Here is a 72,089-nt window from a genome sequence, read left to right as displayed (position 1 = left end):
ACTCGGAATCCCGGTTACAAGACATCTCGACAATGCTAAAACTAAACCAGCAAAGCCACCTGAATGTGCCGACAAATCCCGATAGGAGCTGCACATATCTCGTTCTCAGGGCACACCAGATTGTCCAAGGTTCCGGTAGGCCAGCCCAGAGTTGCCCCTGGTGGCCACCGGCAGCTGACAGGTTGGACCAACACTCAGAGGAGCACTGGCCCAGGGGTTTAAAATAAAGATGACCCTTGAGTCCGCGGAACCCAAGGGGAAAAGGCTAGGTGGCAAATGGTAAAATCAAAGTTGGGCCTTGCTGGAGGAGTTTTATTCAAGGCGAACTATCAAGGGGTTCCCATTATAACCCAACCGCGTAAGGAACGCAAAATCAAGGAACATAACACCGGTATGACAGAAACTAGGGCGGCAAGAGTGGAACAAAACACCAGGCATAAGGCCGAGCCTTCCACCCTTTACCAAGTATATAGCTGCATTAAAGTAGACAAGATATAATAATGATATCCCAACAATAAACATGTTCCAACAAGGAACAAACTCCAATCTTCACCTGCAACTAGCAACGCTATAAGAGGGGCTGAGCAAAGCGGTAACATAGCCAAACAACGGTTTGCTAGGACAAGGTGGGTTAGAGGTTTGACATGGCAATATGGGAGGCATGATAAGCAAGTGGTAGGTATCGTAGCATAGGCATAGCAATAGAGCAAGCAACTAGCAAGCAAAGATAGAAGTGATTTCGAGGGTATGGTCATCTTGCCTGCAAAGTTCTCCGAGTTGACGTAAGCTTGATCCTCGTAAACGTTCTCAACGGGTTCCTCGATCACGTACTCGTCTCCTGGCTCTACCCAAAGCAAGAACACAAGCAAAGGGAGACACAATCAACCACGGTGCAATGTGCAAGCAACATGATGCAAAACATGGCATGATACGCGGGATGTGATATGCAGTGCATATGCGTGCTTCAGAAAGGAAAGATTGAACCAGGCCTCAACTTGGCAAACCAAGAGTGCCGCTAGAAAGAGGACTTGATTTCGGTCAAAATCGATATAAAGATCACCGGAATCGGATGCACGGCAAATGGCAAGCAAAACAATAATGTCACAAAGCTGCGATCAACAGCACGAGGCCATCTAAATGCATCAAGAAAAATAAGCTACTGCACTCTAACATAGCAACAAAGCACATGGCAGTGATCCACTTAAGATGCTTGACAAACATGAACACTGAGCTACGTCTAATTCACACAATAGCAGGTTCAAACAAGCATGGCAAAAGTGCAAAAGATATCAGGTTCACAGACTTAGTGAAAACAACATGTCAGGATTTAACATCAGGAAGCAATGTTTAGAGCAAGATAACAACATGCTACAGGAACATATCATGGCAAAGCAAGGCATGGCATGAAACTAAACAAAGCATATAACAAAAGTCCCTTACTGACCATAAGCCAAAAGGAATCAGAAGATACAATGGCAACCATGTAAACATAGCAAGTTTCATTAACAGATTCAGACTTAGCAGAAAACTGGAACATGGCAAAACAGAATTACGTAGGCATGCTTGCGAGCTCGATGCACTCACCACAAGGCATTGCATGACAAGATAATCATACACCCAGCAAGTAGACATGTTAAATAAGCTAACCATGGCAAGAACACTCTCATAGCATGCATGGATCAACTACAACAACCTCGGCAAAATTGCTTAACACATAAACAATCTGCCAGGAACATTTTATAGCAAAAGTAGAGCAAGATTGAGTCATTCTAGGGTGCTCCATAATTGCAAACAAAGACATGGATGAATAGAGCATAACAATATCTCAAAAACATCCTTACTAAACATGCTCAAAAGAGGCATGGATCACTCTGTAGCAACATGAATACATGGCATAAAAATATCATCCGGGAAGTGACTTAGAAGAAATCTAAGTCCCTGAAATCAGCAACATCACGAGAGCTACTTTGCATGCTTGTGCTAGTCACCACAATGATCACAAAATTACATGGCATACACCCCTGTAAAGATGGCATGGCATATAACAAAACACATGTAGGGCTCAAGTCCATAGGAGGCACACATTAAACATGGCAAAAATGACAAATGTACATATTCTGATAAGAGACAGACACTAACATTACATAGCACTCTTGCAACAGCATTTAGGGCATCAAGATGATCTCAAATGAACATTGTGCAATGGAATGAAATGAAGTGCACATCCAAACGAACAATTTGATAGGCTACACGCCCAAAACGGAGCCACGAATGTAAGGTTATGACAAGATGAAGTTGCCTAAAAATAATGCAAACTAGGGACTTAGTGAGGGAAAAAAGGTCAACCTCTATGGATCTAGGGTTTCCAGCACGGGTCTCGAGGTGGCGGCGGATCTCGCCGGAGAGCTCGCCGTAGAACGCCGCAGTGCTCGGAGTTCGTCGGGGACGGCGGAGACGAGGCCGGAGAGGAGGGACAGCGAGGTGGAGGCCGGATCCGTCGGGGACGGCGAGGTACGCGGCGGGCGAGGCGACCGGAGAGGCGGCCGGTGACGGTGGCGCGGTGGCGCGTCGGTGAGGCAACGGCGGAGGCGCGCCGGCGGCGGAGAAGCGGCGAGGGCTTGCGAGGCGGCGGCGCTCGGGCGCGGGGGAGGCGCGGCAGCGGTGATGGGCCGGGCGGGCCCGATCCGGGCTCGCCAGGCCAGCGGCGGAGAGGATGGCGGCGGGACACGTGGCGGGCGGAGATTGGCTGGGCGACGGCGGGCGGACGTGTCCGGCCGCTGCGGACGCGTCCGATGGCGGCGGGGGACGGAAATTAGGGTTTCACCCGCAAATGAAGGAGGGGGAGGCCTATTTATACATAGAAGGAGCTAGGAGGCTCCAAATTGAGCACGGTTTTCGGCCACGCGATCGTGATCGAACGGCATAGATGATGGAGGAGGTTTAGGTGGGTTTGGGGCCACTTTGGAGAGGTGTTGGGCTGCAACACACACGAGGCATTTACGGTTCCTCGGTTAACAGTTGGAGTATCAAACGAAGTCGAAATGGCACGAAACTTGACAGGCGGTCTACCGGTAGTAAACCAAGGCTGCTTGGCAAGTCTCGGTCCAATCCGAGAACGTTTAACACCCACACACGAAAAGAGGCAAAAGGGGACACCGGAGGACATAGGAGCGCCGGAATGCAAAACGGACAACGGGGAAAATGCTCGGATGCATGAGACGAACATGTATGCAAATGCGATGCACGTGATGACATGATATGAGATGCATGACAAGACAAAATGCAAAATGAAGACGAAACCCAACAATGAGGAAACATCATAACTTAGTGTCGGAAATGGCAAGAGTTGGGATACAAATATGGCAAATTACATGCGGGGCGTTACATAAATTGTTGTATGAGATGATCATGTTTTTTTAAAGTTATCGGCAACTGGCAGAAGCCTTATGGTTGTCTCTTTATTGCATAAGATGCAAGCGCCATATTATTGCTTTACTTTATCGCTATGCGATAGCAATAGTTGCAAAAGCAATAGTTGGCGAGACGACCATGTGACGACACGTTGATAAAGATCAAGATGATGGAGATCATGGTGTCATGCCGGTGACGATGGAGATCATGGCGGTAGTTTGGAGATGGAGATCAAAGGCACAAGATGATGATGGCCATATCATGTCACATATTTTGATTGCATGTGATGTTTATCTTTTATGCATCTTATTTTTCTTAGTATGACGGTAGCATTATGAGATGATCCCTTAATAAAATTTCAAGGTATAAGTGTTCTCCCTGAGTATGCACCGTTGCGACAGTTCTTCATGCTGAGACACCACGTGATGATCGGGTGTGATAAGCTCTACGTTCACATACAACGGGTGCAAGCCAGTTTTGCACATGCAGAATACTCGGGTTAAACTTGACGAGCCTCGCATATGCAGATATGGCCTCGAAACACTGAGACCGAAAGGTCGAACGTGAATCATATAGTAGATATGATCAACATGGTGATGTTCACCATTGAAAGCTACTCCATCTCACGTGATGATCGGACGTGGTTTAGTTGATATCGATCACGTGATCATTTATATGACTAGAGGGATGTCTATCTAAGTGGGAGTTCTTAAGTAATATGATTAATTAGACTTAAATTTATCATGAACTTAGTCCTGACAGTATTTGCATATCTATGTTGTATATCAATTGCTCGTGTATAGCTTCCCCATTTTATTTATGATATGTTCCTAGAGAAAACTAAGTTGAAAGTTAATAGTAGCAATTATGCGGACTAGGTCTGTGATCTGAGATTATCCTCATTGTTGCACAGAAGAATTATGTCCTTGATGCACCGCTAGGTGACAAAACTATTGCAGGAGCAAATGCAGATGTTATGAACGTTTGACAAGCTCGGTATGATGACTACTTGATAGTTTAGTGCACCATGCTTTACGGCTTAGAACCAGGACTTCAAAAATGTTTGGAAACGCCATGGAGCATATGAGATGTTCCAAGAGTGAAATTGGTATTTCAGACTCATGCCCGAGTCGAGAGGTATGAGACCTATGACAAGTACTTTTGCCTACAAGATGGAGGAGAATAGCTCAACCAGTGAGCATGTGCTCCGAATGTCTGAGTACTACAATTGCTTGAATCAAGTGGGATTTAATCTTCTAGATAAGATAGTGATTGACAAAGTTCTCTAGTCACTATCACCAAGTTACTGGAACTTTGTGATGAACTACAAATATGCAAGGGATGACGAAAATGATTCCTCAAGCTCTTCGCGATGCTGAAATCGGTGAAGGTAGAAATCAAGAAAAGCATCAAGTGTTGATGGTTGACAAGACCACTAGTTTCAAGTAAAAGGGCAAGGGAAAGAAAGGGAACTTCAATAAGAATGACAAGCAAGTTGCCACTCCCATGAAGAAGCCCAAAGCTAGACCCAAGTCTGAAACCGAGTGCTTCTACTGCAAAGGAAATGGTCACTGGAAGCGGAACTGCCCCAAATACTTGGCGGATAAGAAGGATGGCAAAGTGAACAAAAGTATATATGATATACATGTTATTGATGTGTACTTTACTAGTATTCATAGTAGCCCCTAGGTATTTGATACTGGTTCAGTTGCTATGATTAGTAACTTGAAACAGGAGTTATAAAATGAACAGAGACTAGTTGAGGGCAAGGTGACGATGTGTGTTGGAAGTGATTCCAAGGTTGATAAGATCACCACCGCACACTCCCTTTACCTTCGGGATTAGTGTTGAACCTAAAATAAATTTTATTTGGTGTTTACATTGAGCATAATATGATTGGATCATGTTTATTGCAATACAGTTATTCATTTAAGTCAAAGAATAATTGTTATTCTGTTTACATGAATAAAACCTTCTATGGTCATACACCCAAGGTGAATGGTTTATTGAATCTCAATTGTGGTGATACACATATTCATAGTATTGAAGCCAAAATATATAAGTTTAATAATGATAGTGCAACTTATTTGTGGAACCGCCGTTTAGGTCATACTGGTGTAAAGCGCATGAAGAAACTCCATGCTGATGGGCTTTTGGAATCACTTGATTATGAATCACTTGATGCTTGTGAACCATGCCTCATGGGCAAGATGACTAAGACTCTGTTCTCCGGAACAATGGAGCGAGCAATAGACTTATTGGAAATAATACATACTGATGTATGCGGTCCGATGAGTGTTGATGCTGACGACGGGTATCATTATTTTCTAACCTTCATAGATGATTTGAGCAGATATGGGTATATCTACTTGATGAAACATAAGTCTGAAACATTTGAAAAGTTCAAAAAAATCAGAGTGAAGTGGAAAATCATCGTAACAAGAAAATTAAGTTTCTACGAACTGATCGTGGAGGTGAATATTTGAGTTATGAGTTTGGTCTTCATTTGAAACAATGCGGAATAGTTTCGCAACTCACGCCACCTGGAACACCACAGCGTAATGGTGTGTCCGAACATCGTAACCACACTTTATTAGATATGGTGCGATCTATGATGTCTCTTACTAATTTACCGCTATCGTTTTGGGGGTTATGCATTAGAGACAGTTGCATTCACGTTAAATAGGGCACCATCTAAATCTGTTGAGATGACACCGTATGAACTATGGTTTGGCAAGAAACCAAAGCTGTCGTTTCTTAAAGTTTGGGGTTGCGATAATTATGTGAAAAAGTTTCAAACTAATAAGCTCGAACCCAAATCGGAGAAGTACGTCTTCATAGGATACCCAAAAGAAACTGTTGGGTACACCTTCTACCATAGATCCGAAGGCAAGATATTCGTTGCTAAGAATGGATCCTCTCTAGAGAAGGAGTTTCTCTCGAAATAAGTGAGTGGGAGGAAACTAGAACTGGATGAGGTAATTGTACCTTCTCCCTAATTGGAAAGTAGTTCATCACAGAAATCGGTTCCAGTGATTCCTACACCAATTAGTGAGGAAGCTAATGATGATGGTCATGAAACTTCAGATCAAGTTACTACCGAACCTCGTAGGTCAACAAGAGTACGATCCGCACCAGAGTGGTACGGTAATCCTGTTCTGGAGATCATGTTACTTGACCATGACGAACCTATGAACTATGAGGAAGCGATGATGAGCCCAAATTCCGCGAAATGGCTTGAAGCCATGAAATCTGAGATGGGATCCATGTATGAGAACAAAGTGTGGACTTTGATTGACTTGCCCGATGATCGGTGAGCCATTGAGAATAAATGGATCTTCAAGAGGAAGACGAACGCTGATAGTAGTGTCACTATCTACAAAGCTTGAATTGTCGCAAAAGGTTTTCGACAAGTTCAAGGTGTTGACTACGATGAGATTTTCTCACTCGTATCGACGCTGAAAGTCTGTCCGAATCATGTTAGCAATTGCCGCATTTTATGAAATCTGGCAAATGGATGTCAAAACTGTATTCCTTAATAGATTTATTAAAGAAGAGTTGTATATGATGCAAGCAGAAGGTTTTCTCAATCCTAAAAGTGTTAAAAAAGTGTGCAAGCTCCAGCAATCCATCTATGGACTGGTGCAAGCATCTCGGAGTTGGAATATACGCTTTGATGAGTTGATCAAAGCATATAGTTTTATACAGACTTACGGTGAAGCCTGTATTTACAAGAAAGTGAGTGGGAGCACTACAGCCTTTCTGATAAGTATATGTGAATGGCATATTGTTGATCGGAAATGATGTAGAATTTTTTGGAAAGCATAAAGGAGTGTTTGGAAGGAGTTTTTCAAAGAAAGTCCTCGGTGAAGCTGCTTACATATTGAGCATCAAGATCTATAGAGATAGATCAAGATGCTTGATAAGTTTTTTCAATGAGTACATACCTTCACAAGTTTTTGAAGTAGTTCAAAATGGATCAGTCAAAGAAGGAGTTCTTGCCTATGTTGCAAGGTGTGAAATTGAGTAAAGACTCAAAACCCAACCACGGCAGAAAATAGAAAGAGAATGAAAAGTCATTCCCTATGCCCCAGTCATAGGTTCTATAAAGTATGCTATGTTGTGTACCAGACCTATTGTGTACCCCACCATAAAGTTTGGCAAGAGGGTACAATAGTGATCTAGGAGTGGATCACTGGACAGCGGTCAAAATTATCCTTAGTGGAATAAGGATATGTTTCTCGGTTATGGAGGTGATAAAGATTTCATCATAAAGAGTTACGTCGATGCAAGCTTTTACACCAATCCGGATGACTCTGAGTCTCAATCTGGATACATATTAAAAGTGGGAGCAATTAGCTAGAGTAGCTCCAAGCAGAGCACTGTAGACATAGAAAATTTGCAAAGTACATACGGCTCTGAATGTGTCAGACCCATTGAGTAAACTTCTCTCACAAGCAAAACATGATCACTCTTTGGGTGTTAATCACATAGCGATGTGAATTAGATTATTGACTCTAGTAAACCCTTTGGGTATTAGTCACATGGAGATGTGAACTATTGGCGTTAAATCACATAACGATGTGAACTAGATTATTGACTCTAGTGCAAGTGGGAGACTGAAGGAAATATGCCCTAGAGGCAATAATGAAGTTATTATTTATATTTCCTTATATCATGATAAATGTTACTAGGACTACTCCGTGTGGGAGGTGGAATCCTACTAGGACTAGGGAGTCCTAGTAGGACTCCACACCTTGGCGCGCCCCCTTAGGGCCGGCTGCCTCTCCCTCTCCCTCCTTTATATACGTGACCAGGGGCACCCCATAGACACACAAGTTAATCTTTTGGCCGTGTGTGGTGCCCCCCTCCATAGTTACACACCTCGGTCATATCGTTGTAGTGCTTAGGCGAAGCCCTGCGTCGGTAACTTCATCATCACCATCACCACGCCGTCGTGCTGACGGAACTCTCCCTCGGCCTCAACTGGATCAAGAGTTCTAGGGACGTCATCGAGCTGAACGTGTGCTGATCACAGAGGTGTCGTTCGGTACTTGGATCGGTTGGATCACGAAGACGTTCGACTACATCAACCGCGTTACTAAACGCTTTCGCTTTCGGTCTATGAGGGTACGTAGACACACTCTCCCGCTCTCATTGCTATGCATCTCCTAGATAGATCTTGCGTGATCATAGGTACAATTTTGAAATACTGCGTTCCCCAACAACAAAAACCCTCACCCCGCCCTCCACCCCCTCGGCCCCTCCGGTACGTTCCCTGTTCACACCTGCACAAGCTCCTCCGTGTCTATGCCATGGCACCACCTATCGCGGCGGTAAGCACTTAGCTCGATGCCTGCCGCTGCCGCCAGGCTGCCGGCAAAGCCCACCGCATTTCGCCACTTCCGCTTGCCGCCGCCTATCGCCATCGACTTTCTCGACGCTGCTCGCGGTCGACCCAGCTCCGCTCGATTGGGGAATCTGTCGTACTGAGGGTTCTTTCTCATGGACGATAAGGTAACTAATTTAACGAGATATTATCTCATCTCTTATCCCAGTTCATCTGTCTCCTTTAATCACCCGACAGAAAATCACCGTGAATTCGTTTTTATTCGAGCTGATTTGAGGGTATTCTTTCATTCATATAATGTACAGTGTGCCGACACTTCAGGACTTTGTGACCTCCGCCAGAGATTCCATCTCACCCTACCAGATAACTTGAGGACGCGTGCGGTATGTTCAATCTCACCCTAAATCGGTTGGCATGGCCTACTTTCCTGGACATATTCTAAATATTGCTACATTTGGATAAAAGGTGCCACATGCACCATATACATCAAAGGGGTTTTTTCCCCTCTTCTTTCTATATTAGGCAAATTAATGATGTATTGTTCTTTCGATTACTCTCATATTTCCATGACATCATGTTTACCCTATCTATTTAATTATAGATTTTTGTCCTTCGATTTCAACTGATGTACAATTCTTTCAATTTGGGCCCATATTTGCATGTTACCATATTTTCTTTAACAATCCTACCATTTTCTGCAGAACATCCCTTGCTATGCAACAGATTATGTAGTGCACAATTTTTTCCTTTACATAGATGAAGGCTCCATGGATGTCATACTACACACAAACCATGGATTTACAATCATTGCTACTGTAAGACTTGATGAACGTGGTGGCTCCTATTTTGGCACTAGCTTTTGGAAAGAAATTGCAAAGTTTTATGTACTGTAAGCTGGCAGTAAAATTGCATTGCACATAAAAGGGCCTGGTCATGAGATATATGCTAACTTCCCCGACAAAATCATCCGTCCAGACTTTGTCCGAAGTAAGTTTTCTTTTCAACTATCTGCATGTTGACTTAGCCAGCAATGTCAAATGAATTGTGTAGTATTTAAGCAACCAATTGTTATTCCCTTTTCTTACTATATTCCCACCTAATAACTTCTAGTTACCAATACAGTTTTCTATTGCGTTGTTTTAACTAAATATTCCATGTACTCCCATTTCTATCAGAAAGCGCCACTGACAAGGAGACTCCGGAGGTGGAGAATGGAGCTGCCAACAAGCGGAGGCGGGGCGAGCTAGAACCGCAAGCGACTCCGGCAGGCCTAGACTTCATCGGCAGCCTCCCCGATGATATGTTGAGAGTCATCATCTCCCTCCTCCCAATCAAATATGGGGCGCGGACAACCATCCTTTCCCGGCGATGGCGCCCCCCATGGAACTCCAGCCCTCTCGACCTCATCGACACCCACGAGCTCTGCCATGGCTATCACAAAAGCTTGGATGTGTTCTCCAAGATCCTCGACAGTCACCTTGGCCCAACCAAAGGCCTTAGAATGGGCAAGTTCTATTCCAACGTCAAGGACCAAGCCAAGCTTGACGACTGGTTCCGATCCCCTTCCCTAGATCAGCTCGAGGAGCTCACTTTTGATGATAGGCATATGCGGTTGCTGCCAACGTCTACACTCCGCCTCGCGCCCACGCTGTGCGTCTCCAAGTTCAGGAACTACCATTCCCCCCCCCCTTAATGATGCGCCCTCGCTTATTCTACCACGACTGAAGCACCTCGAGCTCATCGCCGTCTGCCTCTTAAACGGTGACATGGAGCGCCTGCTCCATGGCTGTACTGCACTCGAGTACCTTCGTCTTCAGGCGATCAATGGGTTGAGTACCTTCCACATCACCTCCATGACTCTTCAGACTATTTATGTGTGTTGCTGGTGCGGTGGAAAGACATCACAAGATGTGTACCACGGTATGGTCACTGAGGACACACCTGCACTTGAGAGATTACTTGTAGTTGATCAAGAAGGTCCAACAAGAATCAATGTCATTTATACGCTGAAATTGACAGTGGTGGGCTACTCGTCTCACAAATACTCCGAACTTGTTATTGGATCCATACCTGTTCAGGTACAACAGCCACCTTCTACCTCTCCTTCTACAAATTAACATTATTTCTAATTTTGAAGATGTTTGTTCATCTGTCATTCAGAAAATGATTCTGACAAGCTTGACCCCGAAACTGCGCACAGTGAAGGTCTTGGCACTAGAATCTATCGGCCCCAACCTGGAGCAAGCTGTCAGTTTCCTGAGATGCTTTCTGTGCCTGGAGAAGCTATATATCAAGGTGATGTTCCTTTCCTGTTAAATGTTAACCATAAGGGAGTTCAAGTTTTCCTAGGGAACTTTTCATCCACTCCAACCTCTTGTGAAGAAGGCTACATTTTTCTAGAATGTAATCAAATGCCCATGTTAATCATGTCAGATCGAAGATGGCATGTTAGTGCATTTTACAAATCCTGCAAACCAAATAGGCCTGTAGTAATGTTCAAAACTGCATGTAGGCACTAACATGTTTTCTTCTTTTGCATATAAGATTAGGCCCAGTGGTGGATAATGTGATACAATATAACAATCACGTCGAATGCCTAGATCTGCATCTCTCGGAAATTACTTTGAACTCCTACCGAGGGACCTTACCGGAGATTATATTCACCAGGTTCTTTGTTCTCAGAGAAAGGGTGCTGAAGGAAATTAGATTTGCCCTACATTTATTTTGCAAAAATGAATGGTTTGTTGATCAGCGTCGGTGCCTGCGGCAGAATGGAGTAGGCTCCAAAAATGTTGAATTTCATTTTGGAACTTCAGATGACATAGTAATCGGAAGTCATCGTGTCAACCCCATACATGACTTCTCAGTGGCTGACCCCTTTGCAAAAATTGTGAGGTTTCGAAACCAGACTTAGAAGCGGTGATATTAGTTTGAACCTCTCTGATATCCATGTTCAGCGGATCAGCGCGAGCGTTTGCAGCTGATGAGCTGAATTTCATTCCTAATATCAGTTTGAACCTTGTAATCTTTGAATTTGAGCCATATAACTCTAGAATTTGAACCTTGTAACATTTGGAGCTTTTATGGTACAATCGTTGAAATGGCATCATATGAGACTTGTATATTGCTAACACTATTTTGACCTTAATATGAAATGGTCTTAGATTTTATTAACCATTCTCGAATCAGTTTACCTTGTCGATCTCACAGCACACGATCTGTATAGCTAACTCGACTGCGATCTTCGACATTATTGCACACAATTGGTTTCTTCCACCGTGTGCACTATAGAGCGCAGAATTACTTATCACACTCGAGTGTCCATCATCACCCTTCTGTGTAACTTTGACCTCATCACCCACGGATAAACTTATGATCGAAGGCGTTCCACACACTTCGTTTTTACAAAGCTTTTTGCTAATAAACGCCCACCATTTGTCCCTCTTCTAGCCGGCGCGTGGCCAAACTAGCCGGGTGGGAAGCTTGCGCGATAAACGGTGCAGTAGCGGGGGAACATGCTCACCGACGATACATTTGGTGCCTCTTCGAGCCCACGCGTGCAGTGCGGTGTTGTCAAGCGTGCACTGGAATCCTCCGCTATGAACGCCGTGAGAAGACGTGATGATTACAGGCCGGCCGGCCCCCATTTATTACAGCGGCGATTTAACCCTTGTGTCTCTTCAACCTTTCGATCGTGCCCCACCATTACAGGAAGCACACCCACCATGAGAAATTCTTAGAGGGTATCTTGTGCAGCTCCAATGGGGCTCCGAGCGGCTGCTGACGACGAGCAGCAGTTCACCATGCGTGTCGTGGTGGACACCCACGGAAGGTTCGTGGACCTCTCGGTGGTGTACACCAACGACCCGGTCTGGGTGGAGCACTCCATCCACATCATGGAGTTGTTGCTTGCCGCGGAGAAGTACAAGGTGGTCGGGTTCGACTTCGAGTACACCCGTGCTCCTGCCGGGTCTCGTCCCAAGGACGTCGTCGACAGATGTGTGTGTGCCACCACGTCCCCGTCTACCACTACTGCCTGGCCACAAGGCCTTGCGAGCGTTTCGCCAGGTTTGTCAATAGCCCCCATACATGTTCGCTATGGTGGACATCACAATGATGTAAAGGCGCTCGAGAACTCGGGCATCTCCTGCCAGAATCTTGTCAACATCCAGGGCCAATACAAGGTCTGGGGCAGCAAGGAGCATGAGAAGGACTCACTGGTTCACCTCGTCGAGGCCATCATCGACCCCTACTACAGAGACATGAAGGATTCGTGCAACAAGGACAAGCATGCCTGGCACTCAGCCTGGATGGAGAAACTCGACAAAGCTCATGTCGTGTACGCGGCCAAGGAGGCATACACGAGCTACGACATGTACAGGCGGATCGTTGACATGAGGAAGTGCCTCCTTCCCCAAAACGGCCAGGGATCCAGCCGGAAGTAGAGCAATGGCAAGCGTCATCGCAACAATAAGTAGATGATTAGATCCTCGTTTCTCCTACTTTAGTATGCATGTAATTGCTTGCTTTAGTGTGTGGAAATGTTATGTGTGTAGTCACTTGTGTAATTGTATGCTTAATTTGGTTATGCAATGATGTCTTTTAAGTATATATGTTGATGCTCTGTAGACAGAGCGTAGATGTTGTGCGGACAAAGAAAATCACATCGCACACGGACTAAACAATGTAACCCGTCGGTGATGTTTTCATCAACCACTCACAATTGTATACTAGCAGTCGTTTGCTCACAACACACACGGCTTGTTAGCGGTAATCGTCTATGTTGTTATCGGTCTTCGCACACATTTCCGATTACACACATGTTTGCCTCGTATCACGCACATCTTGTTCATTTGAACCGTTTTTGCTCTCATGTCTCAACGCAAACAGTTCATCTGAGTGAACCGCATGTCGTATATCGCACACACCTTTGATCTGGCTGACCATTTCTTTTGTGTTGCCTAATCACAAATAGTTCATCCGAGTGAACCGTATGCTTTACATCGCACACACCTTTATCTGGCTGCCCATTTCTTTTGTTCCTCCTCATCGCAAATAGTTAATTGAGCTGAAAAGTATGCCCTTCATCGCACATGCAACTAAAATCTGAACCGTGTTTGATGCATCATCCATCGCAAATGTTTTGCACCTTTTTTGATGGGTTTTTTACACCACCGTTTGCGATTATGGCATCGCACACAGTTTCGTCGAAGGATCTCTGATCATAGTGCCGCGTTAGCAGCATCCTGCAGTGGTGATGGGAGGGTAGGACAAAAGATGTCATGCAATTTCTTATTATAACCATGTATGACTATATACGGAATACATGCCTACATTACGTTGATGAATTGGAGCTATTGTATATCTCTCTAGGTTGTGACTGTTATATGATGAATGTCATCCAACACAAATATCCATCACTAATCCAATGCCTACGCTTTTCTCACATTGGTTCTTGCTAAGTTACTTTCGTTGTTGTTGTTACAATCACTACAAACTGCTAATGTTACTATTCCTATTCCTATTGTTATTTTCCTACTAAACACTTTGCTGCAGAAATATAATTTCCCAGGTGTGGTTGAACTGAAAACTCAACTGCTAAGGCTCATAAATATTCCTTGGCTCCCCTTGTGTCGAATCAATAAATTTGGGTGAGATGCTACCCTCGAAGACTGTCTTGATCCCCTATAATTGTGGGTTATCAAAGTATTGCCTGGCAGGTTTGCGAGGGCAATACCAAGGTCACACAAAAGAGGACACCATCATGCTTGAAGCAATGGCACCAAAGAAATTGCGTATTTGACATGCCTGGTTTGCACAATGACATCAATGTGCTCCAGTAATCTTTGTTGTGCAAGAGACTATGTGTTGGGGATACTCCAGCATGCAACTACATTGTCAACATGCATAACTACAAAATGGGATAGTACCTTGCCAATGGTATTTATCCCTAGTGGACGGCTTTTGTGAAGACTATATCGAAGAGCCAAGGTAACAAATAATGTCGTTTTGCACAAATGCAAGAAGGTACTAGGAAAGATGTGGATAGGGCATTCAGATTGCTCCAGCCTCCTCGGGGTTTTGTTCATGGAGGTGCAATGATGTGGGATCCAATGATATTGTGCAGTTGCTTACATGTTGTGTAATCTTGCACAACATGATTGTGGATGATGAGGGCGATCTGCAATCAGCATACATGATTTTCGAAAGGGCGGAGGACATTTCCACCTCCGAAAATAAGATGCAACCTAAAGTGCCAGTATCAAAAATAACCTGGCTGCACCCTAACTCTCCAGCTCGTCTCGCCGCCATAATAGGTGCCAAGGATTCTGCATGAAGAGCATTCGATAAATTCTGCAACTTCCCCGCTCCAGCAGCTTCAGCCAAACCTTCTGAGTTCCTGATTATGTATCCCCAGCCACCTGCATTATTTTCCACATTAAAAGATCCATCACTATTTATCTTCGGATATGGATCAAGTGGGGGTATCCATGTTCCCTGTTCAACCACATTTCCTTTCTGTTTCTTCTTGTTATTGTGCTCCAGACACTCCATCATATGATGCTCAATTGAAGACACTCTCTGTGCAATTTCTTGAACATTCTCCAGCATTTGCTCTGTTTCTCTCATACTATAGTATCCATAGAAGTGTGCATATCTTCAAGGTCTCTTCTTCTTTGAGCTTAAAAATTTCCATAAGAGCATCTTGTGAGTTGATGTACTTTGCAAGCAGTCCTCTCATGTCTTCCAATTGTACAGCCATCCAAACCTGCTTAGCTTGCTTACATCTGAAAAAATAGTGCCCTCCACCTTAGTAACAAATGTTATAGATAGGGCATTTTGGGATAATATCAAACCCTCTTCTAATTAGTTTGTGGCGTAAAGGCAGACTATTATTTGCTAGTTTCCAAATGAAGTGAAGCACTTTGCTCGGGAGGGGCAGTTTCCATAACTTCTTCCAATCAAACATAGATGAACTCAGTGAGCTACCTCCTATTTATTGAATACCTCTATTAGTTTTCTTGGTCTCCCAGTCAACGGCAACTTTGTAAGGAGACTTCACCGAAAAAATCCCCTTTTTATCATAGTGCCATGCTACATGGTCTTCTAAGTCCTCGTTATAGGGATCTAAATTATATTCGTGTCCTCCTGACAAAATGTTTGATTGACCATGCCTTCATCCCACACACCTATAATTGGGTCTATCAGCTCCAAGACTTTCTAAATTATATTTTTCCCTCTTTGAGTAACTGGCCTTCGAGTATAGTTCCTCGGTAACCAGGGGTCTCTCCAAATGTTAACACTTCGTCCATTTCCTATGCACCATATTATGCCTTTATTTAGGAGCTTCACTCCTTTCAAGATACTTCTCCAGGAATATGACATTCCTATAACTGGTTTTGCCTTCAGGATATCACCATCTGCATAGTATTTTGCTGGGAGCACCTGAAAACATAAGGATTGCGGATTTTGCAGGAGCCTCCAAGCTTGTCTCGCAAGCATAGCCATATTGAAAGCGTGGAGATCACGAAAGCCCAACCCACCCTCCCTTTTAGGTTGTGACAATCTTTCCCAACTAATCCAATGGATTTTGTGCTCTTTATCATCTTGACTCCACCAGTATCTACATATCATGGTGCTCATTTGATCACATAGGGTTTTGTAATATCAAAGCATTCCATGGCATATATGGGGATTGCTTGTGATACAACCTTAATTAGGATTTCTTTCCCTGCATTTGAGAGCATCCTTTCCTTCCAACCTTGAATCCTCTTCCATAATTTCTCCTTCAAATATTCAAACATCATGCTTTTAGATTTGCCGATGAACACGGGTGGGCCCCATGTATTTCTCTGACCTTGTTTCATGTCTTAACTGAAGGATGACCATCACTTCTTGTTTATCTTTGTCGGGCGTGTTCTTTCTAAACATGATTGTAGGTTTATCTTTGTTAATCACTTGACCTGAGAAAGTTGCATAGGTCTTTAAAATTCTCTCTATCTCCAGCGCATTGCTTGCTTCAGCCTTCATGAGAAGTAAGAGTCATCTGCAAGCAGAAGATGGTTAATGCATGGTACCCTAGCAGAGACTTTAATCCCCTCTATCTTTTTATGCATGTCCGCTTCTTGCACTAATGCCGAGAACCCCTCTGCACATACTAAGAAAAGATATAGGGACAAAGGATCACCTTGAAGGAGTCCTTTGCTAGGGATAATGGTACATGTTACTTCATGATTTATCTTAATTTGGTATTTGACTATGGTCACGCATTTCATCACCAAGCTGATCCATCTTCTGTCAAAGCCCAACTTCATCAACATGTCATGGAGGAAAGACCATTCCACACGATCATAGGCTTTGCTCATTTCCAGCTTCAGGGCCGCATACCCCTTCTTTCCCCTTCGTTTATTCTGCAAAAAATGTGTTAATTCATAGGCCAACATAATATTATCGGAGATCATTCTCCCAGGAATAAAGGCACTTTGGTTATATGGTATAATCTCTAGAATAATAATTTTTAGCCTTCTAATTAATATTTCGGAGATGATTTTATACACCACATTATATAGGATGATTGGCCTCAAATCTCTTAAATTTTCAGGGTTGTGTACCTTGGGAATGAGGACCAACATTGTGTCATTCCAACCCAAGGGCATGTCACCCCCTTTAAGCACCTTCGGTACCTCGTCTATCACCTTCTCCCCCACAATGTGCTAGAATCTCTTGTAGAACAAGGCTGGCATTCCATCTGGCCCTGGCGCTTTGAGATTTAACTTCTTCTCTTGAATATTCGGCACATAGGATTTGGTTCATCTGTCTATCTACTTTTGGGAGAACATACCGTGCGACATTTGTATTATCTGCCGGACCACTTGAAGTGAATAAATCTGAAAAGTAGTTGTGGATTAAACCTTTCAGATTCGATTGACCCTCCACCCAGCCTCCATCCTCCTTCCTCAATTTTTTGATGGTGTTCTTCCTTTTCCTATCTGAAGCAAAAGCATGGAAGAAACTAGTATTTTTATCTCCTTATTTTAGCCAATTCACATGTGCCCTCTGCTTCCAGTAAATATCTTGTTGCTGCTCCAGCTTGTTTATTTTTTTCTTTTAGTACTGCCTCATGGTTCACATGGTCCTGGGATATGTTCTGTAATCTGTTTTGTTCTATCTCTTTTTTAGCGATTTCAGTCTCTTCAGGTCACCCAGCACCTTTGTATCAATTGTTTTAAATCTCTTGCTACCTTCCTGAGTCCTTGCGATACATTAAATGAGCTTGTGACTTGTGCTTCCTACCAAGCCCTACAAACAATACTTTCACATTCTTCTTCCTTCAACCACTTGGCTTCAAATCTGAAATTTTGTCCCTTGCTTGACAAAGAAAGTTTTGTAGCTCCATCAGTATTGGCTATGATTGGTCTATTGTCTGAATGTCTTGGGTCTTCATTTATGACACTGGTCAGAGGAAACCTTCTTCACTAACCCTCGGATGCTACTGCTCTATCTACTCTCTCCATTACATAATTTGCTGCTATATGGTTGTGGTTCCTCCATGTGTACTTATCCCCTTCATATCCTAAGTCCCTTAATCCACAATATTCCAGGGTCTCTTTGAATCTGTCCAAGTGGATTTGGTTCCTTGGTTGGTCTCCTCTTTTTTCGTGATTGTGAAAGATTTCATTGAAATCTCCCAAACATAACCAAGGCCTCTCCATTTGCGCATTAAGATTCCTCAATAACCTCCATGCATTTTCCTTTTTATTCGGGGTCGGCTCCCCATATATACCTGTGAGTCTCCATCTAAAGCCATCCTTTCAATAATCTCTACATGAATGTGCTATTTTGAGTAATTATGTAGCTCCACATTGATGCCCTCTTTCCAAAAAAGGACTAAGCCCCCACTTTTTCCTTTCTTCACCATACTATCCTTGACTACCATCGTTGACTGCTAGCAACCACCTAACGTGTTTCATCCTTTTCTCTTCCATTTTAGTTTCGGATAGGAAAAGGATGTCTAGGTCCTCCCACTTCTAGAGATCCAGAAGCTCTCTAACTACTAGGCCATTCCCCAATCCCCGACAGTTCCAGGCTATGATCTTCATTTTTGCTCGTCGGGTTGTCCCTGCAGCCCAGCATTTTCACTTTCCGGTTAGTCATTTCCTTTCTCTCAATATTTGCAGCCTCTTCATCAACTTCCATCCTTGCTTTTTTTAGTATTTTGGTTTCCAAGTCTACCTCCATCAGATCAACACTCCTTTTCTTCCCCTCTATTGTAAAGAAGCTGTTCTGATGTTGATTGCTTTTGGTTCTTTTATATATCATTTAAAGGTACCTTGATTCACTTTCTTTTCCTCCTTCAAGTACTCCTTTTCCCAACTACTTTGTGCTCATGTTTCCGCCTGGGTTTTCCTATTGTCTTCTTTAGTTGCTTCTCTATGTTCCATATTTGCTTCACTTTCCCGCACCAGCTCTGGCTTGTTAGCAGTTTCTTCTTTGGGTGCATGATCCATTGTTATTTTCTCCTCTTTTAGATCAGATGTTTTTTATTTGTCCTCCAACAACAACTTTTTCCTTCAGTAGTCCTAGTTTGTTCATTCCGGATAGTCTTCCAAGCGCTTGTAACTCCTTTCTCCTCCCCTTTTCCTTATTCTATATTCCTCCGCTTCTGACTGGGTGTTTTTCCTCCATGATGGACTGTTACTTCCCTGCTTACTATCTCAACTTCCAGTACCGTCTGTATGCCAAAAGTTACCTCTATCACTCGAACTCCTGCTCTTTTCTTCACTAAAATTTCCCTTATAGATGACCGCCCACAACTCTGGCCCAAATTATCTCGCTCCTTCTCTTCTGGTCATGGATGGGCATGCTATCTCTGTGTGCCCAATGATGCCCCAACCATAGCAAAAGTCTGAAAGATGTTCATATTTGAAGTCAATAATCTTCCTCTCTTTCTTCCTTTTATTTTCTTCCTCCGCAACAGCACCCGTCAACTCCTCGTACATGTCCTCTTGTTCTTCCTCATCATTTTCAATTTCTAAAGTAATAAATCTTATTATTGGCACTATGATATCCATTCGTACCTTAATTCTCATAAACTCGCCCATCGCAGTTCCATCATGATCAAGGTCAATGTCAAGTACTTCTCCAATATTCTTCCCAATCAATTCTCCTGTTTCGGAACTCATCATGCCCATGGGAATACCATAAACTCTGACCCAGATAGGAATAAATTTGAATTCATACTCATCAATTGTTTTACTAGGCACAAATTTTTCCATCACTATCAGATCCTTGTTGAAACTCCACGGCCCACTATCCAGAGCTTTCTTCTTGCTACTCTCATCATGGAAAGTGAATAGACAGCGATTTCTGTCTAGTAAAAGGGTGCCATGATTCTTTCCCCCGCAGGCTCTCGCGACCGCGTCGCCCCCGCGGGCGACCGGCCACGCCGTGACCCTCTTCTCCAGGCCCCCTCCCCCCTCCTTCCCTCCCCGCTGCTGTCGTCGGCGCTCACCGCCGGGCCTGGCCCGGGCGACGCTAGCGGCGGTGGCCCCCTCGCAATTCCCCACTCAACTCTCCTCTGGCGCGGGACGGAGCGGGCTGGGGGTGTCCCTAGGCAGCGGTCCGGCGTGGCGGCAGGGTCCTGGCGCTGCGCGGGCAAATGTGTAACACCCATGATGCGGCTGTATCTCACACGTGTCGGAGCACGACTTAGAGGCATAACCGCATAGTAGGCATGTCGCAAGAGGGGTAATCTTTACACATCCCATGTACTGAATAAGAAAGGGGTAAAGAGTTGGCTTACAATCTCCACTTCACACAATACATACATATAGCATTACATCATCTAGAATACAATCAAGGTCCAACTACGGAACCAAATAAAGAAAGACAACCCCTAATGCAAAAGATCCCCAATCGCCCCGACTGGGCTCCACTACTGATCAACTGGAAACGAAACAACACAACGAACACGATCTTCATTGAGCTCCTCCTTGAGCTCTGTTGCGTCACCTGCACTGGTATCATCGGCACCTGCAAACTGGCTTTGGAAGTATCCGTGAGTCACGGCCTCATGGGGACTCGGCAATCTCACACCCTCGCGATCAAGACTATTTAAGCTTATGGGTAGGAAAAAGGTAGTGAGGTGGAGCTTCAGCAAGCACTAGCATATATGGTGGCTAACTTACGCAAATAAGAGCGAGAAGAGAAGCAATGCATGGTCGTGAAAGAAATGATCAAGAAGTGATCCTGAAACTACTTACGTTCAAGCATAACACAAGAACAGTGTTCACTTCCCGGACTCCGCGGAAAGAGACCATCACGGCTACACGCGCGGTTGATGCATTTTAATTAAGTTAAGTGTCAGGTTTTCTACAACCGAATATTAACAAATTCCCATCTGCCCATAACCGCGGGCACGGCTTTTGAAAGTTCAAACCCCTGCTGGGGTGTCCCAACTTAGCCCATCACAAGCTCTCACGGTCAACGAAGGATATTCCTTCTCCCAGGAAGACCCGATCAGGCTCGGAATCCCAGTTACAAAACATTTCTACAATGGTAAAACAAGACCAGCAAAGCCGCCCGAATGTGCCAACAAATCCCGATAGGAGCTGCACATATCTCGTTCTCAGGGCACACCGGATGAGCCAGACGACGGGTTGGCATAGACCCTGGTTGCCCAGGGGGCGCCGGACATCGCTCAGGTTGGACCAACACTTAGAGAAGCACTGGCCCAGGGGGGTTAAAATAAACATGACCCTCGGGCTCAGGAAACCCAAGGGAAAAAGGCTAGGTTGTTAGTGCAAATGTAAAACCAAGGTTGGGCCTTGCTGGAGGAGTTTTATTCAAGGCGAACTGTCAAGGGGTTCCCATTATAACCCAACCGCGTAAGGGACGCAAAATCAAGGAACATAACACCGGTATGACGGAAACTAGGGCGGCAAGAGTGGAACAAAACACCAGGCATAAGGCCGAGCCTTCCACCCTTTACCAAGTATATAGATGCATTAATATAATAAGAGATATTGTGATATCCCAACAATAATCATGTTCCAAACATGGAACAAACTCCATCTTCACCTGCAACTAGCAACGCTATAAGAGGGGCTGAGCAAAGCGGTAACATAGCCAAACAATGTTTTGCGAGGAAAAGGTGGGTTAGAGGCTTGACATGGCAATATGGGAGGCATGATATAGCAAGTGGTAGGTATCGCAGCATAGGCATAGCAATAGAGCGAGCAACTAGCAAGCAAAGATAGAAGTGATTTCGAGGGTATGGTCATCTTGCCTGAAATGAACTCAGAGTTGACGAAAGCTTGATCCTCATAAGCGTACTCAACGGGTTCCTCGGTCACGGTGCAATGCGCAAGCAACATGATGCAAAACATGGCATGATATGGGGGAAGTGCTATGCAATGCATATGCGAGCTCCGGAAGGAAAAGATTGATCAAGGCATCAACTTGGCAATCCAAGGGTGCCGCTGGAAAGATGAGATGATTTCGGTCGAAATTGATATAAAGATCACCGGAATCGGATGCACGGTTTGCAAATGGCAGGCAAAACAATAATGGCACAATCCTGCGATTAATAGTACGATGCCATCTAGAATGCAACAAGAAACTAAGCTACTGCACTCCAACATAACAACAAAGCACATGGCAGTGATCTACTCAAGATGCTTGAAAAAAGATGAACACTGAGCTATGGCTAAATCACACAATATCAGGTTCAAACAAGCATGGTAAAAGTGCAAAAGATATCAGCATCACAGACTTAGTGAAAATAACAACATGCCAGGAATTAACATCAAGAAGCAATGTTTAGAGTAAGATAACAACATGCTAAATGAACAGAACATAGCAAACAAAGGCATGGCATGAATCTACTCAAAGCATATAACAAAAGTCCCTTACTGACCATAAGCCAAAAGGGATCAGAAGATATGATGGCACCCATGTAAACATAGCAAGTTTCGTTAACAGATTCAGAATTATGAAGGCATGTTTGCGAGCTCGATGCACTCAACACAAGGCATTACATGACAAGCTAAGCATACACTCAGCAAGGAGACATGTACAACAAGCTAACCATGGCAAGAACAAACTCATAGCATGCATGGATCAACTACAACAACCTTGGCAAAATTGATTAACACATAAACAATCTGCCAGGAACATTTTATAGCAGAAGTAGAGCAAGATTGAGTCATGCTAGGGCACTTCATAAATGCAACCAAGGGCATGGATGGATAGAGCATAACAATATCTCAAAATCATCCTTAATAAACATACTCAAAAGAGGCATGGATCATTCTGTAGCAACATGAATACATGGCATACAAATAACAGCAGACAAAGACTTAGTGAAATTCTAAGTCCCTGAAAACAGCAATATCACGAGAGCTACTTTGCATGCTTGTGCTAGTCACCACATTGATCACAAAAATACATGGCATACACCCCTGTAAAGATGGCATGGCATAGCCCAAAACACATGTAGAGCTCATGCTCATATGCAGCACACAATAATCATGGCAAAAATGACAAAAGCTCATAAACTGATAAGAATCAGCACCTAACATTCTATAGCATTCTTGCAACAGTCATTAGGGCATCAAGATGGACTCAAACAAGCATGGTGCAATGGAACAAAATGAATGGCACATCATGATGAACATTTTGATATATCATGCATGCAAAACGGAGCAGCGAGCACAAAGTTATGGCATGATGAAGGTAGCCACAAAATATTGGAAACATCGGGGACTTAGAGAAATTTAGACCTCGTGGGAAAAGTCAACGGGATTAAGACGACCAAGGACGAGGAGATCCAGGATGGCGGGGAGGCGTTTGGTACGCGGAACGGGTGGATCTCATCCCACCCGGTCGGATCCGAGGCGGGCGGCGTCCGGCGGCTCGCCGGAGCGAGGCGACACCAGCGAGCGGCGCAGCAGCGAGGAGGCGGCGGGCGGCTCGGTGGCGGGGCACGGCGCGACGTGGCAGGCAACGGCGAGCGGCGGCGTGCTCCGGGCGGTGGACGAGGGCGGCGGCACGAGGCGAGGCGAGATCCCGGCGGCGGGCGGCGGCGGCGCGGAGATCCGGCGCGGCATGGGCGCGCTCGGGCGGAGGCGGCGGGGCGGTTCAGGCCCGGGCGGGCCATGGCGGCGGGACAAGTGGCGGCACCGGATTGGGCAGGGGCGACGACAGACGTGTCCGGCGAGGGGCGGACATGTCCGGCGCAGAGAGAGAGTTGGATCTAGGGTTAGACTGCGCGAATTTTCGGGAAGGCACATATATATAGGTAGAGGGAGCTAGGAGAGTCCAAATGAGGTGCGGTTTTCGGCCACGCGATCGTGATCGAACGACCAAGTGGATGGAGGGGGTTTGGATGGGTTATTGGGCCACTTTGAAAGGGTGTTGGGCTGCAACACACACGAGGCCTTTACGGTTCCTCGGTTAGCTGTTGGAGTATCAAACGGACTCCAAATGGTATGAAACTTGACAGGCGGTCTACCGGTAGTGTACCAAGGCCGCTTGGCAAATCTCGGTTCATTCTGAGAAAGTTTAACATCCGCTCACGAAAAGAGGCAAAAGAGGGCGCTGGAGGACATAGGAGTGCCGGATTGCAAAACGGACAACGGGGAAAATGCTCGGATGCATGAGACGAACACGTATGCAAATGCGATGCACATGATGACATGATATGAAATGCATGACACGCAAACAAATGACAAGGCAACAACAGCGAATAACTGGAAGACACCTGGCGCAACGGTCTCGGGGCGTTACAAGGTGGCTGGGCGGTGGCGTCGTCGTTGGTGGCGGGGTAGCGCGGCGGCGTGGTCTGGCGGCGCCCGCTCGGCCCAGATCTGGGCCCTTCGAGCCCCATCTGGGCCCGGGCGGGCTGGCTGTGGGCTGCGGCTGCGGCGCGCCCTCCAAGAGGCGGGGGAGAGGCGAAGAGCGGCAGGGTGCTGGCGGCGCCATCGTCGGCTTGCTGTAGCATGGCGGCGGGGCTTAGCGGGCCCGTTTCGGGCCTGGCCGGGCCAGGGTTGGCCTAGCATGCCCTGCTGCCGTGTCCGGACGGCTACCGCGATGGTGCCGGAGGTTCTGGCCTCCCGCACGACGGCGGTGGAGGTGGTTCCCTCCCGTTCGGCTTCGGTGTTGCTTCTCCCTCCGCAGGGCGCTTCTCTCCGGTCCTCTTGGCCTCGTGTTGGTGTCGGCAGTGAGGCGGCGTGGGTGGCGGCGCAACCGCGATGACGCATGGTGGTGGGCGGCGATCTGGCTGGTCGGCTCCGGTCCGTTGGACGGTGGGGATGGAGTGCGGGAGAAATCTTTGCCGGTTCTTTGGCTCCGATGCGGTGACACCTGCGGGTGCCACCATTCCTTCCTGGAGGGTGTCGGTGATATCCATCCCCCCCACCTGCCGAGGGAAACTCTAGGACATGTCCGGGCAGCAGCGTCGTTGGCGTCGCATTCCTTCTTGGAGGTGTTGCTCGGTACGCGGCGGTTCGGGGCCTCGGGTTGTGGTGGTTTGTTTCTGGAGGGCGTAGCGGTGGCGGGTCGTCCGCGCTTTGTCGAGCTGCCGTTGTTGGTATTTGTTTCTTCTTCTTTTTTTGGACTTGATGTGCTGTTCGCCCCAGCGATCGTTGTATTGGTGTTGGTTGCTTTGAAATGCAAAGCGGGGGAACTCTTTTTCGATAAAAGGGGGCCATAGATTTTCTAAAGTTCTACCCACATACTCTGCTTTTGCTGGCCTTTGTGACAAAAGCTTACCGACGGCTTTAAGCTTGCCAATCGTCGGGGAGCAGGCCTGCCTTCTACCAATTTTGACACTCCTCTTTTCAGCTTCTGAAAGCTTCAAATCTCTCATCTTGCCCTCCACTCCGTCCAGGGCAGGGGTCCTCCTGTCCTCCATTGTTGGATGTCCTCACTGAATCCCGAAGGGAATACCCAGTAGCCACCTCCAAGCCCACCTCTGCACGCCAGGAATCAGGATTAACTGGTGCTTACGATCGTCCGAGTCTATAGGCGAGAGGCTTTTTTGGGGATTTGATTTTTGGGATGGATTTGCTTATGTTCTTGGTCTGGGAACTGGTTTTGGACAACCAAATCTCGAGCAGCAGTCATGGATTGGGTTGGAAGATGGTGGGGAACTGGTCATCTCTCAATCGCTCGCAGCAAATGAGAAAACCAAGTGTGGATCTAGAAATTCGATGGGACGGACCTCGGCATGCATTTAGGCTGCGTTTGGCAGCAAAGTTTTTTCAATGTTTTCTGAGAATATTGTGGTTTCTGAAAAAGACCAAGATTTTGAATACTTTGCTGCGTTTGGCATCAGAAAAAAACCGAAGTATTGTAAACCACGGTATGCCAGAAACCAACGTATTTTTGTGGTATCTGGAAAAGAGGTCCCGACCTCTTTTTTTCAAACAGAACGGAGAGAAATCATCGGGGAGATCACGGTGACGTTGCCGTCTACGTTGAGATAAGAATACCAGCTGCGATCCCATCCTATTTTCCCTCTTTCTGTTATGGTATAAACTCCTGGTTATAGCCAATCTCATCCTATTTACGAGTAGCAGGTCTCTCAGGTTCTTCTTCTGGCCGGCGTCCCGTGCGAGTCTCGTCTCTTCTCTGCAGCGCCATGAGCGAATCAAGCTCTCCACACCACGGAAAAAAGGTATGAGCTCGTCTATGCCCTACAATTTTCGTCCTTAAATTATCTGTCTAGTCTGACCGTAACACTGCCGCAGGAGCTAGCATATAGGTTAGAGATCATACGGCCAGATGGGATGACGGCAATGATTAGTTTCATGTGATCTTGCACGTTTCTCCTTGATTCATGTTATAGATGCTAGCTAGCTAGCCGATTCAGTATGAATGGCGCACGTACACGCACAAAGAATCTAGAATCGGCTGGAAGTACAGGCACGTATATAGACATATAATGGCAAGACGCTCCTAAGATTACTTCAATCTAGTTGACTTCTCCTAGGATGGTTTTACTTCAATCTAGTTGGCTAATTAACTAAAGTTGTCATACGCTCTTGATCAATAATGTACCTCCTATTTAAATTAATCCAGCCATTGAAAGCCAACTGATCGATTTGTTTCTTGCGCCTGTGTAGTTTGCATAGTAGTACACAAATCTGACCCTACATGCAAAGATGGTCCATTTTACTCAGCATGTAACTAGACTCCTGTTGAGTTGGTACATCATCTTTTGTTTACTAACACATCTTATTGTCTTGTTGTAATTATCGGTAAATCTTTATTTAACTATAATTTTTTTGAAACAAGGCAAAAGATTTGCCATTTCATTGATTAAGGAAGAAGGTTTAGACAATGCCACATAGTGGCAAGAAAATAAAGAACTACTCTCGCGCCATTACAATACTCAAATGCTTGGCGCCCGCCAAAGCCCAAAGAGACAACTCCTCTTTAATCCTGTTAATAAGGACCACCGAAGGAGAGGCCGTGTTGCGGAAGATTCTAGCATTGCGCTCCGACCAAATCTCCCAGGAGATGAGCATCATCAACGAAGCAAGCGCCTTGGGGGATTCGCTACGAATATGAATGTTCCCGGTCCACCATTGCTTCACCGAGCCCCTCGTCATCCAAGCAGCGGTATTGATGTGATGCATGCCAAGCCACTGGAGGATATCATTCCACACGCGAAGGGTAAAACGACATTGGAACAGAAGGTGGGCCGCTGATTCTTGACTTTGCTTGCAAAGTGGGCAAAGACCGCAGTTGGGCCATCCACGACGAAGAAGGCGATCTGAAGTCCAAATCCTATTTTGAAGAGCAAGCCAAGCGAAAAATTTGCACCTCGGAGGAGCCCACACCTTCCACACCGAATGGACCATGTCCGACGTAGTAAGGCCCTCAAATTGCGCCTTATAAGCCGAGGAGGAAGAGTACAGACCGTCCTTGGTGAACTTCCAAATAATGGAATCCTCCATATCCTCAGCACGTGTGACCTGAGCAACCTTTTCCCAAAGGTGGGCGAACTGTTGGACGTGGTCGAGGGTTAGGCCATTGGAAATGTCAATGTGAGAGATCCAAGTGTTGTTAGATAAAGCTTGCTGGACCGAGCAGTTTTTCTTTTTAGACAGAACAAAGATGTCAGGCGCAATGTCACGCGGGCGCAAACCATTCAGCCAAGAGGAGTTCCAGAATCTGGTAGTACGCCCATTGCCAACCGTGACTGTAGTGGCAGCCGCAAACAAATCTCTGTCATCGTCCGTACAAGGCGTACCCATACCAATCCATGGTTTTGTGGGCTCTTTCCATTCAAACCAGAGCCACCGGAGCCTAAGAGCCTTGAAAAATTTGCCCAAATTGAGCACACCCAGGCCACCATGTTTCTTTGGCTTGCAAACAAGGTCCCAATTAACTTTGCATTTCCCACCGGAGACCTTATCAGCTCCCGCCCAAAGATAGGCGCGACGAATATGGTCAATCTTCTTGAGAACCTCCACCGGGATATCAAGAGGCGTAATATGGTAAATGGCGATGGCAGTGAGGACAGCTTTGACAAGAACAGCCCGGCCAGCAGTAGCAACGTGTTTTCCCTGCCAAGGAGGGAGCTTGCCAGCGACCTTATCCTCAAGGTGTTGAAAATGGATCCTCTTGAGACGCTTGATAGAAAGCGGGAGTCCTAGGTATCTCATTGGGAATGAAGAACGGACAGCCGGGAAAGCATGTAGAATATCATCAAGGTCAACGTTTTCGCATCGAATAGGGGCCACGAGGCTTTTGGCGCAGTTGGTGACTAAACCGGTAACCTCTCCAAAGGAGGCGAGAGAGGAAGCAAGGAATTGGACGTCCTCTTTGATGGGCTTGACAAAGATGGCAGCATCATCGGCATAGAGCGAAGCACGGATGGTTGTGGCTCTACCACATAGAGGATGGAGGTGCCCTTGGGCCGTGGCTTTGTTGAGAAGGTGGTGTAGAGGATCAATCGCCAAAACGAACAACAAGGGGGATAGCGGGTCCCCTTGCCTGAGACCACGGCCATGCTTCAACGGATCACCCAACACACCATTGATCAAAACCCTCGACGATGCCGTGGAAAGGAGGGCGGAAACCCAGTCGCGAAATCTGCTTGGAAAGCCCAGATGCCTTAAAAGATCTAAGAGGAAGTCCCATCTCACAGAGTCGAAAGCTTTCTTGATATCGAGCTTGAAGAGCAAAGTTGGGGTCCTATTGCGATGCAACTTTCTCGCCAAACCTCTCACATACATGAAATTATCATGGATGCTCCTCTTCTTGATGAAAGCGCTTTGGGCATTTGAGACAAGACTTTGCATGTGCGGGGCGAGACATGAAGCCATCATCTTAGCTATAATCTTCGCAATGGCATGGATAAGACTAATGGGGCGAAAATCGGAGATGCACTCCGCCCCATCTTTCTTAGGAATGAGGGCAATGTTCGCCGAGTTGAGCCAATGGAGGTTCGAGGTGTGCAAGCTCGAGAAGTGGTTGACCGCATTCATAATGTCTCCTTTGATGATCTCCCAACATTCCTTGAAGAAGGCACCGGTGAAGTCGTCCGGTCCCGGAGCTTTGTCACTTGGTAGATCGAAGATTGCCTTCTTGACCTCCTCCTCCGAGAAGGCAGCCCCAAGGTCTGAGAGATCACAAGCGGGGGGGGGGGGGGGGGGGGGCGGGATATTACCCCAATTGATGTCAATGGTACGGGGCACACCCCTCTTGGTGACCTCCCTGAAGTGGTTTTGAATGATGGACTTCTTGTGCTCATGGTCGGTGACCCAACCGTTATTGTGCTTAAGACGATGGATGAAATTCTTTCGCCTTCTATGATTGACTCGAAGGTGAAAGAAGCGAGTGTTGGCATCTCCATCTTTGAGGTTGGTGATTCTTGAACATTGCCTTTTTCACGCGCGTTCAAGCACGGATAAACTAAGCACCTTGCGTTTGAGTCTCCTACGAATGTCCCGCTCATCAGCACTTAAAAGTCGGGTTTCTTGGGCCACATCCAAGCGAAGGATGATCTCGAGGGCCATGTGAATTTGCACCTTTGAATGCGCAAAAATCGTCTTGCTCCACTTTCTAAGAACATGACTTGTCTTTTTCATCTTCTGGAAGAGGATGTGATAGGGATCAATATGGTTCACCTCCTGGTTCCAAGCACCTTGGACAACCTCCTTGAATCTGGGCATTTTGATCCAAAAGTTTTCAAAGCGGAACGACTTGGTCCTCGGAGGCCCTTTATCATTAGCAAGGAGGAGAGGACAATGATCAGAGAGCGATGAGGAAAGAGCGTGCAGGAGGTGAGTGTTGAACTGAAGGTCCCAGTCTTCATTGCAAAAGAAGGAATCAAGCTTGCTCAAAGTTGGGTCACTTTGCTCGTTACTCCAAGTAAATTTCCGGTTTTGGAGGTGTATCTCTTTTAACTCACACGCATTGAGGGCGTTGCGAAAACGAACGATGCGGCTCCGATCAACATTCGCACGGTTCTTGTCTCTAGCTCGGTATATTTGGTTGAAATCACCATTGACCAACCACTTATCACCATGGGGGGGCTTCTCACTAACTAATTCTTGAAAGAAGCCATCTTTAAGATTGCTTCGTGTCGGGCCATAAACGGTTGTTAGCTTGAAGGATGTGCTCGAAGAGGTGATGGTGACAGTGGCCGAAAGGAAAAAGGCTTTGATGCTAACATCATTGACAGAGACAAAATTCTCATCCCAGAGAAGCAGGATGCCCCCACGGGTGCCCAGGGCTGGGCGTTGAGCAAAGCTCTTCAGTCTATATCCCCCTAGAAATGCAGCAATGAAAGGGTCAACCAGCTCGAGCTTGGTCTCTTGTAAACAGACAAGGTGGCACGGAGTAGCTGCGATGGTCTCGTGAATGGCAGAACGACGATCAGGACAATTCAAGCCTCGGACATTCCAACTCAGAATATTCAGGTTTTGTTCTAACATAAATGGCACCAGAATACTTCAGTAGAGCTACACTTGGCTGGACCAGCACAAGAAGCAGAGTACAACAACACCAGGAGAAGCAACACGTTTAGCAACATCAAACAACAGCCACAACAAACATCGCCATGCGCCTCGCAAGGGCAGAACCAGAACCATCGAGAGGTTGTATCTAACATAAGGAACAGAGTACATCGACTGGAACAAACACAATCCATATCACGCCGCCTCGTCGGCGACCTCCTGACCCGTCGTTTGCAGCTCCGGCCCGGCTTCTCCACCATGCTCCACAAGGGCATCTTCAACTGTCTTCGCCAGGTCACAATCAAGGTTGAACAAGGCTCGAAGGGCAGAAACAGTGATGTCGGGGAGCGTTCCCTGGAACATGGCAACGAACTTTCCAATGGCATCTTCGGTGAGCTGCTGGCCTTCATCAATGATGCCCATGCGCTGACAGGGCAGCCTCTCTGCCATCTTTGCGATCGGCATTGCCCTCTTATTGGCACGTAGCCGTGGGCTGCACCTGGTCAGGTTGAAGCCTGAGACGCCCGCGAGCGTCTTCCTCCTGGTCGCTGGCGGACGAGGTGGAGAGGAGCTTGGATCAACTAGGAGTGGCGGCTGACGGGCGAAGAATAACGGAGAGCGTGGCGGCGACCCTGCTGGACTTCTAGGCGGCGTGGACATAGGGATGTGGATAGGGGTGACCGGAGGGGAAGGAGTCTCTTCTGGAGTGGAAATCGCCATGAGCTCGTCAGCAGAGCCAGTCGAATCGGCATGTTGGTGCAGCAGCGTGACGGAGCCAGGAGCCGACTGGTGGAGCGGCGTGAGGGGGCTTGGAGTCGGGGTGGTTGCACGCCGTAGCAGACGAGGCGCGGGACAGCCCGGTGGCGCGTCCTCCGGCGACACTTGCAAGCCCGGACACGATGCCGCGCGACGCAGCCAAGCAGGAGCAGTCGGTGAAGGACGCTGCTCGATGATGTCTCTGTGAGTGGTGCGGGGGGAAGATGGCGACGATCTTCCGCAGTTCACAGGGGCCTTCGGGGACGGCCGCAGCACAATGATGTCATGTTGTGTAGTGCGAGGCGAAGGAGGCGGGGATCTTCCGCGGTTCTCTTCGTTGCGCGGGATGATAGACCTAGCTCTTGAGCGTGCACGCCTCAGCGTCATGTCAGATGGGCGGTCTCGGGGCCTCCTGCCTGAAGCCGGGATGACGGTGCCATCACGGAGGCGTTGCACACATCCATTGTTGATTCTCCGGGCATCGAGGATTGGGAGCTCCAGACCACAGAGCATGTCATCTTCTTGACGGCCACAGATGTCGCTGTCTTTTCAGATCCACTCATCGCACGAGTCTTGGCCTTGCTTAGCACGTCCAGGGTGAGCTCTTGAGCGTTGGCGGACGCGAAGCAACGAGTGCGAGCGCGGGCGGAGGGGAGTCCTTTCGGCAACATCGTCCGGGGAGGACGGCAACAGAGGCGAGGGATGGCCCTGCGGTGCTGGTGGCAGGAGACGGTCTTGTTGTGGAGGCGGCGTCTTGCTGGTGCACTGACGAGCACGGTGCCCGCTCTGTCGACATATCAGGCATTTGTAGGGATCACGGCAGTCAACTTTGCAGTGTCCCCGCTCCAGGCAGCGATGACAGGTCCTACAATGGAGCTTGACGAATCTTCTGCTGGTTGGAGGGGAATATGAAGGCGAGAATCGTCGGGGTGAACGACGGTGGTCGGGAGACAGAGCTCTCCACCAGTACGGAGCTCGAACAAGCTTCCAACCCTCCTCCGAGCTGGCTTCCCCACTGGACGGCTCGATCGAAGAAGCACGCGGCGATGCAGGTCTGGAAGGAACGGGCGTCCACGCCGCATGCCGGCCGGCACTGAACCGCGCAGATGACGATGCCTTGAGGCATGACCGGGGAGCGCCACGGACGAGCCCAAGAGGAGCTGGATGCAGCAGAACTTCAGCGGCAGCAAAGCAGACCTTCCGGGTTGGATCTGAAGCAACGAGAGCAGCAACTGCAGGTGGATCTTCGGGGATAGAATCCCGGCCAAAAGAAGAGCCTGAAGAGGGAGGGCGCCTTGGCGGCGAGGCTGGATCTGGTGTGGATCCCGCGAGCTGTGGGAACAGAGAGAGCACGAGGCCGTCCCGAGCAAACCTTGGCGTGGGGAACCCGGGAGGAAACCGCGGCGTTGCAGGGGAGAGGTGCGGCTGGTGAAGGGGTGGCGCCGCGGCGGCGGAGACGGTGGCTGCGGGCGCCGGAGCGGCGCGGCGCAGGAGCGTGGGCGGGGGGAGCGACATCCTTTTTCCGCGAAAGATTATATGATAGAGGCAAAATGATTAATTTAACTATAATGAACGCTTGCAGGGCCAAAACAGGACAGAGCTACATGGAATAATGGTCGCACTGGCTTTTTTGTGTCAATGATGAATGTGACGCCCGGATAATCATGCTACAGTAATCCCACGCTAATCATGCCACGTCACCTCGGTTACTGTTCCTAACCTCGCGATGATTCGAAACCGTTTCAATATTTAAATTCAAAGTAGGTCAAACAACAAAAGTTTTCAAAAGTTGAAACAAAAATGTTCGGGCGGTGCTGAATATTACAAGGGTAATTATGGTGTAGTAAACACATTTTTATAAAATGTCTAAATAATTTAACATGATTTAAAAACAGAAAAGTAAATAGATAAAAGAAAAGAAAATACAAAAACCAAAACAAAAAAAGAGAGAACCCCCCCACCCACTGGACCAGGCAGCCCACCTCCCCAGGCCGGCCCACATGGCCCAACCGGCCGCGCCCCCACTCCCTTACCCTCTCCCCCCCATTTCCCCTAACCCTAACCGAACAGCCACTCCCCCCCCACTCGCTTTCCCCTTCCCCCCACGATCCAGACCGGATCGTGGCCCGATCGCGCACGCCGCCCCGCCGCTGGACCTCGACCTCGCCGCCTGGGACGCCGCTCGACGCGGGAGCCCCTTCGCCGCCTCGACCACGCCTCGTCCTCGTCGGCTCCTCTCGGCCTCCTTCCTCTCCGCCCGCGGCGCCATCGTCTGCTACCTCCTCTTCGACCACGAGCACGAGCTCGGGACCCCGTCGTCGCCGGACTAACGCCGCCCGTCGCCGGATCTCCCTCGTCGGACTTCCCCCGACCTCCGTCGAGCCCACTGCCACGGTCCCTACTCCCCACCGTGAGCTCCCTTCCTTCCCTTCTCTGTCGCCGGCGCCGTTTCTCCCCGTCCCGCAGCGCCCGCGTGCCGGAGCTCACGCTCCGGGCCGCCCTCGCCACACCGCACCACGCCCACACGTCCCGGTCCTCCTCCTCCCCGTCCCGCAGCTCCGTCCGGCGCTCGCACCGTTGCCCTGTCTGCCGCGGCCGCCTTTGCTCGCCCGTGCCCTCCCGTGCGGTCGCCCGCTCCTACCGCTGCACCTACCGCTGCAACTGCCGCCACCGCCGCTGCTTAGCGCCGCCCTGCCTCCACTGCTGCCCGTCGCCGCCTCCCTGCCGCTAGCCCCGCACCGCTCGTTGTTCGGGCGAAAACCGCACGCTCGTGACCCAGCGCCCAGCGCCCGTAACCCGCTATGGCCCCTCTGGCCTATGACATGTGGGGCCCTGCCCCCAGAACGTTTATAAAGAAAAGGAATTAAAAATAATATATAAAATAAAAATATAATTAATTGAAGAAATAATTAACTTAATTAATTTTGATTAATTAAACTAATCAAATAATTAAACATTAGTTATCTAATTAACCTGGTTAGTTAATTAGCTAATTAATTAGTATGACAGTGGGGTCCACCCCCTAATTAATACTAATTAGATTAATTAAATTTGGATAATTAACATGTGTCTCTGACCAGTGGGACCCATTCATCAGGTTGACTAGTCAACCCCTCTTGACTGCTGACGTCAGCATGACATCATGCTGATGTCATAAATCCATTTTTGAATTAAATTAAATAATTAATTAAATATCAGAAAATGATTTAAATCTTTAGAAAATCATATCTTTTAATCCGTAACTCGGATGAAAATACTTTCTACATGAAAGTTGCTCAGAACGACGAGACAAACCCGGATACGCAGCCCGTTCGTCCGCCACGCATCCCTAACCTATCGAACTCGCAACTTTCCCCCTCCGGTTCACCGGTTCGAAAACGCGAAACACCGGGGATAATTTCCCGGATGTTTCCCCCCTTCACCGGTATCACCTCATACCGCGTTAGGGCACCTCTAGCACCGATACTTGTCATGTCATGCATCGCTATGCATCTGCTTGCTTAAATAATTATTGTTTCTTCCCCCTCTTCTCTCGCTAGACACCGAGACCGACGTCGCTGCTACCCAGTACGACTACGGAGTTGACGACCCCTCTCTCTTGCCAGAGCAACCAGGCAAGCCCCCCCCCCTTTGATCACCAGATATCGCCTACTCTTCTCTATACTGCTTGCATTAGAGTAGTGTAGCATGTTACTGCTTTCCGTTAATCCTATTCTGATGCATAGCCTGTCCTTGCTACTACTGTTGTTACCCTTACCTGCTATCCTACTGCTTAGTATAGGATGCTGGTGTTCCATCAGTGGCCCTACACTCTTGTCCGTCTGCCATGCTATACTACTGGGCCGTGATCACTTCGGGAGGTGATCACGGGCATGCTATATACATTGCACTGTTACATTACCTGTGATACTGTTCGGAGATGGGGGCTGAAGGGGCAGGTGGCTCCATCCCGGTAGAGGTGGGCCTGGGTTCCCGACGGCCCCCGACTGTTACTTTGTGGCGGAGCGACAGAGCAGGTTGAGACCACCTAGGAGAGAGGTGGGCCTGGCCCTGGTCGGCGTTCGCAGATACTTAACACGCTTAACGAGATCTGGGTATTTGATCTGAGTCTGGCCACTGGCTTATACGCACTAACCATCTACGCGGGGACAGTTATGGGCACTCGACGTCGTGGTATCAGCCGAAGCCTTCGTGACGTCAGCGACTGAGTGGCGTGCGCCGGATTGGACTGGAACGCCTACTAGGCTAGGTCTGCTTCCGGCCGCGTTCGCAGCATGCAGGTGTGCAAAGGGCGATGGGCCCAGACCCCTGCGCCATAGGATTTAGACCGGCGTGCTGACCTCTCTGTTGTGCCTAGGTAGGGCTGCGATGTGTTGATCTTCCGAGGCCGGGCATGACCCAGGAAAGTGTGTCCGGCCAAATGGGATCGAGCGTGTTGGGTTATGTGGTGCACCCCTGCAGGGAAGTTAATCTATTCGAATAGCCGTGATCTTCGGTAACAGGACGACTTGGAGTTGTACCTTGACCTTATGACAACTAGAACCGGATACTTAATAAACACACCCTTCCAAGTGCCAGACACAACCGGTGATCGCTCTCTCACAGGGCGACGAGGGGAGGATCATCGGTTAGGATTATGCTATGCGATGATACTTGGAGGACTTCAGTCTACTCTCTTCTACATGCTGCAAGACGGAGGCTGCCAGAAGCGTAGTCTTCGAAAGGACTAGCTATCCCCCTCTTATTCCGGCTTTCTGCAGTCCAGTCCACATATAATAGCCTTATTCCAGTTGATACCAATGCATACATATGTAGTGTAGCTCCTTGCTTGCGAGTACTTTGGATGAGTACTCACGGTTGCTTTCTCCTTCTTTTCCCTCTATCCCTTCTACCTGGTTGTCGCAACCAGATGTTGGAGCCCAGGAGCCAGACGCCACCGTCGACGACGACCCCTACTACACCGGAGGTGCCTACTACTACGTGCTGCCCGCTGACGACGACCAGGAGTAGTTTAGGAGGATCCCAGGCAGGAGGCCTGCGCCTCTTTCGATCTGTATCCCAGTTTGTGTTAGCCTTCTTAAGGCAAACTTGTTTAACTTATGTCTGTACTCACATATTGTTGCTTCCGCTGACTCGTCTATGATCGAGCACTTATATTCGAGCCCTCGAGGCCCCTGGCTTGTATTATGATGCTTGTATGACTTATTTTATTTGTAGAGTTGTGTTGTGATATCTTCCCGTGAGTCCCTGATCTTGATCGTACACGTTTGCGTGTATGATTAGTGTATAATTAAATCGGGGCGTCACAAGTTGGTATCAGAGCCGAGTGCCTGTAGGAATCCCCTTTTCCAACTCCTTGGCCGAAGTCGAGTCTAGTGATTGCAAAACTTTTACTAACATGGTTGTGTGGCTTATGAGCCCACGTTGCCATTGCGTGGTATTAGGATCTTTTACTCCTCGTCTATACTCTGGGAATCTGATCTCTCTTCTATTCGGGTTAAATGATTTTGCTAAAATCTAACTCTAGGTTCTCGTTACCACTTCCTGCCGGAGAACCCTTTCATTACGGATGATCAACTGCTTCAACAGAAGATTCTCACAATACTCTCCGATATTTTCTCGAGACCTTGTGCCTGTTGCTTTTGCAATCCCCTACCACCGAAAAATCCCTATGGATAAATACTTACACCTGTCGTTCTTGCTTTTATTCCTAGTTGGTCTTGTTATTACAAGATACCCCGAAATACTCGTCGTTGTTTCAACAATCCTTTGAGCTTACTGCCTTGTTGTTCTTTGTCACCTGAATACCCCTATGGATAATTCTCGCACTTATCGAGTATCCGCTCACCCCCAGTTGTTCATGTGTTTCACAATGGTCTTCGAAATACTATTCGATCTTCCGAAAATCCTCAGCAGCTTATTGCTCTTGAAATTCTTTGCTTGCTTGCGTTATGGTTAATCCCATAAGTATAGTAATCTTATTGGCATTCTTTTCCACCGTCTTTTTGATCCTATTGATTCAACATGAGCGCGAATGCACGCAATCATCAGTCGGATCCTAGAATTCATCCTTCCGGCTCAGACGCCAGTTTAAACCTGAGCTGGATCTCGACCAATCAATTGACCATCGATCGTACCCCTAAGTCTATTCAACTTATCCATCCCTGATCAGAGCATTGCTTCTGATCCCCTGTCTTGGAATTGATAATTCCTTTGCATTTGAGCCTTGAATTAGTTAGTTGTTTCTAAAGTCTGATCTCCTTGCATTATTTCTCCCTCTGGTTGAGTACCGATGCTCACACCAGATCCCTTGAGGACCACCAGATCCTTTGTTGGATTTTATCCGACAGTGTCCTTCATATTCAATAACTTTGGGAGTCTTTTCTCGGACACATGATGCCTTTGGTAAATTGTATCCTCTCGTTTTGTCACCCATGCTCTACTATCGAGCTTGTGTTATTTACTAATGAAGCTTGTGGTATAAGTTCCCAAGATGCCCCTAAGGGTTGAACCTATGCCTTTTCTAATCTGTGTGAACCCGGAACTACTACGGGTCATACTCTATTGCTATGTCAGATAAAACTTCAACACTACAACTTCATCGAAGGCGAGAAGTGAATGGAAGGTTATACATTGAAGAAGTGGGAGTCGACCTTGAACTTGTGTTCATGCCCATGGACATGATGTAGATCCTATCATGGAAGCTTCTTGTAATAATAACTATTTCCTTGATATAATATCCTTTGGTATCGGTGAAGTGATCCTTTGCGATCGTGGTTCCGACCCTATGTTCTTCTTTGATCCCATTTCTCGGGCAAGCTTAAGAACTTGTCTTATGTGGACCGATACACTTGTCCAACCTTTACTTTGATCTTTCGTCGAGTATAACACCATGATATCTCGAGATTATCACGGAACTACATAACCTCTTATGAGTTCTCCATCAAGTACTACATTCTCACAGATTCCAATTCTTTTTCACGGGCTCTGAGTCATTAGTCACTCGAGAACACTGATAAGTGAATCGATTCCGCACGCCAATTCAATAACTCTGAGTAATTTTCATTGCCTATGAGTTTAATAATCTTTCAACTCATTCCTAGCCTGATCGGCTACATCATTATTGTGCCTATTTTAACTGTACTACCTGGTCCTTCCCGGAGCACAAATTTTGACGATGAGCTAGACTTACGTCGATCTTCCTTGTCATATCATTTCGCCTTGAACATCAAGCTTGATTTCGAGTTCGTGTCGTACCCTTGGTTCCAGTAACTTTCGCTTCATCAGTCCTTTGACTTGATGTAATCGCTGTTCGATTACATCTTCATGAAACCTCTCGACAAATGTGTCGTGATCATCATCTACATTCTGAGCTCTTACAGGATATCAATCGAATTCGTGATGAGAAATACCATCCTTGCCCCTCGATGATTGTGTTATCATCGACGACATTCTTGCCTTCCCCCAACACAAACTTGTTCATGTTTTGTGTTATACCTTGAGTTCCTTGCTATCCAGCCTTTGTTCTTCTTTACCTTGGAGTATTACCATCTTTTATGTCAGGAATGTCATGAGACTTTCACCACCTCTTTAAGAATTCTTGATACAAGTGATACATCTCGCCATCTACATTCATCTCTTGGTCCCCGTGTTGTTTCTAACCGGAAAACCGACAATTGAACTATGATGTGCGAATTCAAAACTTCTAGCAACCCTATTGCTTTGAAGTTAATGGTCGACATTTCATTCTTAGACCATTGGTTATCAAATCACCATTCTAACATTGATCCTGCTGCCTAAGCCCATATTTCGGGTGCACCTTTCAACCAGTGATTAATTGTGTGTGTTTCCCTTGAGCATACATCATTATATCATTTGATATGATAAATGTTATCTCCTTGTTCACATAATTGTGGAGATCCATCTTTTGGAAATCTCGATGAATTGTCACTGAGCCAGCAGCTACCTCCTCATCCTCTCCTTAATTTAATGAAGAACTCTTGTGTCGGAACTCGCTTCCATAGTTCAATTCCCAAGAATCTTACAATGTCATCTCGACAATTTGTGTTGCACCTTTCTTCTCAGGCATCCTGAGTCCGAGTTATCCCGACCCCAATCAGATCTGAATCTCGGTCAGATATGATGGTTGGAACATATTTCCAAGAGTTATAACATTGGTCGTTATATGACCCGGTAAGGTGAAGTCATGCCTAGCACACCTGGCCGGAGGACCTATTGTTATAGTTTACTTTTAGCAAGGTTATCTAGTCTTCCATGAGGAAATGGTAAGACTTATTCTATAAGTTGTTCCTGATGAATCCTTTATGTATCCATAGTCCGACCTTTGCTTGAAGACCATGTCAATGCTATCTCGAAGCATGTCTGTGGTACTCCAATTTTCAGCAAGAACATTTGAAGCTCAATGCTAAATGTTTATTTCTTAATTATCCTAACACCGTTGTATGGGTAATGTCATGGAATTTCTCTTCCCTTTCCTGAAGGATTTTCTACTTTATATCATGCCAGGAATATCATGCCTTGCTTGTCCTTGGGAAGGGTATACCCCTGGTATATGTGTCAAACACATTTTCCTTCCCATTGTTCTGTTTGATCTGATGATCACATTTTCCTTTTCGTTGAATTGTTTAAACCTTTCTTGTGATCTATATGATCTAAGCAGTAATATTCTCCTGCTTATGTAAACACCTCGTTGTACAATTCTGTCAGCAAGACCCTGTTACTTTTGTTGATGACATTCCGGTAACCACCGATGGACGAGAACTTTGCTTATTGGTCCGCCTCGTTCAACGAGCAGGAAAATGGTTCTCTTCGTCCCTCGCCCTTGGTATCGATGTTGTTGCCGACATAACTGACAGGCTACCCTCTGACATGCCTTGCTATCATGACCATGCAAGATGTCAACGCCCTTCCCTATTTTAACCCACATGGTGGGCCCATAACCCACAGATCCATAGGATCGAAACCTGACTCTCCTGTACACCCTGTTGTCAAAGTTATTCCTCGTGCTTGACTTTCTATGTAATTCACGGGCCACCTGTCTGTTGATCTATTCTGGTATAAGACGCAATACTTATTCCCGATTGCTTTGAACCGCTTTCACGCCCTGTAACAGGCATCGAACGATTGTCTATCCGCTTGAAACTTCTTATTGTACCGTCTTACTTTGCTCTCGATGTGTTTCCTTTGTTCAATTCGAGAGATAGTCATGTGTTCATTCATGGGATAACCCCAGATGATTACCCCTTATAGCATCCTATCGTTATCAACCTGCCCCTTACCTATTCGTAAGTACGATGGAGTTCCCGAAGAAAGGATGCCGACTTCCTCATGATTACCCGCAGCAGAGAAATGAAGCATCAATGTAATGGATCGACCTCTTCGAGAAGAGCAACTATGACCGAGAAGAATCGTTAGAATTTCGTAACTAGATCCCTTCTCCCTTGTAACCGCTCCTAATCTCGGGACGAGATTTCTTGTAGTGGAGGAGATTTGTGACGCCCGGATAATCATGCTACAGTAATCCCACGCTAATCATGCCACGTCACCTCGGTTATTGTTGCTAACCTCGCGATGATTCAAAACCGTTTCAATATTTAAATTCAAAGTAGGTCAAACAACAAAAGTTTTCAAAAGTTGAAACAAAAATGTTCGGGCGGTGCTGAATATTACAAGGGTAATTATGGTGTAGTAAACACATTTTTATAAAATGCCTAAATAATTTAACATGATTTAAAAACAGAAAAGTAAATAGATAAAAGAAAAGAAAATACAAAAACCAAAACAAAAAAAAGAGAGAACCCCCCCACCCACTGGACCAGGCAGCCCACCTCCCCAGGCCGGCCCACCTGGCCCAACCGGCCGCGCCCCCACTCCCTTACCCTCTCCCCCCCACTTCCCCTAACCCTAACCGAACAGCCACTCCCCCCCCACTCGCTTTCCCCTTCCCCCCACGATCCAGATCGGATCGTGGCCCGATCGCGCACGCCGCCCCGCCGCTGGACCTCGACCTCGCCGCCTGGGACGCCGCTCGACGCGGGAGCCCCTTCGCCGCCTCGACCACGCCTCGTCCTCGTCGGCTCCTCTCGGCCTCCTTCCTCTCCGCCCGCGGCGCCATCGTCTGCTACCTCCTCTTCGACCACGAGCACGAGCTCGGGACCCCGTCGTCGCCGGACTAACGCCGCCCGTCGCCGGATCTCCCTCGTCGGACTTCCCCCGACCTCCGCCGAGCCCACTGCCACGGTCCCTACTCCCCACCGTGAGCTCCCTTCCTTCCCTTCTCTGTCGCCGGCGCCGTTTCTCCCCGTCCCGCAGCGCCCGCGTGCCGGAGCTCACGCTCCGGGCCGCCCTCGCCACACCGCACCACGCCCACACGTCCCGGTCCTCCTCCTCCCCGTCCCGCAGCTCCGTCCGGCGCTCGCACCGTTGCCCTGTCTGCCGCGGCCGCCTTTGCTCGCCCGTGCCCTCCCGTGCGGTCGCCCGCTCCTGCCGCTGCACCTGCCGCCACCGCCGCTGCTTAGCGCCGCCCTGCCTCCACTGCTGCCCGTCGCCGCCTCCCTGCCGCTAGCCCCGCACCGCTCGCCGTTCGGGCGAAAACCGCACGCCCGTGACCCAGCGCCCAGCGCCCGTAACCCGCTATGGCCCCTCTGGCCTATGACATGTGGGGCCCTGCCCCCAGAACGTTTATAAAGAAAAGGAATTAAAAATAATATATAAAATAAAAATATAATTAATTGAAGAAATAATTAACTTAATTAATTTTGATTAATTAAACTAATCAAATAATTAAACATTAGTTATCTAATTAACCTGGTTAGTTAATTAGCTAATTAATTAGTATGACAGTGGGGTCCACCCCCTAATTAATACTAATTAGATTAATTAAATTTGGATAATTAACATGTGTCTCTGACCAGTGGGACCCATTCATCAGGTTGACTAGTCAACCCCTCTTGACTGCTGACGTCAGCATGACATCATGCTGATGTCATAAATCCATTTTTGAATTAAATTAAATAATTAATTAAATATCAGAAAATGATTTAAATCTTTAGAAAATCATATCTTTTAATCCGTAACTCGGATGAAAATACTTTCTACATGAAAGTTGCTCAGAACGACGAGACAAACCCGGATACGCAGCCCGTTCGTCCGCCACGCATCCCTAAGCTATCGAACTCGCAACTTTCCCCCTCCGGTTCACCGGTCCGAAAACGCGAAACACCGGGGATAATTTCCCGAATGTTTCCCCCCTTCACCGGTATCACCTCATACCGCGTTAGGGCACCTCTAGCACCGATACTTGTCATGTCATGCATCGCTATGCATCTGCTTGCTTAAATAATTATTGTTTCTTCCCCCTCTTCTCTCGCTAGACACCGAGACCGACGTCGCTGCTACCCAGTACGACTACGGAGTTGACGACCCCTCTCTCTTGCCAGAGCAACCAGGCAAGCCCCCCCCCCTTTGATCACCAGATATCGCCTACTCTTCTCTATACTGCTTGCATTAGAGTAGTGTAGCATGTTACTGCTTTCCGTTAATCCTATTCTGATGCATAGCCTGTCCTTGCTACTACTGTTGTTACCCTTACCTGCTATCCTACTGCTTAGTATAGGATGCTAGTGTTCCATCAGTGGCCCTACACTCTTGTCCGTCTGCCATGCTATACTACTGGGCCGTGATCACTTCGGGAGGTGATCACGGGCATGCTATATACATTGCACTGTTACATTACCTGTGATACTGTTTGGAGATGGGGGCTGAAGGGGCAGGTGGCTCCATCCCGGTAGAGGTGGGCCTGGGTTCCCGACGGCCCCCGACTGTTACTTTGTGGCGGAGCGACAGAGCAGGTTGAGACCACCTAGGAGAGAGGTGGGCCTGGCCCTGGTCGGCGTTCGCAGATACTTAACACGCTTAACGAGATCTGGGTATTTGATCTGAGTCTGGCCACTGGCTTATACGCACTAACCATCTACGCGGGGACAGTTATGGGCACTCGACGTCGTGGTATCAGCCGAAGCCTTCGTGACGTCAGCGACTGAGTGGCGTGCGCCGGATTGGACTGGAACGCCTACTAGGCTAGGTCTGCTTCCGGCCGCGTTCGCAGCATGCAGGTGTGCAAAGGGCGATGGGCCCAGACCCCTGCGCCATAGGATTTAGACCGGCGTGCTGACCTCTCTGTTGTGCCTAGCTAGGGCTGCGACGTGTTGATCTTCCGAGGTCGGGCATGACCCAGGAAAGTGTGTCCGACCAAATGGGATCGAGCGTGTTGGGTTATGTGGTGCACCCCTGCAGGGAAGTTAATCTATTCGAGTAGCCGTGATCTTCGGTAACAGGACGACTTGGAGTTGTACCTTGACCTTATGACAACTAGAACCGGATACTTAATAAAACACACCCTTCCAAGTGCCAGATACAACCGGTGATCGCTCTCTCACAGGGCGACGAGGGGAGGATCATCGGTTAGGATTATGCTATGCGATGATACTTGGAGGACTTCAGTCTACTCTCTTCTACATGCTGCAAGCCAGAGGCTGCCAGAAGCGTAGTCTTCGAAAGGACTAGCTATCCCCCTCTTATTCCGGCTTTCTGCAGTCCAGTCCACATATAATAGCCTTATTCCAGTTGATACCAATGCATACATATGTAGTGTAGCTCCTTGCTTGCGAGTACTTTGGATGAGTACTCACGGTTGCTTTCTCCTTCTTTTCCCTCTATCCCTTCTACCTGGTTGTCGCAACCAGATGTTGGAGCCCAGGAGCCAGACGCCACCGTCGACGACGACTCCTACTACACCGGAGGTGCCTACTACTACGTGCTGCCCGCTGACGATGACCAGGAGTAGTTTAGGAGGATCCCAGGCAGGAGGCCTGCGCCTCTTTCGATCTGTATCCCAGTTTGTGTTAGCCTTCTTAAGGCAAACTTGTTTAACTTATGTCTGTACTCACATATTGTTGCTTCCGCTGACTCGTCTATGATCGAGCACTTGTATTCGAGCCCTCGAGGCCTCTGGCTTGTATTATGATGCTTGTATGACTTATTTTATTTGTAGAGTTGTGTTGTGATATCTTCCCGTGAGTCCCTGATCTTGATCGTATACGTTTGCGTGTATGATTAGTGTACGATTAAATCGGGGGCGTCAAAATGAAAGAGTATGCAAATGTGGGAAGGTATCGTGGCCAAAATGGGTGGACCAAGGAAGGATGGCAAGCTATGAAAAACCGCCTTAATGAGAGGCCTCCTGGAGCTAATTTCACTGTTCAACAGCTGAAAGATAGAGAGCAAAGGCTGAAGAAGAAACTTAATGTTGTCAAGTCTATTATAGAAAAGAGTGGTTTCGGTTGAGATCCTCATAACAAAGTGCCAACGGCTATAGATGAAAATTGAGCAGAGCTATCAAGAGAACAACGCAAGTGGAGATACAAACAATTCCCCTATTATGATGTTTTATGTGAAATTTATGAAGGTATTTTTTCTGACGATGATAAAAAATATAAATTGCTCCTGTCATATTATGTATTACTTACATCATTTCTACACAGGTCAAATGGCAGAAGGAAAGCATTGCAAAAGGACAACCGATGGTAATGAAGAGAGGTACAATAATGTGTCCCATTTTCCTGAACATGGAAGTTATACTGATGATGTTTTGAGGGCTGCCGGTATGAATTCTCCTGAGGCAACACTATCTGCTCCAGGATCATCAATGCCAGAATATGAGTTGGGCAGAGATATATATGGGGATGATGTTGACGGTGGCGTCTAGGGAGTAATCAAATTCATGCTTCAGCAGTAGAAGATTTAACGAGTGTGGATTCACCTCAAAGGAAGAGGCTTCGGAATTCTAAAGGATCTGATGACGGAAGTGAGAAAAGTAAGGGGAAAAAAGAAAAGGACACTATGTTGGCCAACTTGGTTTCCGTGAGGGAGGAAGAAATGCAAACTTATAAAGAAATGAAGACGAAGCAAATTGATAGCTACAAGGAAATCAAGATGGCACAAATGGAAAGGAATGATCCAAAAAATGATCCATATGGCATGCCAAACTGCAAGCCAAGCTTATTATAGATGAGGCCAACCTATGGGTTACTGCAGGGGCTAAACAATTAGGGAAAATTGTATCGCGCGAGTAATTGTCATGCCGTACTTCGGCCTTGTGTAACTCTACAAAACTCTATTCTCCTCTACTTTAATAGATGGGGCAAATCTTTTGCCTCCGTTTCGAAAAAAAAGAATTTGGGACTCGCACCAAATGATCAACACAAGATGATCAACCATCTCAAAGCAGATATGCTAAACCGTCAAACATTCATGGAAGTGGAGGATGATGTTCTATCCGTGATTATCCAAGAAGTCGTTGCCCCGCGGGTCTGAAGGATACCGAAGTAGTATAAATTTTATTTAATCGTTACCATTCCATTTATTCATCATTATGTTCCATGAATTAGAATCATGTATCTTTCTATTCTGAATAACGGAAGCACAATAACTCTGTTGAATTTTATTTATTTATTCCTCCCGCACAATGTTGATATATATTTTAGTCATGACACTTCCAAAGTACCAAAAAAATATAGTAAGAACAAATGAATTTATTTTATTCTTGACACTTTTCAACTAAAAACAAAAAAAATGAAAACAAATGAACTTCAAGCAGTATTTCTTCTTCCGCGTGAGATAGTCTTGGTAGTCGTTCCACATTGCATCGGCTATTTCATCCCTTTTTGTGATACCTAGTGCACGCCGCTCAGTTTTGAGAATGTATATCATTTGTATACTGCTTATCTCCACTTGGAACATCAATTATTTTTATTGGATCAATCTCTGATTCAACTTGGTCCAACCATTGTTCGCCGCCCTCATTATTGGAAATAAAATTGTGAAGAGCACAACATGCTATCGCTATTTCTGCTTCAGAGATAGTCATATTCTACAGATCCTGGTATCTAGCTAGATCGAGTCGAACGTGTGCATGGCTGCATGCAGCCAGCCACCGTTAACAGCCGCTAATTACTCAATCATCCACTCCAAATACTTGGGTCAAAACTTTGATAAGACAACACCAGCCAAACATGTAAAACTGAGGAAAACATTGTTTTAAAAAAACTGTGGTATTCCTTGGCCATCCAGGAGAATACTCTGGTTTTCAATTACCACAGTTTAAAAAATACTTTGCTGCCAAACTAGGCCTTAATGTTTTAAAAGCAAGGAATGCGGTTGCAAGGATGACAAGGGGTGACCAGCTACTGTTCATAGACGCATAGAAAATATCGACAGACAAAACCCAGTCCCGTTGTAGCTGTTCACTACAGCCTCGACCAAGGACCACTCTGCCAGGTACGGTCAACAGGATGTGTGGAGCAGATTATGAATGCACAAGAGATGAGAACAAATAAGTTTCAACATCCATTTTGCTGTCAAAGAATCTGTTCTTCACAAGAGAAACTATACATAAACATAATCTAACAAAACGTCCAGCCAGCAGGCAGTCCAGTTGCAGTGATCTCAAGCGAAACCAACAAAAATAAAAAAGTTAAACCTGAATATCCATGAAGACGAATAGCAAGGGTTGTCTAGTCTTCAGGAAACCAAATATGAGCAGTTCCATATCACGATTACATCTGCCAAGTCTTTACCTAATAACAAGTTACCGAAAGCTAGCCCCATCACAAATTCAGACAACCTATTCAGGTTGTGATAATAGCAACACGTAACAGATAGCACAACATAACAAGGGATCACGAAGATACAACACACAACAACTACCCGTTATTGCATTTCATTCACTCCTTGGAGGTCTTGTTGATGAGTGACTTGTGGATGTGAGGGATGACACCACCACCAGCGATGGTGCCCTTGATGAGGGTGTCCAGCTCCTCATCTCCACGGATCGCAAGCTGCAGGTGGCGAGGGGTGATACGCTTCACCTTGAGATCCTTGCTAGCGTTGCCGGCCAGCTCAAGGACCTCGGCAGTAAGGTACTCAAGGATTGCTGCAGAGTACACAGCAGCAGTGGCACCCACACGGCCATTAGCCGAGACCCTCTGCTTGAGCTGCCTGTGTATACGTCCCACCGGGAACTGCATAGTGCAAACACACAAGCATGTCATGATCGGCGATTGATGAGGTCATAATTTAAACATGCAGAAATATTAACAGTAAAGATATCAATTCTGATAATGGATGTCCCAAGCTGAAACTATGATCAAAAATATAGTATTTGTGCCAGATACAGAGCAAGTGAATGGTCTAAAAACACAGAACAAGAGATTGAGGATGCATGATGCTGAATCCTGCAGCATCAGTACTAAATTGATAACATGGAAGAGTACATCCCTCAAATGATTCAAGTAACCAAGTAGACAGCAATGCTTGCATCACAAAAACACGTGACTATCTCCAACAATGTTATAATTATATAGAAAAAATCGTAAACGGATCCCTCAATAGTACGGTACAAGTGTGGGTAGGATTCAAAAGGTACAGCTACAAGTTAGATCAATAAAATATGGAACTTTTGCCAGTGCATGGTACTGAAGCCTGCAATCAGTATACTGTCATAACATTGCAGGAGTGCAAAACATAGATCTGACATAGTTTACAATAGAACAGCTAAACTACGACTAAGATGGGGGAGACATCCTAAACAAACCAGCTAACCGATAATCATTACTCATACAAATCGATAATCAATACTGACAACAGAACGCAATAAGATTCTACAACAAATCTCGTACAAACAAAAGGTGCAACATGGCACCAGATCCGCGGCAGGAAACACTTAGAGATCTAACAATTCACCCGCGAGAACGGTCCGGAGAATAGAACTATCGATTATCACACACACACACACACACACACACACACACACACACACAGAGGAAAGAGGGGGAATTGGGGAGCGGGCAAACCTGAATCCCGGCGCGGGAGGAGCGGGACACGGGCGCCTTCTTCTTGTCCTTGTCCTTGTCGGCGGCGCCCTTGGCCGCCGTCGTCTTCGCCGCAAGCAGCCCCTTGCCTCCTTTCCCGGCCATCTCCCTTTGCAGCAGAGCCTCCTACCTGCACGACCACCGAAACCATCAGCAAAACCAAGCAAGCAAAAGAGATTTCAAGCTATACCGCCTGGGATCCCCTGCCCCACCTGGCTTCCTCTCGCCTCTCTCTGTGGAGCAGCTACAGGGCTGAGAACTGACTGGGGCTTGGGTGCTTCTCTCCTCTTTGCGCTATTCAGCGGTTTTGCTCCCTGTATTTATTTCGAGTGGTGGGGAGGCGGGGCGGGGGGGCGGGAGGGGGGAGTTGGGAGGGAAACCGTCGAAATTTCTGGCGCGCTGATGTTTTTGGGGGGTTTGAACTACGCGCGCGGTGGGACTGACAAAACAATTGGCGGCAGTGTGAAAAAACTAAAAAAAGGAAGCGGGAAACTGCGGAGCGTTTTGCGCTGGCCCGATGTTACTGGAAGCTGCTGTCTATTTCCGCTCAACACATATGGGCTTCCAAACCACCATGGACCTGACCACGTTTTCTTACGGCAGCTGTTTCTCAAAATTAGGAAGCTCCTATCTATTTCTGGGGCGAATCCTATTTAGCGCAGCAGGCGTCCGTTAACGTGTATTCTGCAAACGGGTGCTTGCAGAGCCCCGAGATGGGCCGGCCCATATAATTTGTTTTCCAAACGCAAAAAATGGGGGCAATCCGGGTTTCGAAACCGCAACCACTTCGCGGTGAGGCTTCGTTCCAATCACCAGGCTAAGCCCCGGTAGTTGACTTATTGTTCTCTTTTCTATCATTCTTTACTTCGGTTCTACTTTTTCCTTCTTTCTTTTTCATTTTGTCTTATCCTTTCTATTTCTTCTTTTGTTTTCTTTAATGCGTTTTAAAATTGGTGAACCTTTTTTCTAAATTGATAAACTGTTTTTAAATTGGATGAACTCTTTTCAACTTCGATGAACTTTATTCAAACTCAATGATTTTTAAAAAATTTGATGAACTTTTTTTCAAATTCGATGAACTTTTTTTAAATCTGTGAACTTTTTTCCAAATTCAATGAACTCTTTTCAAATTCGATGAACTTTTCTAAATTCAATGAACTTTTTCAAAATTTAGTGAACTTTTTTTCAAATTTGATGAACTTTTTTGAATTTGACTACTTTTTTTAATACATGAACTTTTTTCTAATTCGTGATGGTTTTTGAATCTGTGGACATTGAAATTTTGTTCACGTTTATGCTTGAAAAGGAATCAAGTTTTCTAAATAGCACGGCTACTGTTTTGTTATTGAAATGTACGCGCACCAATATTACTACCAAGGTGTTATAGCACAAGTGGTCAGCCGACTGCGCGCAGAACTAAATGGCGCCTGTTTGATTCCCACCGATAGCAGTTTTGGGGTCTTTTATGCATTATTTAATATTTTTTGCACTGCTGTTCATGGGCCGACCCACTGGCGTGCCGCAATGAGCGCCAGTTGGCTCAACTGGCGCCTGAAGCGCTGATTAGGAGGTCCCCATTTCTGGTGGGGAAGCAAGGAAGGAAAACGGAAGCCACATTGGGTTTCCTGGAAATCGATGACATAGCCCATAGGAATGGGGGGTCTCGGTTTCAAAGATTTTGAGTAGTTCAATCTGGCAATGTTGGCCAGGCAGGCCTGGCGGATATTAACCGAGAGACACTAAGCGCCCGCTTGTTAAAGAGCATCTACTACCCGTCGTCTGACTTCCTTGCGGCCGAACTTGGAAATCACTTGAGCCAAGTCTAGAGAGCAATTGTTGAGGGTCGAAACACTCTAAAGCAAGGATTGATAAAACAAAATGGGAATGGGGTGTCCACAAACATCTGGGCACATAACTGGCTACCAAGAGATGAAATGCTCCGACCATATAGGTGTTTAACACCCAACAGGCCTATCCTTGGTCTCGTAACTCATTGATCACACGACACCTTCATGGAACAGGCAACGTGTGCTTCAAACGTTTATGCCAATGGACATTCATGTTATATTGGGAATCCCGTTGTGCACACGGAATCTGCCGGACTTTTGGGCTTGGCACTTTGATAAACATGGTATTTTATCAGTTAAACCTGCTGACAACATGTTGATGGCAACAAGACAGAGGAGGGAGGCTTGGCTTGAGATGCTGCAGGAACATCTAGATCGATGGCAGAGGAGGGAGCGTGGAAATCTCTCTGGAAAACAGAAGTTCCTGGCAAGATCCATATGTTTCTTTGGAGACTATCCAAACAGTCACTGCCGACGAATGATGTTCGAGCACATCGACACATGACAGAATCTGACTAATGTGGTTTGTGTGGAGTCCAAGATTCATGGTGCCATTCGTTGCTGGAATGCTCATCATCACGGAGTGTATGGGCATTGACAGATGAGGACATCACACATAAAATCACAACCGCTACAGAGCCTAATGCCAAGCGTTGGTTATTCACTTTGATGGAATTGCTTCCCAATGACAAATTTGTTATCATGGTTGTTACGTTATGGTCCATTTGGCATGCTGGACGCAAGGTCACCCATGAAGGGATTTTTCAGAGTCCTCAAGCAACACATGTTTTCGTGCAGAGGTTTATTGAGGACCTCGGGATCTGATGTCTACTACACAACCTTCTTCTTGTAGACGTTGTTGGGCCTCCAAGTGTAGAGGTTTGTAGGACAACAGCAAATTTCTCTCAAGTGGATGACCTAAGGTTTATCAATCCGTGTGAGGCGTAGGATGAAGATGGTCTCTCTCAAACAACCCTGCAACCAAATAACAAAGAGTCTATTGTGTCTCCAACACACCCAATACAATGGTAAATTGTATAGGTGCACTAGTTCGGCGAAGAGATGGTGATACAAGTACAATATAGATGGTAGATATAGGTTTTTGTAATCTGGAATTATAAAAACAGCAAGGTAACAAGTAATAAAAGTGAGCGTAAATGCTATTGCAATGGTAGGAAACAAGGCGTAGGGTTCATACTTTCACTAGTGCAAGTTCTCTCAACAATAATAACATAATTGGATCATATAGCTATCCCTCAACATGCAACAAAGAGTCACTCCAAAGTCACTAATAGCGCAGAACAAATGAAGAGATTATTGTAGGGTACGAAACCACCTCAAAGTTATTCTTTCGGATCGATCTATTCAAGAGTTCATACTAGAATAACACCTTAAGACACAAATCAACCAAAACCCTAATGTCACCTAGATACTCCAATGTCACCTCAAGTATCCGTGGGTATGATTATACGATATGCATCACACAATCTCAGATTCATCTATTCAACCAACACAAAGAACTTCAAAGAGTGCCCCAAAGTTTCTACCGGAGAGTCAAGATGAAAACATGTGCCAATCCCTATGCATAAGTTCACGGAACTCGCAAGTTGATCACCAAAACATGCATCAAGTGGATCACGTGATATCCCATTGTCACCACAGATAAGCACATGCAAGACATACATCAAGTGTTCTCAAATCCTTAAAGACTCAATCCGATAATATGACTTCAAAGGGAAAACTCAATTCATCACAAGAGAGTAGAGGGGGAGAAACATCATAAGATCCAAATACAATAGCAAAGCTTGCGATACATCAAGATCGTGTCGACTAAAGAACACGAGAGAGAGAGAGAGATCAAACACATAGCTACCGGTACATACCCTCAGCCCCGAGGGTGAACTACTCCCTCCTTGACATGGAGAGCGCCGGGATGATGAAGATGGCCACCGGAGTGGGATTCCCCCCTCCGGCAGGGTGCCGGAACGGGTCTAGATTGGTTTTTGGTGGCTACGGAGGCTTCTGGCGGCGGAACTCCCGATCTATTCTGTTTCTCGATGTTTTTAGGGTATATGGACATATATAGGAGAAAGAAGTCAGTCAGGGGAGCCACGGGGGCCCACGAGGGTGGGGGCGCGCCCAGGGGGGCAGGCGCACCTCCCTGCCTCATGGCCACCTCGAAGCTTCCCTTACGTCTACTCCAAGTCTCCTGGATTGCTTCCGTTCCAAAAATAACTCTCCCGAAGGTTTCATTCCGTTTGGACTCCGTTTGATATTCCTTTTCTTCGAAACACTGAAATAGGCATGAAAACATCAATTTGGGCTGGGCTTCCGATTAATAGGTCAGTCCCAAAAATAATATAGAAGTGTATAATAAAGCCCATAAACATCCAAAACAGATAATATAATATTCCCTCTGCCCCATAATATAAGAACGTTTTTGGCACTCGTGTAGTGTTAAAAACGTTCTTATATTTTGGGATAGAGGGAGTAGCAAGGAACAATCAAAAATTATAGATACGTTGGAGACATATCAGCATCCCCAAGCTTAATTCCTGCTCCTCCTCGAGTAGGTAAATGATAAAAACAAAATTTTTGATGTGGAATGCTATCTAACATATTTATCCATGTATTTCTCTTTATTGTGGCAAGAATATTCAGATCCGAAAGATTCAAGACAAAAGTTTAATATTGACATAAAAATAATAATACTTCAAGCATACTAACAAAGTAATCATGTCTTCTCAAAATAACATGGCCAAAGAAAGCTATCCCTACAAAATCATATAGTCTGGCTATGCTCCATCTTCATCACACAAAATATTTAAATTATGCACAACCCCGATGAGAAGCCAAGCAATTGTTTCATACTTTTGATGTTCTCAAACTTTTTCAATCTTCACGCAATACATGAGAGTGAGCCATGGACATAGCACTATAGGTGGAATAGAATGGTGGTTGTGGAGAAGACAAAAAGGAGAAGATAGTCTCACATCAACTAGGTGAAGGGGAACGTAGTAATTTCAAAAAAATTCCTACGCACACGCAAGATCATGATGATGCATAGCAACGAGGGGAGAGTGTGATCTACGTACCCTTGTAGATCGACAACAGAAGCGTTTGGTTGATGTAGTCGTACGTCTTCACGGCCCGACCGATCAAGCACCGAAACTACGACACCTCCGAGTTTTAGCACACGTTCAGCTCGATGACGATCCCCGGACTCCGATCCAGCAAAGTGTCGGGGAAGAGTTCCGTCAGCACGATGGTGTGGTGACGATCTTGATGTACTACTGCCGCAGGGCTTCGCCTAAGCACCGCTACAATATTATCGAGGACTATGGTGGCTGGGGGCGCCGCACACGGCTAAGAGTAAGATCACGTGGATCAACTTGTGTGTTTCTGGGGTGCCCCTGCCTCCGTATATAAAGGACTAGAGGGGGGGTGCGGCCGGCCTAGGAGAGGCGCGCCAGGAGAGTCCTACTCCCTCTAGGAGTAGGATTCCCCCCCCCCCCCAATCCTAGTTGGAATAGGATTCGCGGAGGGGGGAAAAGAGAGAGGGTGGCCGGCCCCCTCTCCTTGTCCTATTCGGACCAAGGGAGGGGAGGGGCGCGCGGCCCATCTTGGGCTGCCTCTTCTCTTTTCCACTAAGGCCCACTATGGCCCATATAGCTCCCGGGGGGGTCCGGTAACCTCCCGGTACTCCGGTAAAATCCCGAATTCATCCGGAACACTACCGATATCCAAACATAGGCTTCCAATATATCAATCTTTATGTCTCGACCATTTCGAGACTCCTCGCCATGTCCGTGATCACATCCGGGACTCCGAACAAACTTCAGTACATCAAAATGCATAAACTCATAATATAACTGTCATCGTAACCTTAAGCGTGCAGACCCTACGGGTTCGAGAACAATGTAGACATGACCGAGACATGTCTCCGGTCAATAACCAATAGCGGAACCTGGATGCTCATATTGGCTCCTACATATTCTATGAAGATCTTTATCGGTCAGACCGCATAACAACATACGTTGTTCCCTTTGTCATCGGTATGTTACTTGCCCGAGATTCGATCGTCGGTATTCCAATACCTAGTTCAATCTCATTACCGGCAAGTCTCTTTACTCGTTCTGTAATACATCATCCCGCAACTAACTCATTAGTTGCAATGCTTGCAAGGCTTAAGTGATGTGCATTACCGAGAGGGCCCAGAGATACCTCTCCGACAATCGGAGTGACAAATCCTAATCTCGAAATACGCCAATCCAACATATACCTTTGGAGACACCTGTAGAGCTCCTTTATAATCACCCAGTTACGTTGTGATGTTTGGTAGCACACAAAGTGTTCCTCTGGTAAACGGGAGTTGCATAATCTCATAGTCATAGGAACATGTATAAGTTATGAAGAAAGTAATAGCAACTCACTAAACGATCGGGTGCTAAGCTAATGGAATGGGTCATGTCAATCAGATCATTCACTTAATGATGTGATCCCGTTAATCAAATAACAACTCTTTGTTTATGATTAGGAAACATAACCATCTTTGATTAACGAGCTAGTCAAGTAGAGGCATACTAGTGACACTTTGTTTGTCTATGTATTCACACATGTATTATGTTTCCGGTTAATACAATTCTAGCATGAATAATAAACATTTATCATGATATAAGGAAATAAATAATAACTTTATTATTGCCTCTAGGGCATATTTCCTTCAGTCTCCCACTTGCACTAGAGTCAATAATCTAGATTACACAGTTATGATTCTAACACCCATGGAGCCTTGGTGCTGATCATGTTTTGCTCGTGGAAGAGGCTTAGTCAACGGGTCTGCAACATTCAGATCCGTATGTATCTTGCAAATCTCTATGTCTCCCACCTGGACTAGATCCCGGATGGAATTGAAGCGTCTTTTGATGTGCTTGGTTCTCTTGTGAAATCTGGATTCCTTTGCCAAGGTAATTGCACCAGTATTGTCACAAAAGATTTTCATTGGACCCGATGCACTAGGTATGACACCTAGATCGGATATGAACTCTTTCATCCAGACTCCTTCATTTGCTGCTTCCGAAGCAGCTATGTACTCCGCTTCACATGTAGATCCCGCTACAACGCTTTGTTTGGAACTGCATCAACTGACAGCTCCACCGTTTAATGTAAACATGTATCCGGTTTGCGATTTAGAATCGTCCGAATCAGTGTCAAAGCTTGCATCAATGTAACCTTTTACGATGAGCTCTTTGTCACCTCCATATATGAGAAACATATCCTTAGTCCTTTTCAGGTATTTCAGGATGTTCTTGACCGCTGTCCAGTGATCCACTCCTGGATTACTTTGGTACCTCCCTGCTAGACTTATAGCAAGGCACACATCAGGTCTGGTACACAGCATTGCATACATAATAGAGCCTATGGCTGAAGCATAGGGAACGTCTTTCATTTTCTCTCTATCTTCTGCAGTGGTCGGGCATTGAGTCTTACTCAACTTCACACCTCGTAACACAGGCAAGAACCCTTTCTTTGCTTGATCCATTTTGAACTTCTTCAAAACTTTGTCAAGGTATGTGCTTTGTGAAAGTCCAATTAAGCGTCTTGATCTATCTCTATAGATCTTAATGCCTAATATGTAAGCAGCTTCACCGAGGTCTTTCATTGAAAAACTCTTATTCAAGTATCCCTTTATGCTATCCAGAAATTCTACATCATTTCCAATTAGTAATATGTCATCTACATATAATATCAGAAATGCTACAGAGCTCCCACTCACTTTCTTGTAAATACAGGCTTCTCCAAAAGTCTGTATAAAACCAAATGCTTTGATCACACTATCAAAACGTTTATTCCAACTCTGAGAGGCTTGCACCAGTCCATAAATGGATCGCCGGAGTTTGCACACTTTGTTAGCTCCCTTTGGATCGACAAAACCTTCTGGTTGCATCATATACAACTCTTCTTCCAGAAATCCATTCAGGAATGCAGTTTTGACATCCATCTGCCAAATTTCATAATCATAAAACGCGGCAATTGCTAACATGATTCGGACAGACTTAAGCATCGCTACGGGTGAGAAGGTCTCATCGTAGTCAATCCCTTGAACTTGCCGAAAACCTTTTGCGACAAGTCGAGCTTTGTAGACAGTAATATTACCGTCAGCGTCAGTCTTCTTCTTGAAGATCCATTTATTCTCAATTGCTTGCCGATCATCGGGCAAGTCAACCAAAGTCCATACTTTGTTCTCATACATGGATCCCATCTCAGATTTCATGGCTTCAAGCCACTTTGCGGAATCTGGGCTCACCACCGCTTCTTCATAGTTCGTAGGTTCATCATGATCTAGTAGCATGACTTCCAGAATGGGATTACCGTACCACTCTGGCGCGGATCTTACTCTGGTTGATCTACGAGGTTCAGTAGTATCTTGTTCTGAAGTTTCATGATCATCATCATTAGCTTCCTCACTAACTGGTGTAGGTGTCACAGAAATAGTTTTCTGTGATGTACTACTATCCAATAAGGGAGCAGGTACAGTTACCTCGTCAAGTTCTACTTTCCTCCCACTCACTTCTTTCGAGAGAAACTCCTTCTCCAGAAAGTTTCCGAATTTAGCAACAAAAGTTTTGCCTTCGGATCTGTGATAGAAGGTGTATCCAATAGTCTCCTTTGGATATCCTATGAAGACACATTTCTCCGATTTGGGTTCGAGCTTATCAGGTTGAAGTTTTTTCACATAAGCATTGCAGCCCCAAACTTTCAAAAACGACAACTTTGGTTTCTTGCCAAACCACAGTTCATAAGGCGTCGTCTCAATGGATTTTGATGGTGCCCTATTTAACGTGAATGCGGCCGTCTCTAGAGCGTATCCCCAAAACGATAGCGGTAAATTAGTAAGAGACATCATAGATCGCACCATATCTAGTAAAGTACGATTACGACGTTCGGACACACCATTACGCTGTGGTGTTCCGGGTGGCGTGAGTTGCGAAACTATTCCACAATTTTTCAAATGTACACCAAACTCGTAACTCAAATATTCTCCTCCACGATCAGATCGTAGAAACTTTATTTTCTTGTTACGATGATTTTCAACTTCACTCTGAAATTCTTTGAACTTTTCAAACGTTTCAGACTTATGTTTCATTAAGTAGATATACCCATATCTGCTTAAGTCATCTGTGAAGGTGAGAAAATAACGATATCCGCCACGAGCCTTAATATTCATCGGACCACATACATCTGTATGTATGATTTCCAACAAATCTGTTGCTCTCTCCATAGTATCGGAGAACGGTGTTTTGGTCATCTTGCCCATGAGGCACGGTTCGCAAGTACCAAGTGATTCATAATCAAGTGGTTCCAAAAGTCCATCAGTATGGAGTTTCTTCATGCGCTTTACACCGATATGACCTAAACGGCAGTGCCACAAATATGTTGCACTATCATTATCAACTCTGCATCTTTTGGCTTCAACATTATGAATATGTGTGTTACTACTATCGAGATTCAACAAGAATAGACCACTCTTCAAGGGTGCATGACCATAAAAGATATTACTCATATAAATAGAACAACCATTATTCTCTGATTTAAACGAATAACCGTCTCGCATCAAACAAGATCCAGATATAATGTTCATGCTTAACACTGGCACCAAATAACAATTATTTAGGTCTAATATTAATCCCGAAGGTAGATGTAGAGGTAGCGTGCCGACTGCAATCACATCGACTTTGGAACCGTTTCCCACGCGCATCGTCACCTCGTCCTTAGCCAATCTTCGCTTAATCCGTAGTCCCTGTTTCGAGTTGCAAATATTAGCAACAGAACCAGTATCAAATACCCAGGTGCTACTGCGAGCATTAGTAAGGTACACATCAATAACATGTATATCACATATACCTTTGTTCACCTTGCCATCCTTCTTATCCGCCAAATACTTGGGGCAGTTCTGCTTCCAGTGACCAGTCTGCTTGCAATAGAAGCACTCAGTTTCAGGCTTAGGTCCAGGTTTGGGTTTCTTCTCTTGAGTAGCAACTTGCTTGCTGTTCTTTTTGAAGTTCCCCTTCTTCTTCCCTTTGCCCTTTTTCTTGAAACTAGTGGTCTTGTTGACCATCAACACTTGATGCTCCTTCTTGATTTCTACCTCCGCAGCTTTCAGCATTGCGAAGAGCTCGGGAATAGTCTTATTCATCCCTTGCATATTATAGTTCATCACGAAGCTCTTGTAGCTTGGTGGCAGTGATTGGAGAATTCTGTCAATGACGCAATCATCTGGAAGATTAACTCCCAATTGAATCAAGTGATTATTATACCCAGACATTTTGAGTATATGCTCACTGACAGAACTATTCTCCTCCATCTTGCAGCTATAGAACTTATTGGAGACTTCATATCTCTCAATCCGGGCATTTGCTTGAAATATTAACTTCAACTCCTGGAACATCTCATATGCTCCATGACGTTCAAAACTTCGTTGAAGTCCCGATTCTAAGCCGTAAAGCATGGCACACTGAACTATTGAGTAGTCATCAGCTTTGCTCTGCCAGACGTTCATAACATCCGGCGTCGCTCCTGCAGCAGGCCTGGCACCCAGCGGTGCTTCCAGGATGTAATTCTTCTGTGCAGCAATGAGGATGATCCTCAAGTTACGGACCCAGTCCGTGTAATTGCTACCATCATCTTTCAACTTTGCTTTCTCAAGGAACGCATTAAAATTCAACGGAACAACAACACGAGCCATCTATCTACAATCAAACATAAACAAGCAAGATACTTATCAGGTACTAAGTTTCATGATAAATTTAAGTTCAGTTAATTTGCTTAAAGAACTCCCACTTAGATAGACATCCCTCTAGTCCTCTAAGTGATCACGTGATCCAAATCAACTAAACCATGTCCGATCATCACGTGAGATGGAGTAGTTTCATTGGTGAACATCACTATGTTGATCATATCTACTATATGATTCACGCTCGACCCTTCGGTCTCTGTGTTCCGAGGCCATATCTGTATATGCTTGGCTCGTCAAGTATAACCTGAGTATTCCGCGTGTGCAACTGTTTTGCACCCGTTGTATTTGAACGTAGAGCCTATCACACCCGATCATCACGTGGTGTCTCAGCACGAAGAACTTTCGCAACGGTGCATACTCAGGGAGAACACTACTTGATAATTAGTGAGAGATCATCTTATAATGCTACCGTCAATCAAAGCAAGATAAGATGCATAAAGATAAACATCACATGCAATAAATATAAGTGATATGATATGGCCATCATCATCTTGTGCTTGTGATCTCCATCTTCGAAGCACCGTCGTGATCACCATCGTCACCGGTGCGACACCTTGATCTCCATTGTAGCATCGTTGTCGTCTTGCCAAGCTTGTGCTTCCACGACTATCGCTACCGTTTAGTGATAAAGTAAAGCATTACAACGCGATTGCATTGCATACAATAAAGCGACAACCATATGGCTCCTGCCAGTTGCCGATAACTCGGTTACAAAACATGATCATCTCATACAATAAAATTTAGCATCATGTCTTGACCATATCACATCACAACATGCCCTGCAAAAACAAGTTAGACGTCCTCTACTTTGTTGTTGCAAGTTTTACGTGGCTGCTACGGGCTTAAGCAAGAACCAATCTTACCTACGCATCAAAACCACAACGATAGTTTGTCAAGTTGGTGCTGTTTTAACCTTCGCAAGGACCGGGCGTAGCCACACTCGATTCAACTAAAGTTGGAGAAACTGTCACCCGCAAGCCACCTATGTGCAAAGCACGTCGGGAGAACCGGTCTCGTGTAAGCGTACGCGTAATGTCAGTCCGGGCCGCTTCGTCCAACAATACCGCCGAACCAAAGTATGACATGCTGGTAAGCAGTATGACTTATATCGCCCACAACTCACTTGTGTTCTACTCGTGCATATAACATCAACATATAAAACCTAGGCTCTGATACCACTGAAGGGGAACGTAGTAATTTCAAAAAAAATTCTACGCACACGCAAGATCATGATGATGCATAGCAATGAGGGGAGAGTGTGATCTACGTACCCTTGTAGATCGACAACGGAAGCGTTTGGTTGATGTAGTCGTACGTCTTCACGGCCCGACCGATCAAGCACCGAAACTACGGCACCTCCGAGTTTTAGCACACGTTCAGCTCGATGACGATCCCCGGAATCTGATCCAACAAAGTGTCGGGGAAGAGTTCCGTCAGCACGACGGCGTGGTGACGATCTTGATGTACTACTGCCGCAGGGCTTCGCCTAAGCACCGCTACAATATTATCGAGGACTATGGTGGCTGGGGGCGCCGCACACGGCTAAGAGTAAGATCACATGGATCAACTTGTGTGTTTCTGGGGTGCCCCTGCCTCCGTATATAAAGGACTAGAGGGGGGGGTGCGGCCGGCCTAGGAGAGGCGCGCCAGGAGAGTCCTACTCCCTCTGGGAGTAGGATCCCCCCCCAATCCTAGTTGGAATAGGATTCGCGAAGGGGGGGAAAGAGAGAGGGTGGACGGCCCCCTCTCCTTGTCCTATTCGGACCAAGGGAGGGGAGGGGCGCGCGGCCCATCTTGGGCTGTCTCTTCTCTTTTCCACTAAGGCCCACTATGGCCCATATACCTCCCGGTACTCCGGTAAAATCCCGAATTCATCCGAAACACTTCCGATATCCAAACATAGGCTTCCAATATATCATTCTTTACGTCTCGACCATTTCGAGACTCCTCGTCATGTCCATGATCACATCCGGGACTCCGAACAAACTTCGGTACATCAAAATGCATAAACTCATAATATAACTGTCATCGTAACCTTAAGCGTGCGGACCCTACGGGTTCGAGAACAATGTAGACATGACCGAGACATGTCTCCGGTCAATAACCAATAGCGGAACCTGGATGCTCATATTGGCTCCTACATATTCTACGAAGATCTTTATCGGTCAGACCGCATAATAACATACGTTGTTCCCTTTGTCATCGGTATGTTACTTGCCCGAGATTCGATCATCGGTATTCCAATACCTAGTTCAATCTCGTTACCGGCAAGTCTCTTTACTCGTTCTGTAATACATCATCCCGCAACTAACTCATTAGTTGCATGCTTGCAAGGCTTAAGTGATGTGCATTACCGAGAGGGCCCAGAGATACCTCTCCGACAATCGGAGTGACAAATCCTAATCTCGAAATACGCCAACCCAACATATACCTTTGGAGACACCTGTAGAGCTCCTTTATAATCACCCAGTTACGTTGTGACGTTTGGTAGCACACAAAGTGTTCCTCTGGTAAACGGGAGTTGCATAATCTCATAGTCATAGGAACATGTATAAGTTATGAAGAAAGTAATAGCAACTCACTAAACGATCGGCTGCTAAGCTAATGGAATGGGTCATGTCAATCAGATCATTCACTTAATGATGTGATCCTGTTAATCAAATAACAACTCTTTGTTTATGGTTAGGAAACATAACCTTCTTTGATTAACGAACTAGTCAAGTAGAGGCATACTAGTGACACTTTGTTTGTCTATGTATTCACACATGTATTATGTTTCCGGTTAATACAATTCTAGCATGAATAATAAACATTTATCATGATATAAGGAAATAAATAATAACTTTATTATTGCCTCTAGGGCATATTTCCTTCACTAGGCGTATCAACGGGCTATGGAGATGCCCATTAATAGATATCGATGTGAGCGAGTAGGGATTGCCATGCAACGGATGCACTTAGAGCTAATAGTGTATGAAAGCTCAAAAAGAAACTAAGTGGGTGTGCATCCAACTCGCTTGCTCATGAAGATCTAGGGCATTTTGAGGAAGCCCATCATTGGAATATACAAGCCAAGTTATGTAATGAAAGATTCCCAATAGTATATGAAAGTGACAACATAGGTGACTCTCTATCATGAAGATCATGGTGCTAGTTTGAAGCCCAAGTGTGGTAAAAGGATAGTAGCATTGCCCCTTCTCTCTTTTTCTCTCATTATTTTTTGTTTTTATGTTTTTTTGGCCTTCTCCTCTTTTTATGGCCTCTTTTTTTTTCTTCCGGAGTCTCATCCCGACTTGTGGGGGAATCATAGTCTCCATAATCCTTTCCTCACATGGGACAATGCTCTAATAATGATGACCATCACACTTTTATTTACTTACAACTCAAGAATTACAACTCGATACTTAGAACAACATATGACTCTATATGAATGCCTCCGGCGGTGTACCGGGATGTGCAATGAATCAAGAGTGACATGTATGAAAGAATTATGAAAGGTGGCTTTGTCACAAATACGATGTCAACTACATGATCATGCAAAGCAATACGACAACGTGAAGCGTGTCATAATAAACAGAATGGTGGAAAGTTGCATGGCAATATATCTCGGAATGGCTATGGAAATGCCATAATAGGTAGGTGTGGTGGCTGTTTTGAGGAAGATATATGGTGGGTTTATGGTACCGACGAAAGTTGTGCGGTACTAGAGAGGCTAGCAATGGTGGAAGGGTGAGAGTGCGTATAATCCATGGACTCAACATTAGTCATAAAGAACTCACATACTTATTGCAAAAATCTATTAGTTATCGAAACAAAGTACTTCGTGCATGCTCCTAGGCGGATAGATTGGTAGGAAAAGACCATCGCTCATCCCCGACCGCCACTCATAAGGAAGACAATCAATAAATAAATCATGCTCTGACTTCATCACATAACGGTTCACCATACGTGCATGCTACGGGAATCACAAACTTCAACACAAGTATTTATCAAATTCACAACTACTCAACTAGCATGACTCTAATATCACCATATTTATTTCTCAAAACAATCATCAAGTATCAAACTTCTCATAGTATTCAATGCACTATATATGAAAGTATTTATTATATCCCTCTTGGATGCCTATCATATTAGGACTAGTTTCATAACCAAAGCAAATTACCATGCTGTTTAGGACTCTCAAAATAATATAAGTGAAGCATGAGAGTTCATCTATTTCTTCAAAATAAAACCACCGCCGTGCTCTAAAAAGATATAAGTGAAGCACTAGAGCAAATGACAAACTACTCCGAAAGATATAAGTGAAGATCAATGAGTAGTCGAATAATTATGCAACTATGTGAAGACTCTCTAACATTTAAGAATTTCAGATCTTGATACTTTATTCAAAAAGCAAGCAAAACAAAAAAATGACATATAAGAATAGCAAACATCATGTGAAGAAGCAAAAACTTAGGATCAACCGATACTAACCGATAGTTGTTGAAGAAGAAAGGTGGGATGCCAACCGGGGCATCCCCAAGCTTAGACGCTTGAGACTTCTTGAAATATTATCTTGGGATGCCTTGGGCATCCCCAAGCTTGAGCTTTTGTGTCTCCTTAATTCCTCTCATATCACGGTCTCCCTAAATCTCAAAAGCTTAATCCACACAAAACTCAACAAGGACTCGTGAGATAAGTTAGTATAAACCAATGCAAAAACCTTATCATACTCTTCTGTAGAAAATCACTAAAATTATTAATCAACATTGCGTACTAAATGCCTCTGCATATTTAATAGTCCCATCCTTAAATAGAATCATTAAACAAGCAAACATATGCAAACAATGCAAACATAACAACAATCTGCCTAAACAGGACAGTCTGTGAAGAATGCAGCAAGATCCATACTTCCTAGATCCAAAAATTATGAAAGAAAATTCCCACTGTAGTAAATTTATCATATCTTATTATGCAGAAGGTTTCAACATTTTATCACATTCTGACTTTTCTAGGGAATTTTTGCAACAGTGGTAAACTTTCTGTTTTCAAACAGCAACATGTAGACTTGTAAAATAGGCATAGTAAAGGCCATGAATGCCACTTTTATTGAAATAAAAGATGCAAAACATTCTTCTAAATAACAGCAAGCAAATACTAACAAAATAAATTGATGCTCCATGCAAAACACATATCATGTGGTGAATAAAAATATAGCTCCAAGTAAAGTTACCGATGATCGAAGACGAAAGAGGGGATGCCTTCCGGGGCATCCCCAAGTTTAGGCTCTTGGTTGTACTTGAATATTACCTTGGGGTGCCTTGGGCATCCCCAAGCTTAGGCTCTTGCCACTCCTTATTCCATAGTCCATCGAATCTTTACCCAAAACTTGAAAACTTCACAACACAAAACTTAACATAAAACTCGTGAGCTCCGTTAGTAAAAGAAAACAAATCACCACTTCAAGGTACTGTAATGAACTCATTCTTTATTTATATTGGTGTTAAACCTACTGTATTACAACTTTTCTATGGTTCATAAACTCTATTACTAGCCATAGATTCATCAAAATAAGCAAACAACACACGAAAAACAAAATCTGTCAAAAACAGAACAGTCTGTAGTAATCTGTAGGTTTCGAATACTTCTGGAACCCCAAAAATCTAAAATAAATTTCTGGACGTGAGGAATTTATCTATTAATCATATACAAAAACAATTAACTAATTAGCACTTTCCATTAAAAAATTGCAGCAAATCTCGCGAGCGCTAAAGTTTCTATTTTTTACAGCAAGATCGCAAAGACTTTCCCCAAGTCTTCCCAAAGGTTCTACTTGGCATAAACACTAATTAAAAGCATAAAACCACATCTAAACAGAGGCTATATGAATTATTTATTACTAAACAGGAGCAAAAAGGAAAGAACAAAAATAAAATTGGGTTGCCTCCCAACAAGCGCTATCGTTTAAAGCCCCTAGCTAGGCATGATGATTTCAATGATGCTCACATAAACGATAAGAATTGAAATATAAAGAGAGCATCATGAAGAATATGACTAGCACATTTAAGTCTAACCCGCTTCCTATGCATAGGGATTTTGTGAGCAAACAACTTGTGGGAATCATAATCAACTAGCATAGGAGGGCAAAACAAGCATAACTTCAAAACTTTAAGCGCATAGAGAGGAAACTTGATATTATTGCAATTCCTACAAGCATATGTTCCTCCCTCATAGTAATTTTCAGTAGCATCATGAATGAATTAAACAATATAACCAGCACCTAAAGCATTTTTTTCATGATCTACAAGCATAGAAATTTTATTACTCTCCTCATAAGCGAAATTCTTCTCATTCGGAATAGTGGAAGTATCATAAGAGACTCGAATACTATAAATTTTTTCCACATTAAAAGAGTAATGTTCAGAAAAATAGTAATCATAATCATGACAAGTTTTATAAATATAATCATCACTACTTTTTATAGCATAAGTGTCATCACAATAATCATCATAAGTAGCAACTTTGTTCTCATCATAATCAATTGAAACCTCTTCCAAGATAGTGGAATCATTACTAAATAAAGTCATGACCTATCCAAATACACTTTCATAATTGTCAAAATAAGATTCAACACCCTCCAAAATAGTGGGATAATTACTTCCTAAAGTTGACACTCTTCCAAACCCACTTTCATCAATATAATCGTCATAAGTAGGAGGCATGCTATCATCATAATAAAATTGCATATCAAAACTTGGGAGACTACAAATGTCATCTTCATTAAACATAGCATCCCCAAGCTTGGGAAAAACATTAATTGCAGCAAATATATTTTCAAACTTTCGTTCTCATCAAACATAGCATCCCCAAGCTTGGGCCTTTTCATATCATAAGCATAATCACTCTCATAATTAATAGTATGGATAGCACCAATAGTATAACAATTATCATCATCACAATGAGTAGTAGGAGCAACATCATTTGGGAGGGATAAATTTTTACCTTTGCTTCTCCGTATTTTCTTTTTCTTCTTCACATCATGTGTGGGTTCAATCCTCTTTCTGGAGCTCCTTATTGATGAGATTGGTTGAATAGAAGGCTCATCCTCATTACCTGATTCATCATAAGAAATAATATGAGGATATTGGAAAGCCTCTTCCCTTTAATTAGTATTCTCTTCATCCTCTATTTGTTTTCTTTTCTTTATGTAATTGGCAATATAAGGATTTTCAATGCAATTCACCGCACAATACATAAAAATTTCTTCTAGATCAATATCGAGGAATTTCTCAAGGTTATATTCTGGAATATGCTTCGTTATATGTTTCATTTCTTCATAACCCAAAAGCAAACTAAGTTCATTATGATGTGCAAGGGAAATCAAATCATCACAATTTTTGGACACGATACGATCATGAAACAATTTTCATTGGAGATTTAAATGACCATGTTCATTGCAAAGTTCACAAGTATGGCGCAGAAATTTTAAATTTTCAGCACAAACATCTAGCCTCTCTTGCAACCATTTAGTTTCTAAATACCTATGCCTCTTGCTAAATCTATCTTCCCTATTTGGTATGTACTTGCAAACTCTATGCACTCCACAAAAGTTGACATGCTTATAAGAGACATTTTCATCATGACTGGTGCAATCATCATTAGTACTATGGATATTCAAGGAGTTCATACTAACAACATTGCAATCATACTCATCATTCATAGATTTAGTGCCAAACATTTTAATACATTCTTCTTCTAATATTTTGGCACAATTATCGGAATCCTAATTTCATGGAAGACATTAAAAGATGAAGCATATGAGGTAACCTTCCATTTTTTTGTAGTTTTCTTTTATAGACTAAACTAGTGATAAAACAAGAAACTAAAAGACTCGATTGCAAGATCTAAAGATATACCTTCAAGCGCTAACCTCCCCGGCAACGGCGCCAGAAAAGAGCTTGATGTCTACTACACAACCTTCTTCTTGTAGACGTTGTTGGGCCTCCAAGTGCAGAGGTTTGTAGGACAGCAGCAAATTTCCCTCAAGTGGATGACCTAAAGTTTATCAATCCATGGGAGGCGTAGGATGAAGATGGTCTCTCTCAAACAACCCTGCAACCAAATAACAAAGAGTCTCTTGTGTCCCCAACACACCCAATACAATGGTAAATTGTATAGGTGCACTAGTTCGGCGAAGAGATGGTGATACAAGTGCAATATGGATGGTAGATATAGGGTTTTGTAATCTGAAATTATAAAAACAGCAAGGTAACAAGTAATAAAAGTGAGTGAAAGCACAAGCGCTCCCTAGGTGGTTTTGGCAATTAATGTCAACATATCTCTTGTTGGACTAACATTTTTATCTAGTATGTTTCAGATAAGTTCAACAGTGCTAAGGACAAAGGATTGGCTCAAGCTCAAAGCTCAAGACTCTACATTTTCTATTTTAGTGATCCAAGATCACATTGAGTCTATAGGAAAAGCCAATACTATCAAGGAGGGATGAGGTGTTGCTTAATGAGGCTCTTGCTCAAATGCTTAGTGATATGCTCCAAAGTCCTCAACTACTTTCTCACATCCACATATGACCTAAACCAAAAGTCAAACTCGGCCCCACCGATTCTTCCTATTCGGCGCCACCGAGTTTCAAATGTTATAGCCACTGCCACAAACCCTAGGCAAATCGGTCTCACTAATAGGGATCTCGGTCTCACCGAGATGGGATTACAAACTCTCTGTTGCCTATTGCAATACTTTCGGTCTCACCGAAACTTGCGATCGATCCCACCGAGATTGCAATGTAAGCTCTCTGTTTCCCTTTTGTAACATTTCGGTCTCACCGAAATGAGCGAATCGGTCCCACCGAGTTTACCTGACCAACCCTCTGGTTAGCTTATGACCAGAATTGGTCTCACCGAGTTTGTGTAATCGGTCTCACCATGATTATGTTATGCCCTAACCCTAATCATATCGGTTCTACCGAGTTGCATGTCGGTCCCACCGAAAACCCTAACGGTCACTAGCTTTGCTGAATCAGTCTGACCGAGTTTAACCATTCGGTCCCACCGAGTTTGGGAAGTTATGTGTAATGGTTAGATTTTGTGTGGCTATATACCCCTCCACCACCTCTTCATTCGTGGGAGAGAGCCATCAGAACGAACCTACACTTCCAACTTACTTTTTCTAAGAGAGAACCACCTACACTTGTGTTGAGACCAAGATATCCCATTCCTACCATATGAATCTTGATTTCTAGCCTTCCCCAAGTTGCTTTCCACTCAAATCTTCTTTCCACCAAATATAAATCCTGTGAGAGAGAGTTGAGTGTTGGGGAGACTATCAATTGAAGCACAAGATCAAGGAGTTCATCATCAACACACCATTTGTTACTTCTTGGAGAGTGGTGTCTCCTAGATTGGCTAGGTGTCACTTGGGAGCCCCCGACAAGATTGTGGAGTTGAACCAAGGAGTTTGTAAGGGCAAGGAGATCGCCTACTTCGTGAAGATCTACCGCTAGTGAGGCAAGTCCTTCATGGGCGATGGCCATGGTGGGATAGACAAGGTTGCTTCTTCGTGGACCCTTCATGGGTGGAGCTCTCCATGGACTCGCGCAACCATTATCCTTCGTGGGTTGAAGTCTCCATTAACATGGATGTACGATAGCACCACCTATCGGAACCACGACAAAAACATATGTGTCTCCAATTGCGTTTGAATCTTCCAAACCCTTCCCTTTACATTCTTGCAAGTTGCATGCTTTACTTTCCGCTGCTCATATACTTGTTGCATGCTTGCTTGATATGTATTGTGTTTGTTAAACTTGTGCCAAAAATCCACTTCAACCTAAAGAATTTAAAAACTGCAACTTTTGGTACTTAGTGTCTAATCACCCCCCTCTAGACACCTCTTCTCGGTCCTTTCAATTGGTATCAGAGCATTGGTCTCCATTGCCTTGGTTTAAACACCATTGGAGGAAAATGGATGAGTCTACTTTGGGGAGTCTTAGACGTAGAGTGCCTATTCTTGATGGAGAATATTTTCATGAGTGGAAACATGAAATGCTTGAGATTTTCAATGAATATCATTTGAACAAGTACATTACTAGCCCTTGTGGACCTCATGTTGATCCTTTGCATCCTGCCCTTGATGAGTCTATTGACATGATCCACGACCTTAGAACTGTTAATCTTATCACTAGAGGCTTGCCTAGAAACTTGATTGAATGTTTGCCTACTCTTGATTGTGCCTACACTATATGGAGATTTCTTGAGGAACGCTTTCCAAATTATTCCTTGAATGATCTAGATGAAATCCTCCATAAGTCTATTGTCTTGACTAAGATGAGTTCCAATGATCCCAAATTTGGTGACTGCTTATTTGAGCTTACTAATCTTACGAGTGCCAAAGGAGATGTTGGAATCATTAGCAATATCATTTCCAGAGCTGTTAGAATTCATAAAGATAACTATAGAAATGATCATTTATCTAATGAATTACCCTCTCTAGGAATTGATCAATCACAAGATGATGTTGAACATGATGACAGTGACTATGATCTTAATGATGCAATGAGACACTTTGGTCTTATGGCAAATCTTCGCGGCTACATGGCTGGAGGAAAGGAATGGGTTCTTGATAGTGGATGTACTGATCATATGACCGGAGATAAAGATATGTTCCGTGAGCTTGCTGAAAATGACGGCCCTCGAGTATATGTCACCTTTGGTGATAACTCAAAGGGTAAGGTGGTTGGCCTCGGTAAGGTGGCCATCTCACATGATAGCTCCATACAAAATGTCATGCTCATTGAATCTCTTGGGTACAATTTACTTTCAGTATCTAGACTTGCTGATTTCGGTTTCAATGTTTTATTTACTGAAGTAGATTGCCAAGTGTTTCGTAGAGACAATCGTAAAATGGTCTTTACCGGAATACGTAGAGGTGATCTTTACATTGTTGATTTCACTAAAAAGGCTCAACCTAGAACTTGCTTAATTGCTAAATCTTCTAAAGGTTGGTTATGGCATAGACGATTAGGTCATGTTGGTATGCGAAACCTTGACAAGCTTATTAAAGGTGATCATATCCTTGGAGTAAAAGATGTTATATTTTACAAGGATAGACTTTGTAGTGCTTGTCAGGCAGGGAAACAAGTTGGAGGAAGTCATCACGCGAAGAACATCATGACCACGAGAAGACCACTCGAGCTACTTCACATGGATCTCTTTGGTCCAAATGCCTACAAGAGTCTCGGTGGTAACTCATTTGGACTAGTCATAGTTGATGATTTTTCAAGATTTACGTGGGTGTTATTTCTTGATGACAAATCACAGGTCCAAAAGATCTTCAAAAACTTCGCTAGGAAGGCCCAAAATCAATTTGATGTGAAGATCAAGAAGGTTCGAAGCGACAACGGAATGGAGTTCAAGAACGCAAATGTGGATACCTTTCTTGACGAAGAAGGGATTTCACATGAGTTCTCAGCTACGTACACACCTCAACAGAATGGAGTTGTTGATAGGAAGAACCGGACACTCATAGAAATGGCAAGAACGATGCTTGATGAGTACAAGACGCCAAAGCACTTTTGGGCGGAAGCGGTTGAGACAGCTTGTCATGCAACAAATCGCTTGTATCTTCACAAGCTACTCGGCAAGACGGAATACGAGCTCCTCACCGGTAACAAACCCCAAGTTGGATACTTTCGAGTATTTGGCTCAAAGTGCTACATTCTTGATAAGCATCGCCGTTCTAAATTTGCTCCCAAATCTCATGAAGGTTTCCTACTTGGTTATGGCTCAAACTCTCACACTTACCGTGTCTACAACAATTTCACCCAAAAGGTTGAAGAGACGATAGATGTGAAGTTTGATAAATCTAACGGCTCGCAAGTAGAGCAATTGCCAATTGATGTAGGAGACAAAGACCCTTCGAAAGCAATCCAAGACTTGTCTATTGGCAAGATTCGTCCAACGGAGGTGAAGGAGGGTACCTCGTCCATCCAAGTGGAAGCTTCTACCTCACGACAAGGTGAACCAAGAGTTGATACGGAAGCATCCACAAGTGGGGCACATCAAGATGAAGAAAATGAGGAAGTGCATCAAGATGAACGACAACAACCTCCTTCTCCACCACGACAAGAGAACGACAACGTCAACAACGAAGAAGGCCAAGAAGAAGAACAAGATGAAGAAGATGTTCAACCAAGATCCAAGCAAAAGCTTTCACGAGTTCGAGCAAGAATTGCTAAAGATCATCCCATCGAGCAAATCTACAATGATATCCAAACCAGGAGAATCACTCGCTCAAAAACTCGTTTAGCTAACTTTTGTGAACACTATTCATTCATCTCTCGCATTGAACCTATGAAGGCTGAAGAAGCTTTGGAAGATCCGGATTGTATAAACGCTATGCATGAAGAGCTACAGAACTTTGAGAGAAATCAAGTGTGGACATTGGTTGAAAAGCCTGACAATAACCACAACATCATTGGTACCAAATGGGTGTTTCGCAACAAGCAAGATGAAGATGGTCAAGTCATCCGCAACAAAGCATGCCTAGTCGCCCAAGGCTACACTCAAGTCGAAGGTATGGACTATGGTGAGAAATATGCCCCTGTTGCTAGACTTGAGTCCATTCGCATGTTACTTGCTTATGCTAATCATCATGATATCACCTTGTTCCAAATGGACATTAAAAGTGCTTTTCTAAATGGTGAAATTGAGGAGGAAGTTTATGTTAAGCAACCTCCCGGATTTGTCAATCCTAAGAAACCTAATCATGTTTACAAACTTCACAAAGCTCTTTATGGTCTTAAACAAGCTCCTAGAGCATGGTATAAATGCTTGACCAAGTTCCTTATTGAAAAAGGCTTTGAAATTGGAAAATAGATTCTACTCTTTTTACTAAAAAGGTTAATGGAGAACTATTTGTATGCCAAATTTATGTCGATGATATTATATTTGGATCAACTGAATTTTAGTGAAAAGTTTGGAAAGCTAATGTCGGAGAAGTTTGAGATGT

The 72,089-nt window shown here is 45.1% G+C and overlaps 1 protein-coding gene and 1 long non-coding RNA gene across 2 annotated transcripts; one reads left to right on the top strand and one right to left on the bottom strand.

The window, feature by feature from the left end:
- The first annotated feature begins 25,163 nt into the window (after positions 1 to 25,163).
- LOC147990560 (uncharacterized) lies at positions 25,164 to 36,723 on the top strand. Its single transcript, XR_015599884.1, has 2 exons — positions 25,164 to 26,441; positions 36,401 to 36,723. It is a non-coding gene; the product is annotated as an uncharacterized LOC147990560 (long non-coding RNA).
- Positions 36,724 to 47,036: 10,313 nt separating this feature from the next.
- Positions 47,037 to 48,809, bottom strand: LOC125554967 (putative histone H2A variant 2). Its single transcript, XM_048718313.2, has 3 exons — positions 48,653 to 48,809; positions 48,423 to 48,570; positions 47,037 to 47,591 (listed from the first exon to the last, which is right to left on the bottom strand). Exons 2-3 carry the CDS (start codon positions 48,543 to 48,545, stop codon positions 47,295 to 47,297), a joined length of 420 nt encoding a protein of 139 aa, XP_048574270.1. The 5' UTR covers positions 48,546 to 48,570; positions 48,653 to 48,809; the 3' UTR covers positions 47,037 to 47,294.
- Positions 48,810 to 72,089: the final 23,280 nt, after the last annotated feature.

The sequence above is a fragment of the Triticum urartu genome, chromosome 1A (assembly GCF_056163025.1).
Source record: "Triticum urartu cultivar PI428250 chromosome 1A, HENAU_Tu73, whole genome shotgun sequence".
Classification (NCBI taxonomy): domain Eukaryota; kingdom Viridiplantae; phylum Streptophyta; class Magnoliopsida; order Poales; family Poaceae; genus Triticum; species Triticum urartu.
The sequence above is the reverse complement of the archived record's forward strand: the minus strand, read 5'-3'. Positions and strand labels throughout refer to the sequence as shown.

Coding starts and splice junctions, on each gene's coding strand:
- LOC125554967 (XM_048718313.2), bottom strand. CDS start 48,545: ATGGCCGGGAAAGGAGGCAAGGGGCTGCTTGCGGCGAAGACGACGGCG. Junction 47,592..48,422: donor CCTCCCGCGCCGGGATTCAG/GTTTGCCCGCTC, acceptor TGCACTATGCAG/TTCCCGGTGGGACGTATACA.